This window comes from Lytechinus pictus, chromosome 14 (assembly GCF_037042905.1).
Source record: "Lytechinus pictus isolate F3 Inbred chromosome 14, Lp3.0, whole genome shotgun sequence".
In the NCBI taxonomy this organism is placed as follows: Eukaryota; Metazoa; Echinodermata; class Echinoidea; order Temnopleuroida; family Toxopneustidae; genus Lytechinus; species Lytechinus pictus.
This window is the reverse complement of record NC_087258.1, coordinates 26,452,881-26,524,969: the sequence shown is the minus strand read 5'-3', so window position 1 is coordinate 26,524,969 and position 72,089 is coordinate 26,452,881. Positions and strand designations below refer to the sequence as shown.

At 35.6% G+C, this 72,089-nt stretch overlaps 3 protein-coding genes across 3 annotated transcripts in view; 2 read left to right on the top strand and 1 right to left on the bottom strand.

The window, feature by feature from the left end:
* The window catches only part of LOC129276839 (activated Cdc42 kinase-like), a 10,394-nt gene extending 8,261 nt beyond the window's left edge, over window positions 1–2,133 (top strand). The window contains exon 5 of the mRNA XM_064109184.1: window positions 816–2,133. Coding sequence (XP_063965254.1) covers window positions 816–855 — 40 coding nt within the window. The 3' untranslated portion in view covers window positions 856–2,133. The remainder of the gene's footprint in view (window positions 1–815) is intronic.
* Window positions 2,134–19,380: 17,247 nt separating this feature from the next.
* Window positions 19,381–46,617, top strand: LOC129276840 (uncharacterized; the record flags this gene model as incomplete). The annotated part of the gene is made up of 5 exons (XM_054913242.2): window positions 19,381–19,496; window positions 23,870–24,320; window positions 30,514–32,250; window positions 37,212–38,415; window positions 42,125–46,617. Coding segments are annotated over 5 exons (4,095 nt in total), but the record flags the coding sequence as incomplete, so codon positions are not given.
* Window positions 46,618–56,398: 9,781 nt separating this feature from the next.
* On the bottom strand, window positions 56,399–60,995 carry LOC129276841 (E3 ubiquitin-protein ligase TRIM71-like). The gene is made up of 2 exons (XM_054913243.2): window positions 60,245–60,995; window positions 56,399–57,727 (listed from the first exon to the last, which is right to left on the bottom strand). Exons 1-2 carry the CDS (start codon window positions 60,878–60,880, stop codon window positions 56,465–56,467), a joined length of 1,899 nt encoding a protein of 632 aa, XP_054769218.2. The 5' UTR covers window positions 60,881–60,995; the 3' UTR covers window positions 56,399–56,464.
* Window positions 60,996–72,089: the final 11,094 nt, after the last annotated feature.

Here is a 72,089-nt window from a genome sequence, read left to right as displayed (position 1 = left end):
GAAATTAATCGCCCGTTGAGTCAAAATCAATTTTTGAATGTTAAGTGAATATTCAATCCAAATCAAAATTTATACAAAATGCTTTTGAAATACAGTGTTTGATTTTTGACAGCTTAAGCTCGTACAAGCATTTATTGATAATATACATTATTTTGATACTTTGCTATAAAACATAAGATGTGAATTAGTCATTCAATTTCAACTTATTATCCAAATTGAATCATTGGAAGTTTATTAACCCCACAACAAAAAAATATGAAATAATATTTTCTGCCATGATATTGATATTTCTGCGGATTACAAACAAAGAAAACCGATTACTTCATAATTAGGATGTGGTTTTCAGGGATCTGGTATTGTTTCCCTATTTTGATTTGTTTGGCAAACACCATATTTCATGCTTGGGGAATTATAAAGGGTTTATTTTATAGTCTTTCTTCTGCACTGATTGTGGACGTGTGTTTATGCATGACTACACCCACTATCAGATAGGATCTCTCTGCCCACCGCAAAGGAGTGACACAAAGTAGCATTTCCATTTTGAAAGGCAGTTGAGGAAATTCATCCATTTCTTGCATTTATACTAAAATATTTTCCCCTCATGATTTAAGATCCAATTTAGGAATAAGTCAAGTGTCACAGTTCTTTATCTAGCTGTTTTAAAGTTTTATGATTTGGCTTTTGATTTTAAGATTTTTGGGGGTAAATTTCCATGGTTTTCCTCTCTCCTGGGAATTAAAGGAACATTTATGATTTTCAAAGCATGTTTTTTTATTTGCCATCGTATATAATTTATTCATGACACCATTTTACAGCATATTGTATGCATCGCAGAGACCTAAACGTCAGAGGTAAGATGTTGGATAAAATGCATAATTCAGCACTTTTTATTTTAATATCACGCTTAATAACTCTCATTCATTCAATTTTCTGCAAAATCATCCAAAACTACATGTATATACATTTTTCAGTCATTTAAAAGTGGGTTTATTGATAAATTCTTAGGTTCTTGGGACCAATTTCTTCTCTGTTAATATACACCTCAAAAGCACAGCACTTTCACTTCACGGAATCTACATGAAATCATGCAAATCACTACATTGTACATTCCACTCTTCTGCTACACTTAATCACTGATGGTTGTTCGTCTGGAAACATCTTTTTCAAATCTATTTGGCATTACATAAATACTTAATCTCTGGATGCAATTTTTCTTTGCATGACTTTGTCTTTACAAGTGGCGTATCTAGGGGGCAAGAGGGCACATTCCCTGGTTACCCTTTTTTTTTGGGGGGGGGGGGGGCGTGCAATTTTTTTTTACTGAAATTCACAATCTAAAAACTAATGGCATCAGAAGATGAAAAGGGTGCTACATCTATGTTTGTCTTGGTGTCAGATATTTCAGATATTTGAATGGAAAACAATTTTTATAGCACCTTGCTCTTGGGTTTTTCTTCCCCTAGATTTGCCACTTTTTATTGCTTTTGTCTATAGCATCTTGTGCATTTTTTCCCCCAGCACAATCTTGCACGTTTTTTTTATTTTTCCTGTTCGCACAAGGACTTCAAAGATATAAAGGCAAAGTAAAGCATTCTCAAGTGTCAGGAAATAGGCAATTGGATCGTGCTGATATTTAGTCATGTACACTGTATCCTCCAACTCTTAGGATATAATATGATTGTTTAGACTATTACTGACAAAAATGAGCTTTATCAACTTATGTTCACATTTTGGGGTTGTCTTGTTATTCAGAAGTGAAATTAAGTGGTATGAAGTGAATGGTCAGATTTTCTAACAATTCACACATTTTAACAAAACATAAAAACATTTGAAAGTCAAGCACAAATTTATGATATATATGTAGTACATGTCTGATTATCTGAAGATAAAATTGCATTTTTTTTTTATAAAGTTTTGTTCAAATGCAAATTTTATTCAAATGGCCCCAGATTTGCTTGTATTAGGGTCAGCAGGCATTGTACAAGTACAATAGTTAAAAATTGATCGAAGTTGAAATGTGAACATCACCAATCTTTTAAACACACCAATAGTGAATTGGATTTGGATTTGAATTAATTGAACATCATTGATAAACATCAATATTTTGTTTACCTAGTCTAATAGGACAGCATTAAAAAAAAAAAAAAAAAAAAGGATAATAAGTTTATTCAGAATTTAATCCCAGTTTCCCAACGTAATCTAGTCAGTCCTTATATCCTTAGGGCAATAAGATCAATTCAGTCGTAAAGGGCCGGTTGAGTTTGGGAGATCTTCCGCGGAAGTGGTAGGTTCCGCAAAGATGAAAATGACATGACCGAATGCATGCTTTGCCTTTTAGAGTTATTACATCATTTCAAGGGAATCTAATCTTGTTTATAGCTGGGGAGTGTTTCATGAAGTATCTTGTCAGTGATTTTTCACTCACAACTTTGCTCTGAGCCTATCAGATGCAAGGATTTCAGTAGCTTATAACAAAACCAATGACTATTTGTTTCATGAAATGCTCCCCTGAAGTCCCCTCTGCTGGTTCGGTTGTAACCCATAGCGAGTGGAGCATTTGTATGTGAGATTGCTGTGAAGATTTTGCTTTAATATATACATTTTATATTTGCTATGGAAGTTTGGTTTTGTAAGCAATATGGATATATTATATATGCCTACATGAAATACTATATCTTTTTACCATCATATCTGTATGCGGTGAAATTATTCTCAGACAATTTTTGTCTATCTAATTTTCAGCTCCATTAGTTTGAAAAAAAAATTCCTTTCCTTTTTTTTGAACGAGACAAGTGTTTGTATAATTGATGATGGATAAATTCATGTTCACTATCACGGTCACCCCAGCACAGCTAACAACAAACACCTGTGATTTCAGTATCCCATTCACCTTTTCTTCATTTTCTTTGGCTTGTCGGTAATAACGTTTCTTTTTCTCTCAATTTTAGTATTTCTTTGCATCAGTTGAAAGTCAATGTTAATTTTTGAATACATACTTTGTCTGTATTTCAAAGTAATGTGTTTGGCAGTTTTTCCCTCATTTTCCTAAGATTATTCCTAAGTTTAGACAATATTTTCTTTTCAAAGCTATTATTTTCTTCTTCATAGCTTTTTAATCAATTAATTTTGTTATTATTCAATAAGCTGTGTGCCTGGCTCCACAGAGAAGTTTGCTCAGGTATCAATTCTTTACTGGTATAGCAGAATAGTTTTAAAAATATGACATCATTGATCATGATAATGATATGGATTCTCATGTAAATTGAAATAAACGCTTTCACGTCAATTGGCTTGGTCCTTACATGTAGTTTAGCTATGAATCTTGACGTCGATATTTTAAGGTATATTTATAGGAATTATGATTTGATATCCCTCCTGAGTGCACCCCTATTGGGTGAAGGATTTACCTGTCTGATACCTCTACATGATGCATGGATAAAGTCAGTAAGCAAGGGGTATAGATTTTTTTTGGGGGGGCAGGGGGTGGGTGCATGGAAATTAAGGGGGGTTCGATGGCTCAGTACTAGGCTTGTGGTAGGAAATGGGGGGGGGGGGGCAAAGCATAAATACAACCAGAATTACCAAAACAAATTTGGGATGCAGGTGTTGGGGGGGGGGGGCACCTTGTATTATTGAGGTGGTGTCATTAAAGGCACAATAATGGAAGGAGTTGTGAAAGTGGTATATATATTTGTATTTGGACAAATAAAGGGACATGGGACTTTTGAACAAAAAATCTGAGATAATCTTGTTAATTTGAATGAAAGAAATCGAAGTGACGGGAAGCGGATAGCCCAGAGGTCACAGGTGTAATTCAGTGCCTTTCCCCATGGAAGGATGCCACACCTTCGGCACACTTTATTCAGGTTTAGAGGAATTATTAGATCACAATTTTTCAGGCATCAAAAGGAAACACATTTTTCCCTGCTCTCTTCCTTTTTTTTTTGCCTAACGATAATCATGGAAAGCAATTGTTCAATGGTTCATAGCTTCTGAGGTGATGTCCTAAATATTGTTGTCATTATCTGATTCCCCCCAAAAAAGAGACAACAATTTGGCGAACAAGAGTTGATGCGTATCTCTGAAACTCTGTGAAGTTTCAGCAGCTCTTTGAAACGCAAACCTATCTTGTCACTATCACATGGCGGCAAGACCCCCCCCCCCCCTCCTCTCCAGTTTCCATTTTTGTCAGAAAATCACCTGTTAATTAGAAGCAGTAGCTGAAGATTGTTGTTGATATGAGAGAGATGATTGGCATACCATCTGGTGGTGTTTTTCGTGGGTTGATATCCTCTCGTTAGAACACACCCTGAACTCCATGAGACAACATGTTTTATACATGTACACGTATAGGCCTACTGTATATAAGTGGTTATTTTCTCATTTTTTCACATGTATAGTGCTTAATAGTCCATAACCAAAATACTTTATTGATACATGAATTATTAATATATTAAATATCTGGAGAATAAGCTGACAATTAATATTAGGTGTATTATCAGATACAGCGAGCAACTTACTGTTTTTAGCCATTTTCAGCTGTTCTCTTTCTCTTTATGGCAAATTTGTTGCCCTTGTAAAAACAAGCTAGAATTGAATTTTGTCCATTTAGATTTATCCTCTGAGATAATTACATGAAACCGCTGTAAAATGATGAATTTTGTCCCATTTTGCAGCTTGGTTCACTGTGAAAGGCATATGAAAATTTCTGTTCTTTTTTGTTAGTGCATTATTCGTTGAGTATTTTAATCTCTCCAATTGAGGTTTGCTGCTTGTGTTGTTAAATGCATTAATTAGCATGATACATGTATGTATGCCTTGTCAAAGGAATGCTGCATGCAAGCATTTATTTGGCGATGTTTAGAATAAATAGACATTTCATGATTAATGTGCAGTGCACAATATCTTTGTCCTTTTGTTCAAGCCAGTAATTGAAGTGTCCCAATGTAGAGCTGCCAAACAGTACTGTATTTTGTGCACTTTTTCACTGACAATACGAGGCTACAAAATTCCTCAAATTATCCCTCTTTAACCAAAGAGATAAAAATAGTGGTGCCAGTTATAGCATAGTCATGCAAGTCTTACATTGCACACACATTTTGGCTCCCCCTTTTTTTATGAACTAGAATATTTCTTTAATACTGGAAAAAGAACCTGAAAGCTCACTATTATCAATGTCATATTCTTCATAGATGGAGATTCCCTTTCACCCATTATGTTTTGATGTGCTCCATTACCGCTGAAGACATAACTCGAAACATGAATCTTCCCAGATCAATTTTGAAAGGAATAATTATGTCTGGTACAGTCTGGCATGATTGCATGCTCGTACAGAAAGGTTTCTGCATGTCAAGTAAAATTGAAGGATTCCAATTTTCAAGTTACCCCATTTCTTGATCAGTTGATCATGAGGGGTTTTACAGGCTCATTGCTTATTAGATTCACTCATGAGTGTTTTCTTCCACCCTCCCTTCCCATTATTTCTCCTCTTCAAACTTGTTTTCTCTTTTCATTCGTTCTTTTCTTAACTCCTCTTTTCTCTCTATTTTCTTAAACAAATTTTCTTCTGTCTGTTCTTCACTGAAAATTTATCTCCCTTTTAAAGTCTGGTCATTCTTTTCTTTGACATACTTCATATTTTCTTTGAATATGTTCATATCATCTTTGGATTTCTTCATAACATCTTTGGATTTCTCCATATCTTCTTCGAATTTCTTTACATCTTCTTTTGATTTCATTACCTTCAAATTTCTTCCCTTTTCGTTGAAATACTCTTCTTGTGGTTAAGCCAATTATGATTTCCATTTCATTATTTTCTTTTCAAACACATCTTTGTCATCCAATCACATCTTCTATCTCCATCTGTTCCAAAATATGTCTATCTTTATGTCTACCTTTTTTCCAACCTTATCCCAATGTCACATGTCTTTTGCTTTTTTGTCTTTCTCTCTGTTTCTCTCTCTGTCTCCATCTTCCTCTTTCTATGTATTTATCCATCCCGTCCGTCATATTCCCTGACGCCGGATGTTTATATATCGCACGCTTGGCTACCCCGGCATTACGATCTGCACAATCTCATTATTGCTCGGTGGCGTCTGTCTGTGTGGGGGCTTGCCTTGGTAATGTTCGGTCGTTGGGTTGTCTTACGATTCTTCTCCGCCATGGACATACACACACATCCACCTCCTCTGCCATCACCATCATCCATAACTCAACTCTCTCTCATTATCTTGGTATCTGTTTGGTGTGTGACGCTTTGCTGAATCTCTTACCTGCGTAGCTGGCATGGGTATGTATTAGAAATGGTGTGTCGTGTAGTCCCATCTATAGGTTCTTTTCCAACCCCCACCTTCACTTTGGTTTGCTTTTGAGTTTGTGGTGTCACACACTTTTAGATTTTCTCTGTTGAGTTATTTTCTTCCTTCCCCATGTTGCTTTGGTGTTTTTGCCTTTTATTATTTTTTCTGCTGTGCTTAACGGGATGCTCCAGGCAGGAGATATTTATACTTCAATAAATAGAGTAAAATTTACAGAGCAAAAATGCTGAAAATCGAATAACAAATAATAAAGTTATTGAATTTTAAAGATTTTGCAGTATTCTGGTGAAAGAGTTCTAGGCATGTCTTCATGAATATTCATTAGGTGGGCTGATGATGTCATATCCCCACTTGTTCTTTTGTATTTTATTATATGAAATTAGGTTTATTCAAATATTTCTACCAAGAAATAAAACAATTGGATTGACAACTGATTAAGTGCATTAGTTATTTATTGCTGCAACTTATTTCATAATTATGGACACTCATCATTAATACACATGTATGAAAAAAATGAAACAATTATGATTTCATGTAATAACATTAAAAGAATTAATGTTGGGATGTGACATCATCAGCCCACCTAATGAATATTCATGACGAAGTGCATATAACTGTTATCACAAAATATTGCTAAACTTTAAAATTCAATAACTTCATTATTTGTTATTCGATTTTGACAAAATTTTCAGCATTTTGCTCTGTTAATTTTACTCCATTTATTGAGATATAAATACTCTCAGCCCGAGCATCCCTTTAATGTTTGATTTTTTTCATTTTCTTTAGAAAAATTTTGAAAGATTTTTCTCAAATTTATTGGGCCTGTCACTCTTGAGTGTGCTTTGTTATTAGTTCTTGTTTTTTATTGATTTCTTCCCTATTCCACTTTGTCATGTATTTTCTTTCGATTTTTCTAGCATCATATTTTATTTATTTTCATCTATTAATTGGTTTCATTATGGGTTGGTTTTTCCTATGCTGTAATTCTTTCGCACAACAAAACAAGTTATTCAAGCTGCCTTTGCAATATTGTATTTCATGTTTGAATATCATAAAGAATTATTTGTAAATGTTAGATGCAATATTTGTCTCATTATGTTCAAGAATTGAATTGCTTTATTAAGTGTTATCAAATTTTATTCATTGAATGTCGACAATTATGTTTATATTGAAATCAAAGTGTATTTTCGCCCTCCTGGGTATTTTCATTGAACAATATTTACTAGTAATATGGAGTTAATGAGCTCATTGTATTGATGATTATACATGCTTCTCTTTTTTTTAACCAATGCTACAGTGTTAACAAATCCTATTTTATGATCTTATAATTATCTGGATTTCTTATAAAGTGTGATTCATTTTCATTCTCACAGACGAAATTTATATTCTTATGTATTCTGTCTTTTCCTCCATTTTATGGTCAACACATGCATTTCTAAGATTTTCCCATTTGCCAATAAGAAGGAAACTGAAAGCAGAAAAAAATATTCTTGGAGAATTGGTGTTGAAAGGAGAGATTTATATTTAGCATATGATCTTGTAATGTACGTCACCACATGAAAATAGTGGCAAGTATGATACATATGCCAGTGAAAAAAAAAACTAGCAATTTTTATTTAGCTGATTGTTCTTAGCATGTTTGATGGTTACACATAAATATTTTTTTAGAAACAAATATTTCTAGGAAGATTTTCCCCTATTTATTCATTATTCAAGAAATGGGGGGGGGGGTAGGGTGACATGCAGAAATTGGTCTACTAGCAGATGGTCTAATTCTCAGATCATTCTAACCCCATCATCTCTAAACTCACTTGATCTGTTATCATTTTCTTATAATTACCATTTGGTCCAACGTTTTCCAATGCAGGAAAAGGTTGATGGCCTAAATTAGACCATTAGACCTAGTGGTTAGTAGTAGTAGATGAACTGGTTACAGACCAACTAGGATTAGACCAAATGGAAAGTTGGCAAAATGGGTGTAGACCAAGTGGCAATTTACTGGTTGAACGTCCTTTTGTATGCCAACTGATTTGGGTTGTATGCCATGTTTTTTGTTTTGTTTTATTTTCACCAAAAGTTATTGCGAAAGCCAAAGTTGAAGGCAGCAAGCCAGCTGTTATCACCACACATCTAATGAGTTAATGATCGAGATTGGTATCACTAATAGCTATTAAGAGCCAATTTTCATTATAGTTTAGTTCTGTTCACATGGAACCTTGTCAGATTAAATTGCAAATCAAAACATCAGGCCTATATACTACTCAAAATGTATAGATATGACAAGGCTTAATATTCAAAGTTACAGTTATGGGCTATTCCACGGTTACTCACGTTACATTTGGAGACACCTTGACTCATACATGGAGCTGTAATTCCATTATTATTGATAGGAACTAAACATCTCTTTATCACAACATAGTACGCAGTCTGACTATCCTTTGTATAAAAACAAAACTTGGGAAATTTCATTATGCTCCTGGCAAATCTTTGAAATGTGTCGGTTACTCACGTTACATGATTTGGACATGCATAAAATGAAAAGTGGACATAAGTGAAAAGTGTCCTCATGCAAGGCTTTTATGAAAGTTGATTATATCCATTTCAAAGAAGTATATTAGGGAGACAAATTTGTATATAATTTAAAAAATAAAGAACACATGGTTTTTACTAGGGGTGCAGATAAAGTGGTTACTCACGTTACCGTTCAGATGGGCTATATGTACAAAGACACATTGAGCTCATGTCCACCTACCTATGGAATAGCCCTTATACATAGTGGACAATTATTCATCATATTATGATATGTTGAAAGGACATAGATTTTAGAAAATTTGGGATCTTACCATTTTTAAACTAGCTTTGTTTCAAATGATTTGTGTGAACTGAATGCCATCGATGATTAATTGAGATATTCACAACCTAAACCGTGGATTCCCATGTAAACCCTATTGCTGAAGTCAAGCCTCAAGGAGAACGAAAACAAAAGCAGGACAAAGAAAGTCTGAAATCGTACCATTGTGTCCATTAATTTTTTTTGTTCGAACTAGGCCTTTATTGTCAGAAATGTTCTCCTCGGAATAGATTGTTCAACAGTAAAATTTGATTTCTCTATTATCACGGTCAATTAGGTTAGGATTACAGAAACATGCATGCAGTTGCCAAAATTCTTGACTTACAAAAGAACTCCCTTATTGTTCTTGCTAATCACTGGATTGGAATTTGGAATTCTATTTTCCTATTATTTTACTAAAAAGAGGAAATAAGGTCAAAAGCATGTGTGAAAACAATGCAATTACAATGCATTTATTTGAAGGTGTGTATAAGGACTATTCAGGATTTTTTTTCTCTTTCTTTTGTCCTATTTCCTATTGAATATTTGTTGGCTGTATAATGTCATTGTTTAGTGTAAAATTCCGGAAACTGTGACTTCTGAAATAGAAAAGGTGAGGGTTAACTGGTCTTGAATGCTTTGCCCTTGTTTTTACAGACCATATTGTTTCGAACTCTCCCATATTTTCTTCACCCAATGACATTATAGAAAAAAAATTAAGTATAAAAGAAAGAGGTACGGTAGCTGGCATATAGAACAATGATAAATCATATTGGAAATTTAAAACAAAGGAAGTAAAGATAAGCCTGGAAATAGTTCTGGTTAATCTTATAAACATAGAATGACCTGCATATCCACATACTACCCACCCCCCCCCCCCAAAAAAAAAAAAAAAAAAAAACACCCACCAAAATTGAATAATCAATACAAATCAAATAATCAAAGTAAAGTCAGATCGTTCCATCATGCATTGACATAAAGAGAGAAAAGGGGCAGGAATAACGAGTTGCATTTAACATTATCCATTTGCAAACCCATAACTTGTACAGTTGATATGAATACCAGTTAACTCAAATAATCCCCTTTGAAATAACCCCTACCTTTTGAAAAAAAAAATTATTGTATAATATTTTCCACTGACATATTTTGAAAAAGTTTGGTTCATATATAGTAGTTACCTAACCTACATATTTAGAGATTATCCTGTCTTTCTTGACAGGTTTATTTTCCTTCTTGTTATCTAATCCGATCCCCTTCCTTTTCCTCAGGTCAAATCATGCTCAATGCCAGTAGCAAGAGGACTGTAAATCCGTTTCTTTCCCCCCTCCTAAGTTTGTATCTTACCCGAGCTATTCTAGAAGCTCTAGGCCAAGTTTAGAGGAGAGTGCATAGTCTGCTGTTTCATACCCTTTAGTTGGTTGGCTTAGTGATATTGCAGAAGTTCTTTCAGAATGAGATAGAATTGGGCAGCCGTCGTCGTATGTTTCCCAGATGAAAAATACTCATGATTATAAAGGGCAATTAGCCCACAAAATGTCAAAATAGCTCCTTAAAATAAAAATGAAAAAGCTTTTGTAAATTACTCTCTTGGGGAAGGGGGGAGGGTGAGGGGGTATAATTTTGACTTTTGTTGATATAAAGATTTGAGATTTTGCCAAAATCCTATGTTCAATAGAAGAAATTAAGGGGGAGGGGGATCTGATCCTGAGAGGTGGCTATTTTAGGTTTAATTCAAGCTCTTCTTGAATTCTATTAAATGGAATGGCAATAAACATCAAATGTACATGTATACTTCTCAAAAAAGGGCTTCCTTTCCATTTTAAATCCTTTCAGGTAAAACTCCATTTTGAGGCTAGTATTTGTGAAGAAGTCTTGTGGATGAGACTAATTGACCCCCTCCCCTTCCCCATCCCCCTCTCTCAGTTCAATATGCAATGAAGTATAACTCCTTGAAGAAGCGTTCTGTGGATTTCTTTTTTGCATCTGTTTTTGATCGTGATGAATCACAGGCCGCCAGGAACTCGCTGGCCCTGTTGCAGCCGTTCCTTGGGGTCTCCAATTTAAGTTTCTCATTTTCTATCTCCACTCCGAACCCAGCAACAAAACCTAATCCTGATGCAGACAGGGAGATCAGAATAGGATCAGAATGGCAGCATCCGGAAAAACATCATTGTGACTTTTCTCCCTTCCGACCGTCCGCTCTCATCCGATCTCTCCTTGAGATTCATCTCAAAGCCCAAGACTCCGTTCAGAAGACATCTTTGGCTCTGCTTTTGGCATTACCCTTAATTCAATACGCATCTTTTGAGCTTCAGCCACAAATTGTACACTCTGGTTATTTTGGCTTGTCGGACAGTTTTCTTGGCAGCCTTTCCAGCAATGCCTGCACAGGAGTTCATAGACTGACTCTTGCACTTTCTCCTTCCTTTCATGACGACGTCGACAACAACTTGTGTGGCTCGATAACCTGCTTGACTGTAATTCAATTGGCTGTATTAAACTGGAGTTGATTCCAGTTTTAGAAAGTATACTCTGAGAGAAACACAGGTGCTTTGATCACCAGGATCTAATCAGTGTTGGATGCTTCGCTCGTGTTCATTTCACGTCCATCCCTTCTTTCTTGCATTTCGTTTATATCTCACAAAGGAGGGCGGTCATCCGATTCGGTGCTCTTCATTTCATTTTTTTAAGTATCCAGAAAAAGGATATAACCAGAAACAGGATTTTGCTTGGAATACTCAATTTGAAGAGGATTCCACTCTCGAATGGAAGTTACTTTATTATCTCTGTGATCGTTGTAAGCCATAGTTCTTGTGAAATATTACTTGGAGTACGACCATCCATAACTTTCCCAAGATGTCTAAAATTGATACGGACCTGAACTGGTGGGTGTATAGGACTTTACGTAAAGGGAATCACATTAAACTCATGCCTGTTGTTTCCAAATATACTAGGTAGGTTGCTCTCCAATTCCTACAAACTTTTGAGGATATTGGTAAAGTTTCAGAACTGTCAAAAGTTAAGTTTTCAACTTACTTCCCTTTCATTTTATCATTATTTCTATCTTTTAAGAGATTCAGACATTCATGGATTAGTATAAATCTGCATTGTGGGAATTATCATTTAAAAGCCTTTATACATGTATCTCTAAACACAGCCAAAATCAAATAATATTTTTATGTAAGTACATACACTATTTAAAGTAGTTTAGGATCAAGTTGTTTTGAGGTGGACAACAGTGCAACAAATTTAGTTTGTATATTCGATATGTACATATTTTTTAATCATCAATATTTCTAGGTAGATTGCATTTTATTAGTTTCTGAATTTGGTTGAAACATGTATGAAAACAATTTTTTTTCAAAATCTGAGTCATTTATATGCAATGTTATGATATGATATAAGTATAATTATAGTACCAGTCAATTAGACTTTTCTGGTTGAGAGGAAAGGGGGGGGTAGTTACTACGAATTATTTTCTCTCCAATTTTGTAGGACCCTTTTTTAATTGAATATTGAAATACTTTGAAATATTTTCTTTCAATTAGATCTATTTTGAGATTTTTACAACTTAGGCCTATCAAGTATTTTTTAATTGTCTTCCTTAATGTCTGTTCTTCCTTTTCCATTTATATTTTATTTATTTATTTTAAAAAATTTTATGGGGGGTGGGTGATTTCCTTTTTCCTTATTTTTGAAGACCAATGTGGAGGAAATGAAAAAGTAACGTGATTCATTGCTCATATCAAAAGTACTTGTATGTAACAATCATGTGAATCACATTTATGTTAAAAAAAATATTTTAGACACACCTCACGATGATTAAGCATTCATTCGCATCCTTATGGGTATTAAGTAGTCAATTACTCATTACATATCACAGCAATCCAGATCCTATGTTAATTGGTCTGACTCAATGAGCTGTATCGTGCTGCCCCGTCAATCAAATTATTTCTAGTTTTACGTCAATTATTGTGAAAGGTGGCATTGACTGGTACTTGATATTAGGCTGGGTGTGTTCATAAGGTAACTTAAGTGTCAGTTAATCTGGATTGAAGTTCATGTTATTATATTAGGGTGGGGTGATGTAGCTATTAACCCAGTTTAGATAAGGTATGTTCAAAGTATCAAAATTATTTCTAGTTTTACATCAGTGTGAAAGGTGTCATTAACTGATACACTGTACATGATTATAAGGATGGGTGTGTTCATATGTTGAACTGAAGTTTGAGTTAAAGTTAATATGGATTGAAATTAATGATGTTACTATATTAGGGAAGGGTGATGTAGCTATAGACTCAGTTATGATACAAAAATATGGTGTCATGGTTCAGTAGAGTTATATGTTTATTATATTAGAAGGGATGAATGATTTAAGGCCACCGCACACCTTACGACCTGACTGGTCTTCGACTGAGTGAGTGGAGATGAATCGCAAAGTAGTCATAAGCCTTGACACCGCACACCTTGCGATCCGACTACTCTGCTGTCTGCGACTCATGCATGCGCTTTTTGCTTTTTGCCATAGCAACTGAGAAAATGACGCTTACTACTGCGCATGCTCGTTGCATATCATATACGCGTTGGTATTCTGCTGTCTGATTGGCTGGAAGATGGACTGAGCTTGCGATCCAGTTGTAAGGATTCAACATGTCAAATCCTTACGATTTTTTTGTGATTTGTCTCTGACCGGTCTGCGACTCTCAAGCTGACACGAGCTGTGACGTCACATCTCCCCTCACCCAGTCGCAAGCCATTCGTAGACCAGACGAGTCGTAAAGTGTGTGGTGGCCTTTAGGCATAAAGTTCACTTGATAATAGATGTGTTTAAATGCATCAAAATTCATTTAGAAGTAATTTTGATTATAGAGTTATAATGGATTGTAAGTTTATACTCAATTGATTTGAGATGTTTTTGTGTGTTAAAGAGAAATTCCAGTAGTTGCAGTAAACACTGATTTCATGAGAAAGTCTGTAAAACCAGGCTTAATTGTCAGTATATCATCGAGGATCTAGATCTGGTACAGTTACATAAACTGAACTTTGTGAAATCTTGAAATCTCGGGTGAAATCTACGCTGAAAAATGTTCAGACTGAACTTCCCCAACACAGATAAGCGCACGTGGGACAGTGTATAATTATTGCTTTGAGCGTCGGGCCCGACGCTCTACCCGAATCCTGTGCTTATTTGCTGATTTCTCAGCAATTACACAATTTCTTCCAGAATCCTTTGGCACATGCGTTTTATTTATACAAACAGACACTTTGGTGGTCATTTCATTGGATTCTGTACGAACACATTTTTATATCGTTACCGAAACTAGCATTTACCTTTAATATTGAAGTTAAGTTTGAGTTAACCTTGATTTAGATACATTATGTTAGAAGGGAGGAAACACTCAGTTATAGGCCAAATTTAATGGCTAAAAATATGATTAGCCACTCACATCTAGGGTGATCAGATTTGGACAGTCGAAATACGGGACTCTTCAAAGTCAGATCAGAGACGTAAGGATCCCTTTATTTTCAGATGTCTAAACATGGCGTATGGGGCAAAAATCTTAAAAAGCTACAAGCAAGCAAAAATTTTGAGCTTTTTAGGATTGAACTTTGTGATAATTCAACCTTTTTCCTTTTTTTCGTAGTATGCATGTGAGGAAAATGCAATTCTTGAATATTATCAAATAAATGTGTTCAAAATGGTGAAATACGGGATAAAATGGCATCCCGAGCAAGGTCGTAGGGGCGCGGGACAAATTGCTGAAATACGGGACGTCTGGTCACCCTGATCCCAACATCCACAGTGTTGGGACTCTACAAGGTATTTATTTTTGTGAATATTCTACGTAAATAGGAGTAAGCATAAAAATGGCTTTCCATTTAATCGTCTCTATATGCCCGCTGAAGTGTCTCTAGTTTCAAGTGTGAACACACCTCTCTCCAGGGTTCCCTTTTATCAGGTGCCAAACACTACCAGACCGACTCTCGGTGCTCATGCAGCGCCATCACCCGCTCTCGACTCTCTCAAGGAAGGACAACGATTTCATTCTGGCTCTCCGGATAATAAAAAGAAAATCACTCCTTCCTTCCTTCATCAAGCTATCATAGCCAGACTCATTGAAAGGTCAAATTTGTCGCTGATAAATGTCGCTGTAAATTCGCCATGTCCTGATCGCGAGGGCAGATTGAGCCAAATGTTATTTGCCCGGTATTATTTGCTTGAGACGTGGACCTATTGCACCTCACGATGCGTGAGAGCCTGATTGGGGGCTTAACAGGCTTTCAGTGGGGGGTTTGGGGAAGCCTGGAAATTGGGAGTAATTAGCACCTGTGGATATTACCAAAACCTTGTCTTTGAACTCACGATGATGTCAAATCAATTTCTGTGTGTCAAAAGGAGGAGTTGCTAATTCCTTGCTACATGCACATTAATCAAAGATTGAGGTATCCAAAATCCCAATCTCCCATTTTTTTTGCAGGCTCATTTTGTTGAGGATAGAATTGTTATATACATGTATGAACATGAAACCTAAAATAAACATTTGGAACATCCATGCTACAGGCCTTATATTTTGGTATTTTAGAGCAAGGCCATTCTTTTATATGGCACATTTCTTTATAACAGCACAAAGGATAAAATTCAAAGGGTATCAGCAAAGCTCTTAAAGGGATGGTCCGGGCTGAAAGTATTAATAGCTAAAAAAATAGAGTAGAATTCACTGAGCAAAAGGCCGAAAATTTCATCAAAATCAGATAACAAATAACAAAGTTATTGAAATTTAAAGTTAAGCAATATTTTGTGAAAACAGTCGTCATGAATGTTCATTAGGTGGGCTGATGATGTCACATCTCCACTTGTTCTTTTGTATTTTATTACTAGTATATGAAATTAGGTTTATTGAAATTATTTCCTCCAAGAACTAGAAAAAATGGATTGACAACTGATTTAGTGCATTAGATATTTATCACTGCAACTTATTTCATTATAAGGGAGACATATTATTCACACAAGTATGAAATAATGAAAAAATTAGGATTTTATGTAATAACATTAAAAAACGGAAAGTGGGGATGTGACATCATCAGCCCACTTAATGAATATTCATGACGACTGTTTTCACAAAATAATGCTAAACTTTAAACTTCAATAACTTTATTATTTGTTATCCGATTTTGATGAAATTTTCGGCATTTTGCTCAGTGAACTCTACTCTATGTATTAAGATATAAATATTTTCAGCCCGGACCATCCCTTTAAGGCTAATGAGAGAGGCAATGGGCCCAAAACTAGGCCTTGGATTAATTCAAGCCCTACATCATTCTATGAAGTTTGAACCTTATAACTTGCCTTAAAATATATGTTGTTACTGAAACATTTAATCTGAAAGATAACTATTTTAAGGCTTTAGGCATTCTTTAGGGTCGGGAAGTTACCCCCCCCCCCCCCCCCGAAAAAAAAAAAACACTCCAAACTTTCTGTTAGTATTCTGAAATGGTTGGATGATTACTTGTTTAGGGTCCAATTGGAAAGCCCATGAAATGACAGTACCCCACCCCTTCCCACAATTGATGAAACAAGTATTAATCTTCGTTCATAGGGAAAATTGCGATTGAACAACAAATTATCCTGTATTTATGTCCTTTCTGCCGCTAGGGTATTGGATATGTTGAGAGAGAGTTTGATTATCAGACCTAATTTAAAAGGCTTTATTATTGTTAGGATTGTTTCTTTTGAAATGTACTACTAGGGAACTCCCTGGTACTATTTTTCAGACAATGAAACTTCATGATTTGTACAGCATGTGAGAAGAAGATTGGCTCTAATGGGTTTGGTCCACTGTGTATTGAGTGGTCGGGTGCTGTATGGAACCATTTAGGGGCCTTTATACACCTCCTGATGGATTGAAAGTGGAAATGAGAACAAGAAAGAGAAAGAGAGGGGGGGGGGATCGAGCAAATGAGTGAGAGATTGAGAAATGAGAGAGAGGGGGTTGATTGGAGAGGGAGTTGGAGAGGGTAGGTAGAAAGAAAGAAAGAAAGAAAGAAAGAAAGAAAGAAAGAAAGAAAGAAAGAAAGAAAGAAAGAAAGAAAGAAAGAAAGAAAGAAAGAAAGAAAGAAAGAAAGAAAGAAAGAAAGAAAGAAAGAAAGAAAGAAAGAAAGAAAGAAAGAAAGAAAGAAAGAAAGAAAGAAAGAAAGAAAGAAAGAAAGAGAGAAAGAGAGAAAGAAAGAAAGAAAGAAAGAAAGAAAGAAAGAAAGAAAGAAAAAGGAAAGAAAGGAAAGAAGGAAGGAAAACAGATGGATGCAGAGAGAGGGAGAGAGAGATGGGGGGGAAGGGGGAGATAATGGGGGTAAAAAAAAGGCAGATATAGAAATAGAGGGGGAATGAGAAAAGGAGAGATGGAAAATGTGATAGTGAAAAGATGGTAATAAAAAAATGGAGGAGAGTGGGGAGGAAAGAAGTAAGAGGGAACTAGAAAGATGAAAGAACTTTATAACATAAGTAAGAAATGGGAAAGAGAAGAAGTAGAAAAGCATAGAGAGAGTGAGGGATGAAGAAATATGAAGTAGAGCAAGAAAATAGAAGATGAATTTAGCCATCTAGACATGTGTTCCAGGTTGCCGTCGGCAACTGGTGATACATTTGACCCATTCCAAGGTATCCCTAACAGGTTTGATTGAATGAGCTCATATCGCAGCAATGCAGGTGTGCATTAGGGGCAATACCACTGGCTGAGTAAATTGGGAGTAGACTGGTATTACCGGTATCAATGGAGATTGTGGTTTTCTGCATTTTGTTGATCTTGTGTGCGGTCCAAACCAGCCGACTGACAATATTGTCAATTGCCATTTGTGTGTGCGATGCCTGCAAGTGGAAGTGGAAGTAGGTTTTCTGTAGTAGGATATTTCCAGGTAGGCTTTTAGGGCTTTAATTTTCTCCTCTGGAGTACTGTGGATTTTAAAGAAAGTGGATAGATGCATTTCATTGATACCGTATGAGTTGCTCTGTGTAAGTAATGATATTTCATACTTGTGAGATGGTACATGTTTATGATACCATGTAGACTTGTGATTGTTTACTGATTTGTATTCCATTTGAAGGTAAACATAGCATGTGTGGGAGACTCGGATACAGTCTGCAGTAAAGTTCAGGTGTCATAATCAAATTTTTGTTCTGCTTCTTTCTGATATATATGTAAACAACACCTCCATGTGAATAATACTTGTGCTTTTTTGCTGATCCTACGTGTAAACCTAGTAGTTTAATAGTACTGGCTGGTTTGAACCACCATGCTGTTCTTGCACCTTTGTGGGTTGATAGTGGAATCCTTTAGCCAAACTTGAACCAAATATTTCTTTCTTCCTGTAAATGTGTATTCTTGGTCAAGATGTAGTCTACATGTATATCATCAGAAGGTTTATAATTCTGTGTCTTTAGTTTACAGATGCAGATTACTGTATTTGCATTTTTTAATAGTGATTCTTCGCTGCAAATACTTACATGGGTGCCGGGGGGGGGGGGGGTTGTACTCGAATTATAACATGATACCTAAGATGTGCCGCGCCAACTCGAACATAGAAGACTCTGGAACTAAATCTTGGTCTTAAAATGGGGGTCTCCGGAACGGTTCTTGGATCAACGATTGCTAAAAATGCAATGCTCCGGAACTGACCACATCAAAAAAGGGGGTCCCCGGAACTCATTAGATTGTAGGCGTAATTGGTAGTGGCTATGGAAAAACTGCGCGAGCGTCTTTTTATATTCATATCGAGCTTGCGAAAGCTAGCTATGGGGAGCTTCGGGTGCCCGGTGCTATATGGCTCTGCGCCTATCAAGCTCGCCACTCCGACCGGCTGTGTAATCATAATGGGCGTACATTGGAACGAGAAATAACAAATTCGAGGGTCTCCGGAACAGGAAAATTAGGAATTTCTATGGATTTCTGAATTGGTGATGCTCTGGAACGGCTGAAAATGAGGGTCTCAACCGCGGCACATAGGTATCATATCATACATTTATTTAATAACTTTTCCCCTTGATTTCCAGATCTTCTCCTTCTTCTGATAACATGTGATGCTCATATACACATTAACGAGAGTGGTTTAATCTATTTCTATTTCCACTTGTTTTAAGTTTCAAAACTAATGAATATACTGCTTTTATAATATCATATGGTTAACATGGTTAATTTATTGTAATTTTCCCTCATCTCATCTCTTATTTGTTTCTTTTTGATACCTTACAGTAAGCTGTCATTAGACGATATCAGCAAACCCAAAGACTACAAGCACATCTTCCATGTAGGGGTCGACGGAAAGGTCGAAGGTGACCCAACGTTTGGGGGTGACTAGTAAGTATCTGTCCTAAGAATTAATGATTGAAAAGGTAATTATATCAACTGCAATGCCTGTATCATTAAGAGCGTGTAATATCCTTTTCTTAATATTTAGAGCTAATAAATTTCAGTTGCTTACATTAATGCATTACAGGTATTGTCACCGACTACCTTGGGTGATGGTTTGTATTTGCTACACTAGACAAAACATCAGGTTGAGTCCTTAGGAATTGGACCATCGATTTACAACTTATTTGTTTTTTGTATTAGTATAGTTGATGCAAAATTATGAATACCTGTGATTGCAAATGCGATGTTTTCGAGTCGGCAGTGAATTCATTACATGTGAAGAAATAGGAATGGGTCTGAAATCATCGATTTTGAGACTGATAGAACAAGGGGAAAGGAATAAACTAGTTGCTTATCATTCGAGTAAGCCTGACCATGGCCTGACTAAGCCTGGTAAGTTCATTTTTGTTCGTTTGTGAATCGACGATCAAATTTCTATGGACTCAACCCTATGGTTGGTGTAGAGTAGCGTACACCAACCATCGCCTGAGGTACTCACTGAATTGCCGAGTGCAATCTCAATCAGTGTTCACATTGTACCTGATGATGACATGCATCATTACTTCTCTTCCTAATCATGTGATCACTGGCCTCAAACATGATTATCCTTCACGAATCGCAACCAACCTAGAAATTCTAATAATAGATCACCAGAAGTAGACAAAAATGATTGCCCATTTAGAAATGGTTGGTCAAAAAAATTAATGGGGAAAGAAAGATGCTTGGAATTAAGATCTGAGAAAAAAAGTGCAGTTTATGTTTTATCAGGTGATTTTGGACCGTGCAAGATGTAAAATATCTTGAGTAGATGAATTATAGTCTTTATAGAACAGTATAGAACATTAATTTTTTTATTTCTTGACTTTTTCATATTTGTTCATATATTTGTTTATTTATTGATTAATTTATTTATTTAGTTATCTCTTTATTTCTTTCTTTATTTATTCATTCATTTTTGAGGCACTTCAGAAACCGAGGGCTTAATTTGTTCATTCCCTTGGATACCCTTTTGATTGATGTCTATGCCCTCTTCACAGGCTTTGGATATTTTTTGTGTGTCTATTGTAAATTTTCTCCTTTGTTCCTTAATATGAAAAAGTGAACTTTTGAAATGTGGCTACCTTGTCCTGAAAAATAAAGAAATATAAGGTTTCAATGAACAAAATAATACATTACTTTAAATCTTGATTTCTCCAATGGCTCTCTCAAAATCACATTGCTTTGTGTTTTAGATAATTCCTAAAGTTTTTAACCAAGACCAATATTGTGATGTAGAGTATTGACCTTGATACGGTCAAGTCAAACAGTCCTTGACCAACAGAAAAATTGTTTTGTTTTCTCTTTCTTTTGAGTTTTTACCCTTTATAATTTTCAGTCACTGATGTCAAACTGAGCAGTGTGACGTATTTGACCACTAGTCTACTTTTCATACTGTAGAGCTCTCTTTCTCTTTCCCTCTCTATTACTTAAATGAATATGAAATACATGTATATCTTATAAAAGACATGGACTTTTGTTGTTTTCAAGGCTTGCCTGACTATGATGATTTGATAAAGAGAAAATATATACAAGTCGATAAATAATATCATAAATTGGCATCAAAATCAAAACTGAATCTGAAATTCAGAGCCTGCGCTAGAGACTACATGCTTATATATAAGCTATGCAGTGATGACTCAGTAGCTCATACATGTATGTGGTATGCACAAAAACATAAATGGTTATTGGAGGAATATTGGTATTAAACTTGTATGATATTACGGCCAGATGGACACACATAAAACTTGACATGGTTCCATGCACTTTAAAGGCCAAATGAATTATTTATTTTATTATGAGCATATATTGTTAAATATTTCTGAAATTACAAGGCAATAGTAGGACAGGAAACCAAATATAGGTTAATCTGATTTTTTTTTATATTGATGTGTGAAACCATTAGATTTCTATATTTTTAAAGAAATGTCTTATTAGTTAGTCCTACTGGTCGTGTTAACAAGTTTAAAAGAGTTATTATCAGGAAAGTTCATCTCTTCAAAAGAGATCATCAAATTTATTGGGATGCATGAAATTGCAAAAGAAAGAAAAAAGTGGTGGTTTTAGATTCTCTTGGGGTGTTTAGTTATTGCCACAAAATGGCACAAATGTACTAAGTACTGACAGATGTTCAAATTTTCATTGAAAACTCAGGATACGACATTCATCAAAACTCTGCAATAATGAGTGAATGAATAAATTATTGAATGAATGAATGAATTGAAGGATGGATGAATGAATGATGGATGGATGAATAGATGATGAATGAAATGGATGGATGGATGGATGGATGAATGATTGAATGAATGAATGAATTGAAGGATGGATGGATGGATGTACTTTTAGAAATATTAATTTTAATTAAAGAAAGAATGAATAGGTGAATGAATGATTGAGTGAAGAATGATTAGATAGGCAGGTAGATAGATAAATATGTAAAGGAATAAATGAGTTTATTCAGTGTCATTTCAAAGTGGGTGGTATGTCACTTCCGATGCCCAACGACAAACTGAAAGAAGGCACCATGACTCAATGTAAGATTTGATCACGTAAATGTGCGGAGGATCATGAATTCATGTTTTTATTGATGAATCATTCTTTAGGGAGATCTATACCTCTTCAAATCCGCAGATCTGCTTTCAGTTTGGTTGTATATAGAAGAATAGAACATTTGAGATTGTTAGTTGTATTGTATTGATCTTGGTGAATGGTACTCTTGGTTGACGTATTCACTATTTTGCTGTGTGGGTGTGTTATTTAGATCCTTGAAAAAGAAGAGAATTGCATTTATTCCACGTCTGGTGTTCTTATTTGAACGGTGTGCTTACATAATGGAAGCATTTTGGGGCAAAGGGTGATCTGTCACATTGTTTGTTTCATGAAGCCAGTTCAAGATTGATCAGAAAAAATACTGTGAATTCTTGAAAAAATGATTCTCATGATAATAGCAAAATGTTAATGAAAGATAAGTTCGGGAATGATATTTTCAATATGCACAAATTATCACTGTTGCAAGGTAAGTCTATATATCTGCTCAAAACATGAATATACTTTTTTTGTTACAATATTATTCTTGTGATTTTTTGTTGTTGGAATACAATATGTAGAGTTCTCTATTTTTTCTTGTCAAGAACAGCATTGTAAAGCACCCCCTAAGCTAATAATAACAATAGGATTTTGATTGTTTACTCTGCTCATATTTACATTGTGAGTATGAGGAACAAATACCGGTACTATTATTCCGTTTTTTTGTCAATAGACTGCCAATATATTGGTGATAGGGTAGGCCCTATATCTACCCCCCCCCATTTTGTTAACTACCTTGTGTCATGTAGGCCTACCATATTTATGATAGTATTTTTTCCTTTGCTTACATCAATTTCTATTATTAAAACATTACCATTCTGCTTTGAGCAATTCAGTCTAGAACTTGAGTATTTGCCTTGAGAATTATTCATGCAGAGCAGCCCCTTTTTAATCCTCATTACATTTGATCTGGATATGCCTACCATATTGGTTTGAGGACGTCTACAAACAATGCTATTTACCAGCCCGTGTCCGCATTGTATTTGAACTTGAAACGGTATTTATAGTGGGTTGCAGAATTCCTTTTACGGCTCATATTTTGACTGCTGTCATGTTCTGTTGAACAAAACATATTCTGGAAATAACGTACGATCTGAGCTTATAGGTGTCACTCCTGGATATACTGTTTGCTTTTTGTGTAGAAAATATCTACATCAGTACCAAACCTAATATCAGTTACCTTTTGGTGGAACCCAGGTCATCATTGTTACATCATTGTTTTGTTATTCTATGTATATTGTGATGATATCTCTAGTTTGTTTGAAGTGTCAATCCAGAGTTAAATCTTGCAAGGGCATTAGTTATACTGCATTCCGTGACTGCAGATATGCTGCTTGAGTCTTCAAAGTTTGCTCAGTTTATTTTTTGTGTGTAGATCTCAATTGAAGATTTCTTATTTTTCTAAGAGACAGCAGGCAGAGGAATTCCTGTTTTTGAAACATTATGTGTCAATTACCTGGAAGTACCTGGAATTTGTATTATTTATGGGTTCTCTTGACATTTTGAAGCTAATTTATTTCAAATGGTCAATGTGCCTATGGAATGGGATGAGATATTTTTAATGATGATGGAACTGTAATTAACCATTGATGGTGGAATAGCGTTCAATATTCAGTAGAGATTTTTTTTATATATTTGATCTTTTTTTCTTGAAAATATGTACATTGTTTTATTATTTTTTTCTGATATTTCCTCAGTCGTAATATACCAAAGACAGAAGAGGAGGAGGAGTCCAGCCCGTCAAGATCATCATCAACGTCGGGGAGATCCGATTCAAAAACCTCCACACCTTCAAAATCACCAAACAAGTCAAAAAAGAACAACAAGAAGAACATTTCCGGACCTGTTATTGAACTCTCAAAAGACACTATCCTTCCACCACCAAACGGTTTTGAATCCGGTTCAACGGTAAATGTACCGGATGTGGTACCATCTGTAACGCAGCAGGTGTCGAGTGCGCCACCACCAATTCCTGAGCAGCTACCGAAGAAGGCGCCGATTGCAAGTGCGCCACCGCCGATCCCGGCGCAGCCACCACAGAAGGCCCCGATAGCAGTGCTCGCGGAACCCGAGATCACGTATACCAACGGTACCAGATCAAATCACAGAGGAGACTCGTATGGAGATAAAAAAGATGGCGATTTGTCAGTGAGTATACTTGTAGTTCGCCTAAAAGGTGATAGATCTCTCATTATCAAAGGGGTGTTTATCCATTGGATCTTAATTTTAATCTTTTCTGTTTGAATGTTTGAATCAAATTTTTTTTTCTTTCTAGGATGAAAAAATTGAAACAATCAAATAGGGGTGATTAGAAATGTCTTGTCAAAGTTCTACATACAAGTTTTATACATAACTTTTTAAAGCACATATTCTGTATGAATATATTGAGTATCTCACTGTATCAAATATAGAATTCTGAAATTAATTTCATATTTTCAAAGAATATTTGTCTCATTTATTTGTTATGAGTAAACCATATGTAACCCATGTATTTTTCAACCAAATATGATTATTCTTTTGTCTAAATATATACATGTATTCATAATATATGTCTGAACTTGGAATGTATCATGATTTGATATATTTTTATATAATAATAAATAATCAAGGTTCATGAAATTTATGGCTTATTATTTGTATTTAAGGAGAGAATGCTTGGCATTAATCTGTTCTGTATTTAGTTGGAATCATGCATAGTGCAAAATATGAAATGAAATCATTAATTAATTGATTTGGATGCTTACTTATATTTGGTCAGCCTTAGATAGTCTAGATCTCAAGCAAGCATAGTGCAGACTGAAAATAGTACAAGATACTCTCTTTTATTAAGAAGTGTGACATGTTGAAAACTATACAGAAGACTAGAAAAGGTGGGAGACATATATTCCCCTTTCAGAGTTTATTGCCAATGACGATTGATAGCGTGATTTATTACCAGTCTGAATGTCCCTTATCTCAAGTTGCATGTACAGTTCACAATCAATCATTGCTCGCAACTACATCTATGTTATTGTTAACAAATCACACTGACCACCACTGGTTATAACTCGGCCGGAACAGACATAATGCCCCCACAATGCACTTGGGGGTACAATTTGCATTGCTCTGTCTCCGCCCAATCACAGAAGTTGCTTTCTGAGAAGGAATGCAACAGAATAAGTAGTCAGAATCTGAGTTAATTTTCTCCTTTTTTTTTGAAAGGGTAAGAAAGAATTTTGTATGTCTAATGTCTAACCAGTTGCTTGACGCTCTCTGCTGCCTATAGAGTAATTCTTGCTATGCCAATTAATTGTATTACCGTACTTTGCGATCTATCTAGTTTATGTTGTAGGTTTCACCATGTCGCACTTCTCGTAATCTCATTTACCTTATCTTGTAAATATTGCATATCTTAAATTGTTGGAAACTCATTAAACAAAAGATATTACTAATGATGTAATGTAGATCAGGTGCTTAATCATAATAGAAAGTAGTGTATCTCTTTGTTTCCTTTCTACTCTTGTTTTGTTTAATCCATTTGTCTTTTTGTTGTTATTATTATTCCATCAATCCACTCTAGCTTACACCGGTATGTATCCTGAATGTGTTGTGTCATCTTCCTCTACTTGTATACCCCACTAACCACTATGCCACACTCCCATTTGATGCTTCAAATCCCTCGAGCAAGCCAAATGGAGCTGCTGCAAGACATACATGTATTTGTAGTCGACGCTGTCCCTTATCAGTTCTGAGCCCAAAGTTTGGCAACCTATGGTTTTGTTTGATATGGTGTTTGTACAAGTTTGTGTTACATTGTAGTCCGACATCAATGCCTTCTGGAAAAGTTAAAATGTTTATTTGCTGTAACATAGGAAAATAGGGTGGGTTGGTCAATATAAAAAAAAATAAGAATAAAGATAGATTTTGTTTGAAGATAGATTTGATATGGAAGCTCATTTTTGGTTGTTATTGTGGAGACTCATGAATGTCTTTGCATAGGTTTTTTTTTAAGTTTTCAAACATTATGAAACTTAGGGTCATTTGCCATCAATTGGGATTTTTACATGAAGTATATCAATCTATATTCAGTTTCCTGAGGTACACTCACAGACCCACAATTACAAAGTGAGATGCACTCTGAAATCTGTATTTTTATTTTTGGTTGTAAGTTGTGTTAACCCTCTTGCTGAAGAAAAACAGCGGATTTGTTGATATATTCCCTTTTAATAGGGTCTAATGTGTCAAATGGGAACATGGCTTAAATCCTGCTTGCTTTTTGCAACTATACTTCACTTACAATACATGTACATAGCTTTGAGTAATCACATTACCTAAAACTGCTTGCTATTAATACCTGTACTATCTTAGGCAACTACTGCTGTTAGTATATTTAAGAGTGACTTGATCATGAGTTTCTTAGCCTATTCCTTTATATTTTGATGAACAAATATGACATTTTTGCTGTTGAGATATATTTTCTTGACAAAAATGTTTGCTTTTATTGGCGCTAATATTTTTTACCATGTTATTGGTCAAAATAAGAAACAAAGCGTTTTTATATTAATCCACTGCTCGTGAGAAAACTAATTCATATCAATACCATTTGATGTGACAACACATCAGGTAAATGGATGTAACTGATGCATCTATTGACTGATTATTTAGCTCCTAAGCTACTTGTAAAAGAAAATGACTAGTAGTAGTGATTTTTCATTTTTTTGCTAGGTATTAATGGTATTTAGTATATTCAAGTTTTGGTAAATAATCTGGGTGTAATATGTCTTGAATTCCTCCCTTCCCCCTTTCCCTCTTCCCCCTTTCCCCTCTGACCATCCCCCTTCCCCCTTTCCCCTCGGACCATCCCCCTTCCCCTCCCCCACCCCTGAGGAAAAAATATTCTTGTAAATAAGCGTTAAAAACTTCCCTAGCCTTTTCAACCAATTACCTCAGTGGTACTGAAGCATTACAAATTGCAGAAATACTTGCGATCATACACATCTCTAAAACAAAAATCAAACGCAGCATAATTATCAACCAGTTGGAAGGGCACATTCAAGATTTAATTTGTGTGTGACAAGTTTATGGCTTGCTGTTCCCACCAATCCTCTTCATAGTGTCCCAGTGCCACTACCCCTCCCTACCTTCCCATCACCATTCCTTAAAGGTCAAGTCCACCTCAACAAAAAGTTGATTTGAATAAAAATAGAAAAATCCAACAAGCGTAACACTGAAAATTTCATTAAAATCGGATGTAAAATAAGAAAGTTATGACATGTAACTGTTTTGTGAAATTAAGCAAAACTTTAGAATGTCATAGCTTTCTTATTTTACATCCGATTTTAATGAAATTTTCAATGTTATGCCTGTTGGATTTTTCTCTTTTTATTCAAATCAACTTTTCGTTGGGATGGACTTGTCTTTCAAGTTGACGTACCCTAACCCTGCCTCTAGCTCATCACAAAAACTTGGTAATCCCAGTGGTGATTGGTACTGCATGCATATGGGTATTGTGAGGTCATTCTTACGTGCATAATAGGCAAGGTGATAGTTTGAACTAATGTACACCTGCAAGTGTACCTAGAGTATGGCGGTAAGTATTGACAGTAGAATAGTAACTAAAAGAGAATGAGGTGCATTATATAACACTGACTAATTACTTCAGAGGTCAATGCACTAACTCATCATTTGTGTTACATTTCAAAATTTAGTAAGAGCAAAAGCTTCTTTTTGTTGATTGTGTGTTTTATTTTCAAAATCTATCAAAATGTACAGGTCATCAAGAGAATTGTAACAATGATCACAAGATAATAATGGAAAATAAAGAAGAATTAAGACTGGAAAATAAAAACATTTACAGAAACATGTACAAAGACTTGCAAATATCATTGTGATAATAAAGACAGCTGGTCATGTCTGTCAGATCTGACATTCAGGGGGAGCATTTCACAAAACAAAACATCCGTAATTTTCACATCAACTGTTATAAGCTACTGAAAATCTTGCATCTGATTGGCTGTGATTAAATTAGCCAATTTAAAACTCTGACAGGTGAACACTGACCCTGATGCTCCACAAAGTAAGACCTTGGCCTTTTAGCAAAGCTGCCAATAAATGATAAAAATTTTGTAGTGTGGATTAAAATCTTGTCAACAGGCATTAAGTTGGCATTTTGAACAGGTCTTAATTTTGATATGTCTTACACTGATTTTTTTTCCAATACTGAGTCATTTTAGGCACATTCTTTTTTTTTTCCACTATTAATGGTACATGTCTTGTGAAATTATTGCATTCCAAATTTGCATCAAGGAAATATTGTATCAGTTAACATTTTCAAAATGGATCACGCTTCGGGTCTTTCAAATCACGGGTTACAAGCAATATTTCTTTATGCCAAAGCCTTATCAATGAGACTGACTCCCAATTGACCGATGGTATGTCAGTGGAAATAGCATAATATTAATAGATTTGGTCAGTGTGGATTTCATTTCGCCGGAATGTGGCACAAGTCTGTAACAGAGTCAAGAGTCTTTGTAGCAATAACTCCAGATTTACCTGTTTTGTATAAATAGAGTTATTACTCCCAAATGAAGTTGATTTTTTCAAAATTTCTACTTTTTAGCACAACAGCCTGATCCCCAGGGGTGCTGTCTATGGTGTATAACATATGCAGCACCCCGCTTTCCAGGGTTATGTTTTGCAGATGTTGGCAAATATGAAAAAAAAAATGAGTGGAATAAAAAGAATGGGTCAAAAATAAGTTTATCTTTTACTTTATTTCTAAAGTTGGCAAAAACATATTGTTGGTTAGCAATATCAGAAAAAATATGGTATGGGCCAAATTTATATCAGATTTGGTTGTTTTTATCTATGGCTGGGTTGGCAGGGAAATATGTAACAACCCAAATGGTTCCAAAAAGAAATCAATGTCAACAATTCTGGAAATTTCAGAAAAAAATATCCTGCTTAGTCTCTTTCACATGTGTTAGCTTCTCATTTAAATTGTCTTTCACTGCTCAATTCCCACTTGTATCTTTCACTTCCATCTCAGCGTCTTTTACTGCAGATTTCCCACTTAAAATCTTTCACTTTATCTTCCAGCTCAGTATCTTTCACGTTAGTTTTCGTCTTTGTGTCTTTTACTGCGGATTTCTCACTTTCCCTATTTATAATCTATGCTGAAATAGAAGAAATTCATAGAAATGAAAAGACTTTGAAAAAGGGAGATTCCCACTGAAAAACATGGCTCAGACTCTAGTTAAGGTGCCCGTAATCTTGGATTATGGTCATGGGTAAATTGTGAATAATGACAGTTTTCTTTAAGCATGTAATTTTGAAAATGACAGCTATTTTTAGTTTGACATATATGTACTTGTCTGTAGGACTTTGAGACAGGGAGGGAAATTATTCCTTGTGGAATTTTGATTATATTGCAGGAAAGGACAATACATTTAAATGGATCAATTTGAAACACAAATGCACAATACACATACCTACTATGTTGTAATGACATACATCATAAATATATAAATATATATATAGTTAAAGAAGTGTGTTTAAAAATAATTATTTATGATAAAATGTTAACCATTTATTGATATCCAACCCACCAGTTCCACTTTGTCTATAAAGTTGCTGGTCTTTTTTCTTAATGTATTTCATTGTCGGATATTAGAGGTACACGTACATGTACATGTAATTTTTCTGGGTAAGTTTTCTGGGTTACGTAAAAATAAGACTTAATGTATATTCCTTAGTTATAGTTTACGCAGATAATTACTTTTAAAAAAACGTTTGTTTGCAGTATTTCTAACAAAAATTGCACTGTTCTAGCTTTTGTACAAAGCTTATGCCGAGATTGTGCTTTATTCTGTATTTTCCTGCTTTCTTGTTTTGCTCTATCTGTGTTATCAGGATGGTGTGTATGAGATAGTAACTATCCCTCTTTGATTTCCAACTACAGTGTATTTCATCTTTTATAGTACTGGGGTGTTAAACGTTTCCATGACATTTGCTCCTGCTCCGATGAAAAATCTGCACGTTAAGCCAAGCATAAATTTTGAAATCCAGAACTAAATAAACCCTATTCCTTATCTTAACATCATTCTGAACCAAAAACTTTATTACAATCCTACCTCCGACCCTAAGTCTCCTGAGATCGCAGGAGCGAATGTCATGTCACCTGTTTTACAGATGTTCATCAGGAGGGAACTGGTGCAGTATGGGTCCATGGGTCAATTTTTGAGTTCTATTTTTATTTCAGTAACTGTTTGTGAAAGAATCATTGTGTATTAGAGATTTACATTAAGATCCATGATTAATAACTTGAGATGTATTCTTTATTTAATTCAATTAATCGTTGCAGTCATTTGAGATGGGATCCCTCCTCGATGATATGATGTCTGTCTGGGACTCTGCAAAACTCAACCTTGGTTTCAGTGACGCCTTAGACCCCACCCCTGAGGAATCAGAAGACATCATGGAGGAAGAGGACTCCCTTTTGGAAGGTGAGGAAAATGCGCTTTGTAACGGCAATACTAGTTTGTCACCTCCCACTCTCAGTGTAGGCACGGTGAACCCGATGGCGGTGGAAGAGGTCATGACCAACGGTATGGCGGAAGCGGAGGAGAAGGAAGAGGTAAAGACTGTGAGTGAAGATCAGGAGGAATCGGAGCTTGGCGCAGTAGGCGGGGCTAGTGCTTCCGGGGTTTCGGCGGGGATGTCGACCATGGGTAAAAGTTCAGAGGGGAGTATTCTATCAGGGAATATCATCATCAAGGATAGCATGACCAAACCAACAAAGACATTCCGCAAGGTTCCGCGTCAGACGCCCGATGAAAACGGGGAAGCGGGTGATGGTGTAGCTAAGCCGGAAAATCGGCCGCAGGAACAAAGTCAGGCTCCAAGGAGCAGACCGGGTAGGGATATGAACCTTGCTAGGCAGATGTCACGAGAAAAGCGCTGGGATAATGAATTTAAGCGATTGTCATCATCCCCTAAAGACAAGTCTTCTGATAATGAATACATTGACACTGAAACAATGAATAAAAAGGTTGATACATCAAGCGAGGAATATGAAGAATTGGCCTTGGCTTCTTCTCCACAGCCTTATACTCTGAGGGACAGTGTACTGGACAGTGCTAACGTTATGAGAGTGCCACGTTACGCTGATGTCTCACGCAGCGTCAGTCTGCGTACCACTAGACCGGGAGCGGACAGTCCCGACTCGCGCGTTGAAGTTGAACTGAATAGAAGTCAGAGTCTTCGGGAACCACCCGTATCTCCATTAGGTCAGCAAGCTTATAACAGTCTCATTGGTGGGGATATATCAGGTAATATGTGTAGAACGCGTCCTGAAGTACCGGAGAGGAAACCACCGGTGGTTCCTCCGAAACCAGCACCCAAACCACCAAGCCGTGTTAAAGCCCCTGATAACTCGGGAGAGGGAAGGTTTCGCAATGGGGAAGCTAGGCTCTCAGGGTCAAGCAGTCATAGGAGTTACAGTGGAACTTCTAGCGATGATGGGATGTTTGAAGATACAAACATTCAGGTCGCATCGGGAGACATCGCCGGGAAGAGTGGTGCAGTCGCGTCCCTGAGACAGCGCTTTAACACCAACCAAACTGACGACACTCCTCCCAGGCCACCTCCACGTGAACTAACAGAAAACAAAGTAAGCTCGTTTCCAGGAGTCAGGCTCAGGAGACGTGAACAAACAAACGGGATGAACGAAAACTTTTACGCCTCTGAACCGGACAACAATAATGCCTTCACCCCAAACCTGAAATTCAGCTCTACCACCCTCCAAAACCTCGAGCAGCACATGCCCCGCCGAGTGCGTCGCTCCGTCGGTGAGGACCGCATCAAGAGAAGAAACTCCAGCGATGCCAGCGACTCCGACACCGATGTTGCCAAAACTCACACCGAACGTGTCTGGAGCACATCTAGCCGTGCCTCAGAGGGGGACAGTTCTTCGGACGAGACTGTCGGCTCCAATCGTCTGTCAACATCCAGTACAGAGAGGAGCTCTTACTCAGAAACTCAGAGCAGTAGCGGTTACAAATCTCCGCCACGATCACTGTACGACCTACCTGAGGACCAGGTGAGATATTGTTGTATTGATCTGGCTCCCTCTTTGCTTCTGTAGGTTTCTGAACAACATTTGATCACTAGACTTTCTCAACATCCCTTACAAAATTAAGTCCAAATAACTAGTGTGGAAGTAAAAGTGGACTATCAATTGTTCAATAAAGTCAGGTGCTCGACAATCTGTGAAAATTCTTGATCATTTTGTCTAATTTTCTTCTATCAATCTTAACCATCAAGTAAGATTTAACCCACCACAATTTGAGGTTACTTGACAAGGAGCACTAAAAAGTGAATCGTCAGTGTGGATTTCATCATTTTTGTGAATTCATCTGTTTTCATAGGTGTCACATAAACTTCAACAAAAATTAACAAACTAGAGTACACACTCCACAACTAACGACTTGAAAATGTAGATAATTTATTTCTTTACTCAAATGTAATTCATCTCATAATTCAGGTGTTATTTAATTTGCAGTGGCAAAGGGGAGTAATGCCTTAATAGCAGCATAGAAGAACACCATTTTGACCTCAAATAATGTTTTGTTTCTAAATATAAAATAACTAGAATACCTTTTGACTCTTTTCATTGCGGTGCTAATAATGACTACACCACTTAATTGTCACTGATATTAGAAAAAATTAGGGAATATTTCTATGTACTTTGGAGGTTCAAGTTTATAGATATCTTAATCCTAAGAAAAAAATTTGAAGGGCCTGTCCTGAGATCTGAATGGTTAGCATGATTTGCTGTGTCATGCATGCGTTTCTCAGTATATACACTGAAAGAAATTTATATCTGTCAAAGTTTTTAGAGATTTAGAGTAATGGTTATTTGTTTGCAGAATGCATCTTGCCCTTAGCATGAGGGGGTTCTTATATCAAAGCCTTCATTATAACTAAATTTTCAGATGATTTTGAGAATCTTTGAATTGACAAAGTGGTGAAAAGATGTTTTCAGAGAATCTATAAAGGTTTCACAGGCTCTTTAATACACCTTGTGGATATTCAGATCATTTATTCCTTAAAAAAGTATATTTCTTTGAATATTTGTGTGAAAATGTGTATATTGTACTTTATACGTCACATGCAATTTTAAGTATACATGGACCCACCCATCCACCTATATGATAATATGCACCCATGCTCATTGTTGAGTTTTCAGGAAAAAAACCATAGCACTCTTAAAACAATCATAGTTCATAGCATTTCATCATCTCTACTTAAAAAATGCTGCATATATGAGAAAATTGTGAGAGAGAAAGAAGAAAAATTGTTTTAAGCACCACAAAGAAGGTCAGAGTAACAAATATTCCTTTGTGAGTACAAACTGAACGCATGCAAATTAATTAAAATCTTGCAAATCATTTAATTTGGGTACATTTTATTATTATCTTGTTTATATTTCTATGTATATAAATCATTTTTTTATTTGGTTTGAATTATTTTATTGATGGAAGGTGACAATAATCCTTAAATCTGTAATCTGGATACTTTAGAAAGAGGAAATGTGGAGATTTTATACACTGCCTTTATAAAGAGCTCATTATACAACATGGACATCATGTACACAAGCATATAAACAAAAAGTCATTCACATAATTTTCCTGTATATTAAAAGCATTTTCTTTTTTCTAATGATCAAAAGTAAATAAATGTTCATTTGAGTTTAAGAATTTCACGACAGTATATATATACATACAGTGCTTCTATGCAAATCAAACTTGCTTTGGTAGACTCAATGCATACTCTGCCTATTCAAGTAAAATCTTCTGAAATCTGTTGAAGAGGTTAGCTGTAGATTATTATGCTCTATTTGTTGGCATTGTGGTGCACTAACCATTTGAAAAACATCTTTTTATTCTGATTTCTTTTCTCAATGTTCTTGATAACTTCTGAAGTTTTCTTTTTAAGATAAAAATAAATATTTTTTGACTTGAAGTTTGAACCAAACCCATGTTACGTACAGACGGTGTCCTCAAATAATAAAAAGTTTTTTGTTTTTCAAAGAAATTTTCCAGGGATTTTGTTTTGTTTACCCAATTTATTTAAGATGTTGATCAACTACTGCTTGTCATCACAAAGAAAAGCATAATTTGTAAAATGTATCTCATTCAGTGGTCACAAAAATGTGCTTTCTTTTTGTATCCTGAATTGAATTAAGTTGCTATCCTCGAGTTCCAAATTATGTTGGTTTATTTTTGTATTATGTGAATCAGCCCTTGTCAATGAATTTCTTGAGAATCACCATAACATTATTATTCCCCATGTCTACAGATCACACATTTTAGTTTACATTGTTTTTCTTTCATTCACAGTCCATAGTGGCTAAAACTAAAATATTTGCACCAATTCTTGTTTCCATATTAGGTGAACTAATAAAAAAATATTACTATGCATCGAAAGTTCATTACTTCATTTCACAAAAATCATTTTTGTTACCAAAAGGTCTTCCATGCACATTCCTCCGAGTTTGTAAAATATTTTTTTAAGTGCCATTTTCCAGATAAAATTCTGAATTCAAGGTTCTAACAGCAAAAAAAAATTAATCTATAGTATTGAGAGGGGAGGAGGTCTTAGAAATTGCCTTTTCTGAACAAGTTTTAAATGCTTTGGGAACAATTTGAATTGCCACCTTTGATTGGAAAATGCCATGATTCTTTAGATTACTGTGGTATTTGAAATGAGGTTAAATGGTAAAACTTTGTATCAGAATGTAATAACATTACTTATTGAGTGATTTGGGGGAGGAAAACTATAAAATAGAGAAGATTATTAAAGTAAGCGAGGTTTTGAATTATTAATAGGGGGAATAAAACAGCAAAATTTAAAGTTAAAGAATAACAGCAAGTGGTCTTATTTTTATATTCTTTCAGTATTCATCACCTTTCAGAGCCGTCATTTCTTATATTAAAATTGGTAGATATTGCAGAATGATCTACACAGAGTTTGCAAGGTTTAAATTTTCTTTAGATTGTTAAAATAAGGAGATTAAAGTTCCCTCATAAATTAAATACTTGCCTGGTTCGTTATACAGCCTTCTGTATGTTTCATTGAAATATAATGTCTGTGCATGATGATATGGATGCAAAAATATTATTGTAAATGAGAATGTTTTATTGATATTGCATGAGATTAATGGAATTTAAAGGTTGGCTCTTAGTAAAGTTACATCCAATTAAAGTATTTGAATTGAAAATTAAATATATACAAAGGAATGCAGTAGTAAATATCAGGATTATTTGTGAATGAGGAATGCCCATATTAATTAGTACCATGACATATTTTGAAACCATAAACCCAGATCATTATTTGAATCATACGAGATCACGTAGTTGTATATTTATATCAATGTGTGATTAGTTATCTAATGAATGTTAATGTATTTTTGTCTCTCTGTTTCTCTCTCTCTCCCCCAACGTATTCTTATCATCCCATTATCCATTAATTATCCATCACATATTGTATTCTCTTCCTTTCTCTCTCTCCCCTCACACTGTCTTTTGCTCTTGTACTTGTTTCTGTTTTGCATTCATGGTCTTATTTGCATTCTTGGTCATATTGTTTTTGTAATTTTTTGTTTGAATTTATTTTGTTGCACTTTGCACTCCCATTTGTAAATTTCGCTCATTATTATCTCCATGGATGCATCATAATATGGTTTTATTTTTGTTTTGTTTTGTTTTATATATACCCGATATATGCAATCACTGATTTCTACTGACTTTTGTTACCAACTAAATCTCCCTGATATGATTTCTGTTCTTTTATGGATGCTTGTTGTATTTTATTTTGCAGTCTGAAATTATTTTGCTTTAAAGAATATTTATAGCCTTTCTACAATTAATTGATTGTAATTATTAGATTTTATATTGATTAATTTACATGTTAACATGTCTTGATAACCATTCATTTTGTAGTTAAACCTATATACTACTCAAGGGATAGATATATTCTCATTCTTTCAGTGGTGTAAATAATTATTAATTCCAGTATGCTTCCCATTCAAATTTGTTGCCATTAACAAGGACGTCCTATGCACATTGCTCTCCATGAATATAAGATTATTATAACATTTCAAGCAAATTCAGTTCATCTTCCATATTTCCCCATTTTCCATATTGAATATTCTGTTAAATCAGTCAAATTGGTTGCATTTTCAAGAAAAGAAAACTCCACTAAATTTTTACCCCATTAATTAGCTCTATATTCAGGATTATCAGCATTTGTGAGCAAATTGTAAATTTTATTAATAGGTTGAAATTGTTGGAAACCATTCAGATTTAGACAAATTGAATTGTGAATAAGTTTTATAATTGTGCATTATTCTTTGGTTTCCTTGAGTTTGTCTTACTAGTATTTTGTTTGTTTTTTGTGTGCAAATTTGCTGAATTTTGCTGGATTTGTTTTTGTTTACAATCTAGTAAAGTATGTTCAAATTGACATATTCCAAAAGAGATATTTTTCTTCCAAAGAAAGAAAATATTCATTTATTTACTTTTTGAAGAATAAGTAAATTATAGCTCCTAAGATATGTTCATTAAATCCCAAGTGAAGTTAAATTTTTGTACAATGTGAATGACAAAGTTTGATAAGAGCAATGTCTTTTGACTTTTTAATTTACTCATCTACCAGTGAACCAATCACAAGTATGTTTAGGTAGCTAAGTGAGCCCCTCTAACCACGGACTTAAAGAAACAAATGTTTTTGTTTTTTTTCGTTGAATTGGAAAAGAAAAGGATTAGGCATGGATTCCCAGCATGTGTATGGAGTTTTAATTACCCCTTCCGTATTTGTGTTTTTTTCTTTCTCCATTCCAATTCACTCAAAAACCATACCTATTCCTAACCTTCTTTCTGTTTATTTTATCAATTTCTTGGTGGTATGTGGTCTGTATCTCCTTTGAATCTGTTCTGTCCCTGTGAACCTTCCCACCCCCCTCCATTCATCGTTCATGAATACACAAATCTAATATAGACTAACAGCACCAGTAGCCGTCAAGCCCAACCACCATCTTCAGAAGACCTTCACAGCATGGATCATAGACCTCCCCCTTTGCCCCCTCGAGTCGCAGCAGACTCCACCACCTCCACCCACCGTAAGGCCCCCGATAGACCCCCATCAGGAGGCAGCGATGCCCATTGGACACGCCCACCTGAAGCCGCGGGGCACAATGGCGATATCCCCCACAGTGCTGTCCCCCCGCCTCGCCCGCTACGGTACGACATCTACGACCGGCTGCCGCGGAGCAGGACGGTCGATATGGGCGAGCATGAACTCGACTGCCAGAAGCGAGCCAGTCAGTCGGACTATGATGTGTTACCCGTACGGAGACCCGTTTGGAATCAAAACAAGAGCTTTTCTGTGGATGGAGCGGATATTGGTGATGACTATATGTATGGCTCGGCGGCCACTATTAGACAATTGCTGAGACAGAATAATGTATCTAATAATGAAAATGTGAATAATAATCATGACGAGGTTGTCAGTGATGCTGATAACTTGGAAGATATGCCGGAAACGTCGCCCCCTCCTGTCCCCACTTCCCGTAAATCATTCCTTGATAGCACACATGGTGAAAACTCTTCAGTGCAACTCTCAGGAAAGTCGGACACTAGTGTATCACAAGTGCAGAGATATTCAATACGTGAACCTGAGTATGTCATGATGAAACCACAATCGGATCAGGATGTGAAACGTGAGTACACACAGCTTTCTTCAGCGAACCCTAAAAGTGACTATGCTGTTCCGATAAATCACAAATATACTAGCCAAAACAATAGTGCCAGTCCCATTCAAAATAATGCTGCCAAGACTCCCAACCTTTCAGACAAGGACAAAGCTTTTTATTTGTTAATGCATCCTACACGTTCATCCAAACAAAGCAACAGTTCTAGCCAAAAGTTCATCAGGACAAAGAGTGCCCATCTGGTTAGGAGACCTGCATTCCTGAGAGCTCCAAGGACTCCAGAGCAGCGACGCGGAACGGTCTCTGCTTCGACCAGACGAACGGATGAGGATGGATCGTCCAGTCTGCCCAGGAGTGACCGGTCAGCTGGAGATGGCCATAGGATGAGGCGTTCCAGGAGCTCTGATGATATACTGAAGGACGGTGACTGGACAATGCCCCAAGAAGCAGAAAGTCTTCAAGACCTTCTAGCCAGGGCTTACATCTCACCAAGTGAGTATAAAATCGAAGTTCTTTATATCACAGGGCCTTGCCTTACAAGGTCACCGCACACCTTATGACTGGAAGTTGTCTCATTAACATCATAGTCTTGACATGTTAGGTTTGATTGCCTCAGAAATACAGGTGTCCGCTACTATGGTAATTTTCAGGTAATGACAAATTGTCAGTGCTGACAGATTTTATGAACGATCCCCAGGTCTGCAAGCAAGTCTTCTAACTAATGACATTTTGCATATTTTCTGAAATCAGAAACAAGTAGAACTTGCTTTATAAGAATACAAATATAACAATTTTGGTTATAAGGGTTTGGTTCGAAGTATCTAGGTAAAATGGCTGCAAATCACAGCCAATAGTATGATTGTTATGATGCCTCAAGGATTCAATTTGTAATTACATTGAGGTTAGCTATAACTATAAAACAAATTCAACTTGAGTATTCATAAGACGGTTCAAAACTTTTTGACAAAGGATGTTTTATGTTTTTAAAATTCACATCGTAAGGTGGGCTGTGGTCATTTTAATAAGACAGTCTAAACTGATTATCTCAAACTTCCACTCATTTCTGTTCTCTGTACTAAACGAGTGAAGGAGTTAAACAGGGATCGGTTATTTTAACTTCTCTCTTTTTTTTTAGGTCAGAATTCATTCATTGCATGGTGGACTCCTTTTGAAATGTTCATGACTGGCAATAATTTTTTTTTACAAGGCCCTGGGCGCTAACCATGTATTCGAAATATTACAGAAGTTGTTAGCCCGTTTTCTATGATAGGATGTGTTAGAAGCATCAGGGCTTAAAGATTGCAACAAATATGCACAGAATTTAGGGGGAAATCAATTGGATCCACATTTTTGACCGATACTTAATCCTCTCCCATTGATATGGAAGTGATGTAATGTCACGAGATCAGGGTTAGTGCCGGTACACAACTGAAACAATCAAACACAAAATGTGCACTTATGTGTGGGCATGAACCTCTAAGAAATGGACGATTAACGCGAGCATTCTTTTGATGCAATCATAGTCGCCGTATCCTGATTATGTGCATATTAATGATAACATACAGGTGCTTTGACAATAGCGGCTACCAAGGCGAATCTGATCTTTACAAAGGAATGTTTTCCTCTTTTTGTCGTTTGTTGGCTGATGACTTGTAACAGATTATACCTTTCAATTAAGATGTTTCAGATTTGGAACAGCAAATTGAGAAGCGGATGATTTTTGTGATATTAAATTTATTATTATCGATTTGCACGCTTCCGCACACTCATAATGACCTTTCCAACGAGAGGGGGATGACCCCTACAAGAAACCCACCATCTTTCTATGGAATATTATGAGGAAATCTTTAAAATGTGATTATAAATTACAATCCATCAATTTCATTTCAGCCTCTATCTTGAAATATTCATACATTTTCCCAAATAAAAACCATGGAACTAAGATAGCCATTTGTAAACCAGAACTGCACATTAATTTCCGAGAATTTAGGTAATTTATTACCTTCTGCGCATACAATTTATCTAATGTTAAATGTCTAATCACCGAAAGCTTCTGTAACTCATGGTTTAATTGACGGCGACCATGATGGTATCACAGGAGATAAATATGAAGAGAATGATATTCACATGGCAATGACAGTCAGATGTTAATGAATTCATTAACTAACCGATGAATGTCCAGCTTTCATAGGTCCATGGTGTGGGTGATTAAGTTGCATTTGAATTTTGGGGCTGTGTTTAATGCAAATTCTCTTCCATGGGCTCCCAAATTCTCATCTCAAATCGATCCTCTTTACATTGAATCCAGTCTTTTTTTACATTCATCATGAAAATTCAGCTTAATATCGGATTCTTTGATGTCAGTTGCATGAATGAAAAAATAATGAGAGACTACATGTATAAATAAAGTAGATCAGTATATGGATGGATATATAAAATGAATAGATAGAGAGATGAATTGATAGATAGATGGAATAGAATGAAAAAATAAATGGTCAAAATGTTTTGGGGCCGTGCAATTCTATACAGTCCTATTTAAAGATACAACCAGTATCTGATGGTTTTTGTGATTCCAAAATCTTTCACATCTAACCCTCATGACCAGAAAGTATCCCTCCCTTTAATACTGACATAGAATGAGATCTGGGGGGGGGGGCATTTCATGAAAAGTGGCGATTTTCACCATTTTTATATGCTACTGAACTCCTTGTAACCGATTTGCTCATAGCCAATTTGTCAGTGAAATTCACTGACAAGATGCTTTGTGAAACAGTCCCCAGTATGCTTGGGATTATGGGTGATCAGACATGTCAGTAGAGCGTATATCCTCTGTCGACAGAGAGGGAGACGTTCGACAGAGAGGAGGCACCATTGGCACAACTGCGGTAACCAGTGAGCATTTCATGAAACACATAATCATTGATGTTCTGTGAATGTTTGTTATTAGCTACTGAAAATCCTTGCATCTGATTGGCTCAGAGGAAATTAGTTGGTGAAAATCGTTGACAAAACTTTTCATGGAAAGCTCCCCTGCTCTCTCCAAGCATGTGACTTGGTTACCAGGATACAACATTCTTATTCTTTCAAGATTCCTTCCCCTTTTATGACCAACATCGTTCCGTTTGTGGATAATTCACCAAGGGATTTGGGCACGATATGTCAGAAATTGTGATTTTTATCGGTTGACTAGAAACCACAGATGAAATAGCTGAATCTCAAAGGGTTCGATCACCAAATACTTTTCTTTATGTCAGAAATTGTGATTTTTATCGGTTGACTAGAAACCACAGACGAAATAGCTGAATCTCAAAGGGTTCGATCACCAAATACTTTTCTTTTTGTGAAAATAATTAGAGTTCAGTGTCAGTATGACAAGTATTTAGTAATTCTAATAAAATAATGAACTTTGAAAATCATAACATGTCCTTAAAATAGACAGGTTCAAAATATGTGCTGCTTTCAATTTTACCAATAGTTTCATGTGTACAATCAACTCTGGGGTGGGGTTGGGAGATGCAAGCTAGGATATTAAGAAATAACTTTACAATTTGATAAGATAAGGCCCTGGTATTACAGGCAACACAATAGGGGGATTATCATTTTCCTGAAAGTTGTAATAAATAAAAAATAAATAATATAGGATTTGTATAGCGCACGTATCCACCTTGCTAGGTGCTCAAGGTGCTCCTTTATTACCCCGGCTAAGCTAGTCTACCGATTCCGGTACGCACAGCTTTTTGAGGAATTACTTCCTGCTGGTGCCCATTTACCTCACCTGGGTTGAGTGCAGCAGAATGTGGGTAAATTTCTTGCTGAAGGAAAACACCCCATGGCTTGGAATTGAAGCCACGTCCTTCAGATTGAAAGACGACAATCTTAACCACTAGACCACGACGCCCCCACTTATATGATATGGACTAGAAAGAGAAAATGTATGAGTAGATCACATGTATAATGCTACATCTAGTGCAACATCTTCTGCTGTCATGAAATGTGTTTGAAAGCCTGTTCATGGTCTGAATTGGTAGTTTGTGATAAATTTTGCATCTATCATTTTATTCAACTCAAGTTATGTCTATATCCTTTTTTTCTAGTATAAAAGAGGCTTCCCCACCCCCCCCCCCCCCACAAAAGATACTCGATGCCAATTTTGGGAGTGAATGGAGAATAATCTAGATTATTTTTATTATTTTTCATTCAGGTGACCGTCGCTCTACAAAAGACCCAAGGAGTGGATACCTCATACCTCCAGCCGCCAGGCGCAAACTTCCATCATCAGATGCATCCCAAGTTACCCCCAGTACCCCTCCCCCATCAACTCACTCCAGCCATCAGACTCCGCCCTCATCTGGTTACCATGGCGAGGCCGCGTATCTCGACATGTCACAGAACTCACTAGAGAGGAAAAAGAAAAAGGAACAGGAGAAAGGTAGTTTGAACTGGATTGATCCAGTTCAAGGTAGCTCAGAATGGTCATCCCCTTCCTCGTCCCCATCGACGAGAGATAATGCAAAGTCAGTCTCACCCAGTGGGAACCGGTTATCTCATCCTCCAGCATCCAGCTCAAACCAGACCAGATCAGTTCCAGCCAGCGGGAACCGGTTATCGCATCCACCAGCATCAAGCGCAAACCAGTCCCAAGCAGTTTCATCCAGTGGGGACCGGTTTTCTCATCCACCAGCATCCAGCTTAAACCAGATCAAAGCAGTTCCATCCAACCAGGCAGCACCGCAAATAATGTCCAGATATGTCTTTTATGATCCAAACGATGATGAGGTAGATCTATGATACATGGACGATATTTGAACGAACTTCTGCATAATTATTCAAAATGTTGGCAAAATAGGAGCTAAAATTCATATTGGACAATTATTTATCCTGATTACTTGAATAATAGGGGATTTATGTTTTTTCTGATATTCTAATTTATTTATTTAAATGCATTTTTGGGTCAAATATAATACCTACCGGTGTCTTTATGTTTTTGTATTTTCAATACCCCATTTCCAGGGATGTAGTTGAGGCTGAGAGTTCCGAGTGTCGATGCTGCTGCTAAAAATTTCTCTCATAGATTTTGTACAGAGACCAAGGCAGACAAATTTTGCCTCAAGACTGGCTTATCGCCCTCGACTCCTTCCCTGGTAATTCAATTTCAGTCTTGAATATAATTCTAAGATAATTCTTTTTAAAATAGCTCGCAAAAGTTCTTAGAATTATATTTCTAATAATCCCACATTGTATGTAAAGGAACGGCCTTATCATTTTATTTGCACCTCTCTTCTCATGTTTGCGCTCGCTGTGTACAAAATCAGTGGGAATGGAACGATGTCAAGAGCACTGACAAAATAAACAACAATGAGTGGACTGGTGACTTATTTCAAGATGCTGAAAGGACAAGAAAAGTCAATCAAATATTAAAGAAGTGAAGAAACATTCCTTTGGTATATATCTCAATGTTTCCAAAACTACATTGAACAACTCCATAGTTTCACAGAATGTGAATTTGAATCTCATTTATATATTAATAAAAAGTATTAATAAAATCAGTGTGGAATTGGAGCACGATATGGCTCAGTTTTTCCCCTTCTATCATGTATTTCCTCTTTCTAGAGCCCTATTTTGTTTCTTGTCGTGACATTGCTGTTTACACTAAGATTATTCTTCTGAGGGTCGCTTCTGTTAAAAAAAAAAGGAATTGAGAAGCTGTTCACTGTTCAGTCGAGCAGATTTTTGCAACATTGGAACAATGTGTATAGGTACTAATATTAGTACAGGTTTTTCAAGTGAGTAAACAAGGTTTACATCACATAACATCAATGGGCTGGCTGAACCATGTAGGCTTATCATATAAAGATTGAAAACAAAATTCAATATAGCTCAGAGCATCAGAGGTGAAGTTCTATAAGTAACTTTGAAAAAGTCAAATAGAAGTTGACTCTATTTTAGAATTATGGCAATGACGGCAACTTCATGTTGTCTGAAAACAATCTCCTAGTTCCTGTAGAGATTAACTCTTTCTTAGCAAAAGAAGGTTACCACTCGGCCTTAACAATAAGATAAACCTTATTTAGCTGTCCCTAGCATTTTTAAGATTTGAGATACAAGGTCCATACAGCCCTACAACAATGTGTTTTGCACTAGTCAGACCATTATTATTACATATAAACTGGGTTCCAAAAGAAACTTATCAAGCTTCACAAGCGCGCAACACAAATTCCACTAAGCTCAAACGAACAAAATTTTGACACAGGCTACCTTTGATAATCTTCACTAAGCACATGTCAATAATTAAGAGATTGGTTTCATCACAAAGAGGCTGTAGCCCCTCAAATCAATTGGTTCTGGAATCCAAAGTCACAAAATGGCAAAAGAAAAACCATTGAAAATGAGATGGAATTGAACCAAATGGTAATTCTTTGCTTGACTGCTATTGGGTCTATTTCCTGCATTATGCTTCTTTGACCTCAATAGGTGTATTTGAAATGTTAATTTCAACTTCCTGTAAATTCTTAGTTATTGAGGCAATCAATTAAACATGCTGAAGGTCAAACTGGTAACTTTGCCCTTATCCATCTTATTTTCATTTCCTTTCTTTTGCCATTTTGTGACTTTGGATTCCGGAACCAATTGATTTGAGGGGCTACAGCTTCTTCGTGATTAAACCATATCTCTTGATTATTGACATGTGCTTAGTAAAGATTATTGAAGCTAGCCTGTGTCAAAATTATGTTCTTTTTGACTGAGTGGAATTTGTGTAGTGCACTTGTGAAGTTTGATAAGTTTCTTTTGGAACCCAGTTTAGATGTAAAGCAGTTTTTGTTTTCTATTGTCCTACCTCAAAGTAACTTTAGAATTAAAGAAAGAAATCAGCTTACTAGCCATTCATATTTGATTCTGAGAGAGCCTGCCACACATCATAGTTTATTCTAAAGATGGTAATCTTAACCTTGGTAATTGAATTTTATGTGATAATTATTTAATATATGGAATCACAATTATAAGGGTATATATTTTAGATCTGCTGCATTGTTGTTATGTTGGGGGAAATAGACTGTTAAATGTTTTAATGTAGTAATGTATTTCATTTTGAGCAATTTGTGGTGACCATCGTTCAGGAGAATCAGAATAATTTGATCAAACTCGCCTTTTCCAGCATTTCATTGCAGTCTATACCCTCTAAATGTTGATTCTAATAATAAAAAAATGGCTACTCAAATTCATCCGTTGTTGGAAAAAATCTTTTCTTGAAAGCAGCTCTGCATATTAAAAACATAGTTACAACTTCTGGCTGTGCTGAACAAGTTGAACAAATTCCTTTTTAAGGAAGTATTTAAAATATTTTGCATTTTCATATTCTAAAGATCCCCTGGGTTTCCCATACCGTTCTTTCACACAGTAAACAAATTGTAATTTGAATGTTGATTCCAGTAAAAAAATAAGACTAATGACAAATTTTTAGCAAATGTGAAACCAAACTTAAACCTGAATATAATCATGAACGCTAATCACAATCACAAATTCAAATTCTATTTTGGAAGTGAATTCCAGTTCCATTCCATTCAAATCACAGTTTTGGAGTGAGCGTGTAAAAGGTATGATGATTCTCAAGACGAATTGCAAGGTACACGTGTGAAAAATTCCCTTTGTCAGCCTGCTGTTACGAAGTAAGCTAAACTACATATTTTCCACCACTCTTACTACAGACCCTCTCTGACCTTTATTTTTCTTCATAAATTGATTTAAAAATGGCTTCCTTCCTTTGACACTGAATGAAAGCATCAGTCAATAATAGGGTATCTTCAAGTTTGACAGAAGACAGTAAAAATATTTGATAACTTAACCAAATGATTTTGATTGAAAGAATATTTGCAACCAAAATGTTTTTGTGTCATCCAAAAACCTTATGGTTCTAAATATATTTCTTTACATATTCTCAAACAGTATTGCTGTTTGCATTTTTTTTTTGTATTTGTTTTGTTTCCATTTTAAGTCTTTTCCAGTGCGACATGTAATTTATATACTGCCATCTTTTGAAACTTGCTATTTTCTTCCATATTAAACAAAAATCGGCAGCATCTTATACCTTTGAGAAACGTAGTCGTATCTGCTACTTGACAGCTACTTTGGATTATTTGTATTAATTATTATGTATTATATTTGTAAATATCTACAAATATAAACAGAAATGTACATAATTTTATATATTTGATAAAACCAAGTAGCGTTCATTGTAAATTGACATGAACAGATATTAGGCATTTTAAAAGTTGCATGTTTGCATAATACTCATGTTCCCCCTAATACTAATATTGCTTTTTCCAGTTATTATGCCTTGTTTAAAAAGATGTGCTCATACTTTGTATTTATAGTAATATTGCTTTGTACAAACCTACAAGGGTGGTTCTTATTGTGACTTGTAAGTGTATATTTTTACTTCTAATTCTGTATTCAACTATTATTTGATGACCAATTATTATGCAAACAAAACTACTGCTATATACTCCCTTTATCATGCCATGATAATTATTATTTCTTTGTTCTTTGAGAATGTATTGTTAATGTGAACGGTTTATAATTCAGATTGTTCTTTTGTGACCATCGTGATGAAATGCATGTTGCAAAAGTGAACAAAGGTATGGATTGTGAGAGTGACTCGGAAATAAAGTCATGACACAGATTTATAGAAAAAATGGACCATTGATGTTGCAAAATCGTCTTCTCTAGATTGTTGATAAATTTGAGGATCATAGTTGTGGTAATGATGGTAGTAGTAATGGTGTTGAACAGCATCATGAATTACTTTATGACCATCGGGTTAGCGTTATGATGGCGAAGATGATTATGATGATGTTGGTGGTCATGGTAGTGGTGGGGGTGATGATGATGGTGGTTATGGTGATGGTAATGATGATGAAGATGATAATGGTTGTGTTAGTGGTGGTGATTTGAGATGGTGTTGATGGTGATGATAATCATGATGGTACTGATAATGAGGATTATGTTGATGATGATGGTGTTAATGGTGATGATGATGGTTGCAGTAATGATAGTGGTGATAATGATAGGGATGATATTGATAATGATCATGGTGGTGTGAAGAGTGTGATGAAGGTAGTGGTGGGGATGATGATGATGATGACGATGATCATGGTGGTGGTGGTAATGATGGTGATAATTATAGGGATGATGATATTGATCATGGTGGTGTGAAGAGTGTGATGATGATGATGATGATGATGGTGGTGGTGGTGGTGATGGTGATGATGATATTGATCATGGTGGTGTGAAGAGTGTGATGTTGATGATGATGATGGTGGTGATGATGATGAAGATGGTGGTGGTGGATGGAGGTGGTGATGATGATGGTGGTGATAATGATAGGGATGATGATAATGATCATGGTGGTGTGATGATGATGAAGATGATGGTGATGATGATGATGAGGATGGATATGATGATGAGGATGGTTATGATAATGATGATGGTGATGATGGTGATGACGATGATAGTGGTGGTGCTTAATAGCGACGCGCCGTTCCATTACTTTTTTCTTTCAAGTCTCGCGCAACTTATGGGACCAAAATAATTTGCGACCCTGAACCCAGGGTTTACGAGGTTCTGCAAGTTAGTGCATGGCCCAAAAGTGCTCAAAGTTTTTAATTCGTGTTCAGAGAAAGGGCGCGTTGTATTTTAAGCCCAAATTCTTTAATGCATCATTTTTTCTTCTATTGCTTACTAAACCCAATTTCGTCTTCATCGTCGAGAACAACAAATGTAATTTAGTAGAAAATAATATTTGGGGTTTGATATTAGGAGAAATGAGCGTTTGCAATTTGCCCATGCCTTTTGCTTGACCTGAACATGAGGCAGAAGTTTTACATGATTTATTTGTTTTTTACAAAAGTTCTATTTTTTCTACTGACTTAAAAAAATGTGGAACTTTTTACTTTTCCCACCTATGATTATGATTTTGTTTTAGGAATCTTGGAAGTCACATGGGATCACATCAAGAGATGTTTTAGAGCTTCCACCGAAGATCAATGCAAGTAGGTGCATGATTCAACTAAGACTCTTAGCAGAGGCGTCGATCCTGGGGGGGGGGGGTTGGCCAGGGAGCGATCGCCCCACCAATGTAAATATGGGGGGAGGTGCAAACATATCGTTTTGCCCCCCAATAATTCCGGACGTGCAAAAATGAAATAGATTGTAGTGTTACACAGAAATCGGCAAGCGAGAATGAGATACACAACTCGTTCTTTATGCAAAATCGTGCTCAAAATGTCCACTTTTCAGATTGGACTTTTTTTAGCTCGCGCTTCGCGCTTGCATCATTTCTTTAGCAAAGCCCCATGCTTTTCATGATTAAATAGGTGAATATAATGTCCCGTTTTCAGTTCTTAACCTCAAAAGAACTCTCGGTCGATTTGCAATTATCATTTGTTGGATATATGTTTTGTTCTTTGTTAAAAACATCCATTATTCATGCTTTCTTAGCAATCAGGTAAAAAAAAAAAAATCACCACCACCATTAAAATGTCAGTTTTTCTAATCGAGATATCAAAATTTCCAGCTCGCGCGCTTCCCGCTCGCATATATTGTTCTTTCAGATACCCATCTTAATCATTGGTACTAAAAATGCTTAGAATATCAAACTCTCAGACATTTCAACTCGCCCTCGGCACTCGCATTATCTGTGTAGTGAGATATGAATCCTCCTCATGAGTTACTACCTTAACAGGTACCTTTTTTCCTGTTTTCAGGTCACTGTACTAAAAATTTTCAGCTCGCGCTCGTATTAATTTGTTGGTGAGATATGTGTCTCTTTGTCATGAGTCATATATATATATATATCTTTCTCTTCTCTCCCCCCTATATCTCTCTCTCTCTCTCTCTCTCTATATATATATATATATATATATATAATATATGTATATATATATATATATATATATATATATATATATATATATATATATATATATATATATATATATATATATATATATATATATATATATATATATATATATATATATATATATATATATATATATATATCCCTCCTCTCTCTCTCTCTCTATCTCTGATTGGCTCTCGGACTCTATCTCTTAATTTCGTAAACTTACGCGTTCGTATTTTAAAGATGGAACAAACTCGATTGAATTTAAATTTGAATACATTTAGAATTTAATGAAATCTAGAAATTAGTAGAATCAATTCAAAATTATAATTGAAACCTCGTAAGTATGGGATTTACATGGATTTCTAATCAATCATTTTGTTAGCAAGCTGTCTCACCGTCTCTCCTCTCCGAAACTGATCATGAAATTACTTGTCTTTTTTATATCAATTACTTTGCAGTTGTAGCTATTGAAATGGTAATATCGGATAAAGGTCAATACAATATTGATTTTACAAATAGAAACCATTACTTCCGCATTATGGTTTGGTTTTGTATATCAAAATAATTTTAAGATAATATAGAGTGTACAGAAATGAAGAATTACAGAATTTTAACGTACATGTAAAAGATACAGATGGATCACTCTATTAAGAGCCATTCATAATGATGATGTTATTCCTATAGAGGTCTAATCACAGTAATGAGAGAAATGATATGAAAATATACATGTCCATGAATAAATGAATAAAAAGTATCTGAGTATACATTTTAAAACAAAATAGTGATAAGCAATAACCCATGAACGCGTGATAAACAAAGCATTGATAAGTATAATAAGTGTGTTTTTTTGTATGTTTTGATTTTATATGAATGGTCCTGTGGTGCCCAGAGCTTTCTAATTCATTCTTAAATCTGTCAATATCAGATTTCATGATATGAACACTATTTTCTTTAATTTTGTCTAACTATACGAGTTTACTGGTAGGCAAATTTACTCATGGTCAAAAGTTTTTTGAAGACGTTGGATTTCAACTGGATCTTTTTTCTTAATTTTTGATAGAAATTGACGCAAAACTTTGTAGATAATTACACAATTATGCAAAACAAAAAGAATAAGAAACCCAAATGTATCTGTTAATACTGCGGGTACAATTTTCCTTTTTTCATGAAGACCGTCCCCTAAATGGAATACATTTATAATATCGTTTGTAACATGCATCATCATAACGATTCAAGATATTGGGTAAAAATAACTACAAATATAACAAAAATATAATCATTTCTGATTAATTTACTTTAAGCCCCTCTTTACCTTTAATAAAAATCATTTTAAAAATTAAAGATTAGAGAAAAAAAGTTTCAATTTCAATTCTACTTTAAAGTGAATAATACAGTGTAACTGATATTTTGATAACACCATGCTCATATTGGAAAAAACACATAATGTGACGAAGTGTGAACACGATAATAAAAATATACAAATTTTATGTGAAGCAAAATGATTTTGTATTGTGATCTTCCACGTAGGAGACAACATAATATACTCTGCATAATAGGCTTATGATCAAAATATGATTATGGAGGCGCGATATCTCAGTAGGTAGAGCGAGGATTCGTTTTCCGGTGACCCTGGTTCGATTCCCACTTGGTGCGTTAGTGCCCTTTGGCAAGGCATTAATCATCATTACCATGTCCCTCGGACAGGAACTTAAGCCGTCAGTCATCTGGTCGGTTGCTTGCTTACAAGCATTCATGCTTTCTTCGTAATCAAGAAAAAAATCACCTCCACAACCACCATCTAATTCAAAAGTACATGACACATATTTATATACATAATGTCATTTAAAAGACTAAACATGCTAAATTGCCAATGCAATCTCGACTGAATATATTTCCCCTCCAAAAATATTTACACACAAGAAAAGCTCATTTAGGACAGATACGAACAAGCATAATCCTTCAATTTCATGCAGAAAATACAGCATGGAACCAAAATGAAAGTTTTATTAAAATGCCACCTACTTTTGCAAAGTTTTTAACATACACTAAAATATATGTTATCTTCAGCCGAGGTGTAAATTAATTCCTAGGAAATATATGCATATTCAACTTTTAATGGTGCATACGACCATGCATGATTGTTGTGAATTTCGCTTAAAAGGGATCTTTTTATCAAAGCATGTTTTTGATAATTTCCTCTTGCAAAATGAATATTTGTTCATTTTTCTCTATCCGTTTTCAGATTGATACTCGAATCCCTTCCCAAAGCAATAAAAATCAATGTTATTCAGCTGAACGAAAACAAACAAGTTTCTTACAATCATCATAATAAATGGAAACATAATTTACCTTTTGGGGGTACTCAATTTAGACTGCTGCCCTCGTTGTGCCTAATTCCTTCATTTTAGCACAAACCATTTCCTTTACACCATGGATAAAAAGATCAGTGTTTGCTCAGGCATGGAAAATATGTATATATTTGGAGTCACCTGATAGAGAGGGCTTTCGAGCATCAACCATTATTGAAACAAGGAAAATCTTCATATTCAGAAATGTAAATTTGATACCTTCTCTAAATTTATTTTTTTTCATATGAAAATTAAATAAATCTTAAGACATTTCGGGAAAGGAGGGCATCATAGATTTGGGCATATATTTAGTTTTCAAGCATTTATCTCCATAATGTGAATAATACAGCGTGACTGATACTTTGATATCATCATGTTCATATTGAAAAAAAAAACACGTAATGTGTCGTAGTGTGAACATGCTAATGAAAATGTACAAAGTTCATGTTAAGCAAAGTGATTCCATATTAATGCAACTTTTATACAGCGCTTAATCATGATAATACAAATGTTTCCAAGCGCTGCATCCTATTACCCCGGCTCTAGCACGGCTACCCTAATTGCGCGCAAGGAATTCCTTCATACCTGGTACCTGGGTCGAGAGCGGCAAATGTAGATAAACGCCTTGCCAAAGGACGCTAGTGCTGTGGGATTTGAACCTCGGACCTTGTGGTTCAAAGTCCGAAGACTTATCCACTGAGCCACAACACCTCAACATATTGTATCTTCCTCCTAGGAGACAACAGAGTATACTCTACATAATACACAGCCTATCATATCTTGTATAAGCTTATGATTTAATTCCAAAGCTAATAGAAATATTCGCTGTGCCTAACAATTGTGACTCATCTCTTGATTGGTCATTTGATGATAAATAACATCCAAAAAAAATATGTTAATGGATATGTACATTCCACGATAACTATTAGAATATGAAGAATATATATATAATGTATCAACTAATTCGTTAAAATTCATTGCATTTTTATATTATGGTTATATCAGAATACCACACCCGATGTTACACAGTAAGAACATAACAAAGAAAATGTATAAATTTTACAGTCACTGTGTTATTTGGAGCATATTTACAAAGTGATTACATTGTGTTCTTTCATGTTAGTAGGAGATCTTATGTATATTGTCAAATTCAATAGAAAAGTTTGTCGTGCCTAGCAACCTGGAATTGGACAAGAAATGATTATCGAAATTATGACTCATCTTCTGACTAAATGAAGTCATTACATGATAAAATAAACAAAGACACCAAATGTATCCACGCTTATGTTGATGGATATGTACATTTCACGATAACTATTAGAATATGGAAAAAAAACATGTGCATTATACTGTTGACAGATATGGCTCGATTCGGGGATGGCGCACATACATGAAAATAATATAGACCTAGAGCGCTAGCACCCTTTGGTGCGATATTGTCAGGTCCCTCAGAAAGGACATTCAACCGTCGGTTCCCTGGTTGTTTACCAACGGCCAACCAATCATGTTTTCTTAGCATTCCAGTAAATAATCCTCACCAACATACTCTATATACACAAATGAATTATTTACATTGTAGATCCTTACAGTAATAAAGGGGGTCCTCTGGCTAAGGGTGACAAACAAAAAACACTAAAAACCTGCATGATCAAAATTTGACAAGGATTTTTTAAGCATTGCGTTACTTTGGTGAAATTATTATAGGAATGGTTATTGCTATCATCATTGTTGAAACTTATTTTACACACATGCATCGTGATTTCATTCAATCAAATAAGAAAAGGGAAAGTTGGGACCACACATCATCAGCCCACCTATCACTGGTCATTGCATGAATAGAGCTGTTTTCACAGAACATCGATAAACATACATATTGATTAGTTGTTTTATCAGATTTTGATGAAATTTTCAGCGTTTTGCCATTTTATGCTATAGAGCATATCATAATATATATTCTGATATTACTATTTTCAGCCAGGAGAACCCATTTTTTAAAGGATTTTTTTTTCTATAGTTCTATAGCATGCATGACTAGGCTGTATATTCCTAAGAATGTCACATTTTGGATCCCATCATTGGAATAATGAAGAACCACATTAGATTGATCTCCAAAATTGTAACACTTACCTCATATGCAATTTACAATGCTAGATCCGAGCAGAGATGGACTAAGACAAACTTACTTATGCCATAAGATATTATATTATAAAGCCAATTCTTGCCTATTGCAGGAACATTATTGATATAAACTACATACGTACCCTTTAAACTTAATTAAACTAATTCTCTATACCTCATCTTAATAATGTTAATATACACCGTTAGGACTTGAATGTAGAACAGCCCCCCCCCCCCCTTCGAATTATGCTAACATTAAGCCTTGTTCAGCAGCGAATTTTCCTGCACTTACCTCAATATCAATAGCAGATTAACATGTAAGAGAATGTGTATACTTTTAAGCTTTGCCGTGTTCTTATTCTTATAGTCTATCTCTTTCTCTAGTTCTCATTCTAACCATCTCTCTCTTTCTCTCGTCCCCTTTATCTTACCCTTGCTCTCCCAATCTCTCTCTCTCTATCCCCCTCTCTCGTTCTATCTCTTTCCGTCATTCTTTTTTTTATCCTTATCCTCTGTATCTGGCGGATGACGATTTTAACTGCATAATGCAATATATACAGTGCGTATCAAAAAAAAGTTTACACTTTGAAAAAGCCCTGGGAAATAAAAAAATCTACAACATGTGGGTATTTTTTTCACATATACTCATTGGTTTGGATCTCATCTATCTAATGCAAGTAAAAGTTTTGACAGAATGTTACACTTGAGTGAGCACTGTCCATTTTTGTAAAGCTCGCAGAAATCTGTTTGCGCAGAAATGCTTGTTTTCACGCTTTGTAAAGGGGAAAGGGCGAAATCAAACTTACCCTGCGAAACATTTCTCATCCATTTCCCTTGCACTTTTTGTCAATTGAAATTAAACGGACACATTCAAGCATTTTGTAACAATTTAGCCACCCAAATTGAAATTTCAACACTTAGTAAGCACAACCTTTACCCTTTTTGTGCCAGCTAGATCCGAGGACATAACTGAATCTGAACAAAAGTTTATCAGACATCTCCAGCATTTTTTCACTAAGTTTTTATCATTTAAAGTGGGTTTACATTTCATTTTTCATATAATACTTGTTTCTCCACACTTTTTCCAAGCTTGACAATGATTAACAAAATGAAAATCAAGCCTAAGCCATTTCACGTAAATCACAGCTCAGTGTAAAGCAAATATCGTCACGATGGCCTCGGTGTGTGGGGGAGTGGGGTGGGGCGCAATGCACTCTTCGAAGTGTTTTTGGCAAGGAAACAAGTTGAAAAGGTAAAATATATCATCAAACCAATTTTACTAGCTAAATTCCTCGTGTTCTTCATGATTAAGGTCTACTTTTATTCGCATAACTATTTCAGAGTTCTGCGCAAATCGTTTTTCACTAACTTTTCAAAAGTAAATGGTGCTCACTCAAGCGGAAATATTTTTCGACAGTTATATCGTCATTTGCTTAAGTGGATCTGTACCAATGCTAAAATGTGGAAAAATCTTCAGGATGTTACAAATATATAATTTTACAGGATTTTTTCTAAGTCTAAACTTAGTTTTGATACGCACTATATAAATTGAGTTTAGATTTATGATCATTGCTTGTAAAAATGTACTCAAATTCATCTAGCTCACATTTATAATTAATTAATTGAATATCAAAAATTGTTCAAATATGCAATGAATTTACAGTTTTCCGATGAGTTTCTTCCTGAATTGCGCACTTCACTCATGTTCATTATTTGTACAATGTTTATACTTATGTTTCGTTCCTGTATCTGTTACAATGATATGTTCACACCTATGTCATGTTACCCTGTATCTCGCTCGACATCCTGGGTTTATAAGAGGTGATTTATAATAATAATATTTTAAAGACGACTCGTAAGATTACGATAAACAATAGAATATTGAACCATGGAGTTAAAACATGATGGTAGCTAGGTGAATACTTGTCACACCTATTGGGCTGTGATGCTATATGGTGTGAGATAATCTGGATTACAGTGATACCTTGATGAAATATAACTTATCACAACAAGCAAAGGCGGGCATGTCTGGGGAGAGGGAAACCAAGTAACACAAATCCCAATCCAATGTCATATTAAGTGCATTGAACTCAACTCTTTCCTTCAGGTTTAGACCATCAAGATCATAGAGCCTGATCACGACGCTACTATTCTTCATATCAACACTCGCTACATACACCCTGTCCTGCTCATCCACGGCAGCATACAGGTAGACATCCTCTGGAGCTTGTAGGGACTCACCAACATTCCCATCCCTGTCATAGACCGTCACCACGCTTGAATTGTACCAACATGAACTCGTGACGATCAAACCCGTCCTGGTGGTTGATGCCTGCAGCATGCCACGTCTTGTGTTTTGTTTGAGCAGTGTGTTAAAGAGTGGATCCAGTCGGGTCATAGATATATACTTGGTTGTCACCGTTTATTTTACACTTATTTTACACACATGCATTTTATTTCATTTAATGAAATAAGAAAAAGGGAAAGTTTGGACCACACACCACCAGCCCACCTATCACTAATCATTGCGTGCATATAGCTATTTTCACAATCGCTATATACTTTTTACAAACTGAATATTTTTATCAGATTTTGATGAAATTTTCAGCGTTTTGCCCATTTACACTATACATCTTGTAATTCAGATGGAAAGGTTTTCAGCCTGGAGTACCCATTTTAAAATAATTTTTCAGATAGTTATTTCACTTCTATGCCTCACATTGTGAATCGGTTTATTATTTACGTCATTGAACATAACGATATACGTATATGTATAAATGACAAGGATTTGTATTGTAAATGTTTGTTATAAATGTATGAATATTACCTGTATTATCCTTTGTTTAGTTGAAAAAAAATATGAATTTGAATTTGAATTTGATAAAAAAAGATGCTACATGCACCGTTAAAAATAATATAAACAACGTTGTTTACTATGTGAATCGTAGTTGTTTAAACATTAAAAAAAAGTGTTTTCAAAATCTTAAACAACAAAGATTAAATTGAAATGTTTAATTTTAAATAATTCAAACATAGTTCTTTAAGATTGTAAACACTTGTTTAAACTTTGGAAACAACAGCTGTGCGATTCAAATAGTAATCAGCGTTGTTTAAATTATATCTAACGGGGGGTTGAGACATTGTAGTAGGTGCATGGTTGAGATAATCTGGATTACAGTGATACCTTGATGAAATATAAGTTATCACCACAAGCAAAGGCGAGCATGTCTGGGGAAAGGGAGACCAAGTAACGCCAACTCCAATTGGATTTCATATCAAGTGCATTGAACTTAACTCTTTCCTTCAGGTTCAGACCATCAAGATCATAGAGCCTGATCACGACCCAGCTACTATTACAATTAGCACTCGCTACATACACCCTGTCCTGCTCATCCACGGCAGTATACAGGCAGACACCCTTTGGAGCTTGTAGAGACTCACCAGCATTCCCATCCCTGTCATAGACCGTCACCACGCTCTGATCGGCATTACATGAACTCGTGATGATCAAACCCGTCCTGGTGGTAGATGCCTGATACGTATAGTGCTTTGTTTGAACAGTGTGTTTAAGAGTGGCTCCTGTAGGGTCATAGATATAGACTTGTCTTGTATTGTTAGTAATGATGATTTCATCTGATGGACTTCTGTTAACATTGAGATCATTAGTACTGTCTCTCACGTGGATTGTTGCTTTCTTGGAGCCAAGGGGGGAGTATATGTAGGCTTCTTTAGTACGGTAAAGCGATACGCATAAAGATCCGTTTTGTTGATAGACAAGATTATTATAGTTCCCGTCATTGAGTTTGTTACGATACTGCAGCTTACCACCATTTGAATAAATGATATCAATACCTTGGGCATGCTCCCCATACACGATACCCACACTGTCGTGTGAATACCGTGTCATTCCCCACATAGGTGACCCTAGAACATAGTGAATGACAGTTTCCATCTTGGGATCTGATCCTGAGATGCTCCCGAGGTCAAGACGAGTATCATCAGCTGGTTTGAACCTCTTCCCCTTTGCTTTCTTCGTAATTGCTGACGCAGAAGTGTGATCGGTAGCCTTTTCCAGCATGGCATCTAGTTCCTTACAGAGCAAGATATGAGCAGATAGAGTGTCTGTCTCAAGATGACCCAGTCTGTCATTATCTACCAAAGTAATTGAACTACAAATACTCTTGATCCTCTGACGATCTTTTGACTTCAGAACATTGAGGTCGTCATCAAAACTATGCTGTAAGGCATTTATTTGGTCGGTGAGATTTCGAAGATTTTCTTCCAGCTCCTTGGCCTTGATGTTGTAGGCTTGCTTGACATCATCTAGTAGTATCTGCACTGTAGTGTGTACCTTATGACGTTGTATTTCTATGTTTTGAATGTTCTTTTCCAGCTCTGTTTTCTTGCCAGCACAGCGTTGGGCAAGGTCTTCCACCTAAGGAATGGCAGTTTGAAAAGTAAAAACAACGATTTAGATGTGCAAATATTCCTTTAATGTGAAAATAACAAATTATTTAAAAAGATAACTACTGCAGAATTACATGCGATAATCAGTAAAAGAAACCCCATAATTTCATGTCATTTTACAATAATTATAAAGAAAATCGTGGCTGACATTCAACAAAAATAATAGGAAAAAATGCATTATGCACCAATATTAACAATATTAATGATGGTACGTTAAATAGGCTAATTATCAGATACCATACATGTTTTATTGATTGATTAATTGATCGATTGATTGATTGATTGATTGATTGATTGATTGATTGATTGATTGATTGATTGATTGATTGATTGATCGATCGATCAATCGATCGACCGTTTGATTTTTTTTTAACAAACAAGTGCACACCAAGCTACCAATAATGCATATAGCATTTCCATTTATTTAAAAGCAGGATAAAAGAGCATTGTAGATTAAATGCCTTGCTCAGGGGCATAGGTGCCGCGGCCGGGATCGAACCCCGGACTATTCATGCATAGCCACGCGCTTTATAGACCACTCGGCCAAGGCAATTGATTGATTGATTGATTGATTGATTGATTGATTGATTGATTGATTGATTGATTGATTGATTGATTGATTGATTGATTGATTGATTGATTAAGAATTCATTTCATTTCAAAATTTCATCAAAATTTCAAAGTAAAGGTTTCCTCCGGGGGTTTCCTTCAATAAATAAGAACATATTGATATATAAAACATATTGATACAAGATTTACAAAATCTAAATATCTATATTAAACAAATCATCTTATCTTTCTTGTAGAATAAAGATATAAATCCTAAATTATTAGTTTTTTATCATATTCTCTCAAGTAAAAGATAAACAAGGCTGAATAATATTACAAGATATGACATAAAATGAAGAGGACACATGAAATAAAACATTACGAGAGCAGTAAATAGTAGTACGGTACAAAGACAAAGCATAAAAAAACTATACAATATCTGACAGAATATAACAAACACAAGATAACAAAAGACTAAAACCGTGTAAAGGAAAACAAACAAAAGAAGAAAAAAAAACAAAAAACAAAACTGCACAGTTAGATTTAATGGAAAGAGACAAAGACGGGAAAAGAAGTGAAATAAAGGAAGGGAAAAGGAGAGAGTGGGGGAAGAATAAGAAAGAATAGAAAATCCTCAAAAGAAGACTGATTAATATGGGTGTTAATATGAGATTGCTTTAATGCTATGAATTGTAGGCTTATTTCGTATAGCTTGTGAAAGTGAGTTCCAAGGTTACATGCCAGAAGATATGACAAGTTTGTTCGTATATAATGTCCTTGTTCAAGGTAAATGGAAAATTCCAGAAGATCTAGTATAGGGTACTGATGAATATTGACATCACTTGTAAACATAGAGTAAAACGTTTTAATATATTTATCAACAATATAGTATCCAAATTTTGCGTCTTGATTTTATATTTTTTTAATCATCACTTATTGTTTTTATTACCCCTTACATTTCAAATTAAAATTCCTATCCTTAATACCATTAGATATACATGTATTGAAGATCAAGTCCACCCCAGAAAAATATTGATTTGAATAAATTGAAAAAAAAATCAAACTAGCATCACGCTGAACATTTCATCAAAATCGGTTGTAAAATGATAGTTATGACAGTTTCGCGTATTTTTCACAAAACAGTGATATGCATAACTCAGTGACATGCAAATGAGACAGTTGACGACTTCCCTCACTCACTATTTCTTTTGTTTTTTATTGTTTGAATTATACAACATTTCATTTTTTACAGAATTTACCATAGGGACTGACTTGACTAAACCATATACATGTAGTATGTAATGCTAATTCCACATGTTCAGGGAGGAATTAATCTTTGTTTCATTTGACAATGAGGATAAAATTAGATTTTTTCATATAGGCCTTAATGAAAATTAATACAAAATAACAATGAATGGATGACGTCTTCAATCTCATCATTTGAATACCGACCAGGACGTGCATAATAACTGTTTTGTGAAATTAACCGAAACTTTAGAATGTCATAACTTTCCTATTTAACATCCGATTTTGATAAAATTTTCAGTGTTATGCTTGTTGGAATGTTCTCTTTTTATTCAAATCAACTTTAGGTTGGGATGGACTTGTCCTTAATAACTGTTAATGTTATTTATATGCATGATCATTCCTATTCTTCTCAAAGTCATTTTCAGCTCTCATCATCAATATTCAATTTCAGTGTTCTTCTATAGGTGAGGATTCATGGGAGCCAAACTTCAGGTGCCGCCTTGTTCCCCATCCTTCCTCCCCCTCCCCCTCCTCCTCCTCATTCCGTCCCCCACCCCCCACCCCCTACCCCTTACCGATCGAAGTGTTTATTCTCATAATTTTTTATCTTCGGCATTAATATTTTTAGTGTCAATATTCAATTCAGATTTCTTTTCCACACTATGATCTATTAAATAAATAAATTTACCTTCCGTCGCAACTCTTGTTCAAAGTCAACCTGGTTCTTGATTTCATGAGCTTTATGACCAACAAGTACGCACTTGTGACAGACGTGGGCCTTACAATCCTTACAAAACATATCCTTGTTCTCAAGTTTGTGGATGGAGCACTTCTCGAATAAATGACCAATGCTGACATTCCCTTCGATGACATCATCCATGGATACAGTCTCATGATCTCCAAAGACTACTACAAGCTGTTGATGAGAATGGAAGCACTTATCACACATGTAAAAAGTACATGTTCTGCAGAATGACACGGCGTCTTTCTGAGACTTGCAAGCGGTACATTTCTGGGACATCTCAAGGACAGCGTTCATCCCTCCACACTTGGCGTGGTAATCGTCTACGCATCCGTTGATGGAGACATTGAGGCGGAGATCATCGACACGGTTGGCAGACAACTTGGTAATCTTCCTGCAGAGAGGACAGACCATGTGATCAAGGTCCTGGTGGGTTAGATCGTATTTCTTGAGGCATCGCCTACAAAATGTGTGTCCACATGAAGTCAGGATTGTCGCCTCGACAAATATATCAAGGCATAATGGACATATCAGGTTCGGTGAAGAGCTTGATGTTTTCTCTGATTTACGCTTCTCAGCCATCGCTAAATCAATTTAAAACACGAGATCTAAATTCCAACGAATATAAAGCATATGTATATCAGTATTGATGCATTGAAACGTCAAGTTCTGGTTAGAACGCAGTGATACAACTGGCTTCAAGCTATTGCTGCTGTGTACTTCAATACAAATTCAACTACAATGGTAAAAACACACCCAATTCGAACTTCCTATAAGAAGTACCGGGTATTCCCAGTTACCTTTGAACTTGAGCGCGTTATGTATTTATTCATCATGTTCATTGATTTGTGTTTTTCACACAAATGAATGCATTGAATACTCCTGTCAAGTTACCTTGCCCAATACCATCCCATGAACAATTTCAAGCTCTTCAAATTGGGGAACTTATTTTCGGTTGTGTTTATATTCAATTCAATTCTTTATTCTATTTCCATTCAAAACATAATACAAAGTAATATAAAGTAACACAAATCAAATTCAATTTTGCAGACGAGTATTTTCACTTCGTAAAACAAAAACAAAAAGCAGTATATTATTTAGCATAAATGGAAATGAGGGGGGGGGGGTTCCACTAAAAAGCAAAGCTTGTAAAGTGTGGATCCCCCTTTGAAATCAAAAAAATACAATCGACTTGTTCATGCATGTATGCGTTTATATACAGGAAAGAAAAAATGAGTGCATTGAATACTCCTGTCAAGTTACCTTGCCCAATACCATCCCATGACCAATTTCAAGCACTTCAAATTGGGGAACTTATTTTCGGTTGTGTTTATATTCAATTCAATTCTTTATATTTCCATTCAAAACATAATACAAAGTAATATAAAGTAATACAAATCAAATTCAATTTTGCAGACGAGTATTCTCACTTCGTAAAACAAAAACAACTAGATTTTAATTCGTCATGCGGACGAATTAGGTGGTCTGTCCTTATTCTCGCCATCATGATCACTATAACCATGTTCAAGCAGATCAATATGATCTTCATGATGACAACGGAATGTTCATTATGGATGGAATACTTGTGAAAGACGGGAGATGATAAAGCACTGTGAAAAGGATCTCTTTGATATATGAAAAAAGTAATTATAATCTGTTTAATCTTGCTAAATTTTAACTTTCATACCTTTTAATTATCATAAAGGATCATGTACGAGGTGGTAAAAATAAAAAAAAAATTGCGAAAAACGGGCATGATCCTGGCATCTGATCGAAAAATGGAGGGCACATTTCCGAAAGCTTAGAATCTCAGCTACATCATACTAAAAGCTCAGGGATAACTAACAAGAAAAAATGGAGATATAGCTCACGAAATAGAGGAATGTAGAATCTAGTTTTGAGAAAAAGTCATGTCCCATAGAGATTACACGTAAAATGAGGAAAAATGACATGCCTCTTTTCATCGCAATCTTACACCATGATGCGTTTTTCAAAATGAAAATTCATGTCAACTGACGAGAAAGAGTACATTCTAAACTACATCATATCGAAAAATGGGCAAAAATTGACCAATATTCACGGAGTTAGAGCCTAATTTGCATAATTGTTATGACGTCATAACAAGGAAAATTGATATTTTAAGTTCCGACGCCATTTTGATGATGTCATGATCGAATTGAGGGACAATGGTGACATGAAATCAAATCTACAACTCATACTCTATCGATATATGAAAAAAAATTGGGGGTCAACGGACTATTTAAAGAACTACAGTGAATTTTTAATAGGCATGTTTTTGCCCATATATGGCCTATAGTAAGAGCTCGCGCGCACACGTGCTGCAAACTTTAACGGGTGTTAATTTAGTTATTAATGGTCGTAGAAGGTTGATCAAGGTATCAAATTGCTCAGAATTATATTATCAATGCAGTGATATAAAAAAAATGGCGTTTCTGCGTTGCGTTGAAGGCGTTACGCGCGGAAACGCGCGCGCATACCTGTGCGTGCGCAAATTTTTGAAATGCTTAAAATGACCTGAAACGTACTCCACTTTGGTCAAAAAGTGATTTTGAGCATTTTAAAAATTTGACGAGCGCATACGCGCGCGTCGTGACCTCCAGGTGACTTTTGATGACATGACCTGTTGACCCGTGACGTGAAGTTAATGTGATATGAATTTGATTGATTTTTGATAATTGATAATGGAGATATGATTGATAATGTGATTTCACAAAATGGCGCCTGGATGACGTCACGATGACCTGATGACCTTGAAAAAGTTGATTTAACTTGAAATCATAGGGCTTGATGACTGACAGAAATTTGAAGGAAATTGACCATGTCGATTTCGAGTGAACGTGTGTACAAAAAAGTGTACGGAAGAAATAAAAATAAACTAGAAATTTAATTCGTCATGCGGACGAATTAGGTGGTCTGTCTTCAATTTTTATGATCATGCTCATTTTCAATTCAATGATCCAATATAATGTTAATGTAAAATGATGTAGATATGAATTGATGAATGAAGTACTGATGAACTGATAGATTGAACTGATGTGAAATGAACTGAATTGATGAGCTAACTGATGAATGAACTGATGAACTGATAGATTGAACTGTGACCTGAACTGAAGTGATAACTTAACTGATGAACAAAATACTGAGAAATGATTATGATCAAAATCATGATCATAATGAAATCTAATGAAAATATAGACATAGAGAAGGAGAGAGAGAGACGGGTTATATAGTCATGTAAAAATACATGAGCTGGACCGAAGGATGAAAGAGGAATCATGAGGATAGTGTAATGAAACATGGTAGGGGTGAAATAAGAATACAAAGGGCAAAATGAAGAGCTAGAGGAAATTAAAGAAAACTAGAGGTAATTTGTCACGCTGACAAATTAAGCCCTATTAAGGCGATATGCAATGCATGTCCAGTACATTATAGGCGAATTGTCCACGGGCGAGTTGAACCATGCAGATTTGGTATGCATTCTGGACGATTTACTTTAGGTGTCACGCGCGTAAAACATTCCCCATAGACTTGTGTGTTATAATGGCACTTTTGAAAAATTCATAAAAAATAAATGTGAAATTAGAGGGTGGAATGTTTACTATCAATGGATAGGATATATATCTGACATTCCAAATCTGACCAGGAAAGGGTACCGTAGCCAGCTCATTTTAAAATAAATTGCCATTTATGAAGATAACTATGAATCGATCGAATTCATCAACTGAAACAGTAAAATAGCCCTAATTATTCCGCCAGTCAAAAAATAGTTCCAAATCACTTATTTATCTTCCCAATTTGGGCGAAGTAAGTTCAGTAGTTACCATTTCTAGAATCAGTGTTAGATTTTGAATCACATTCATACATTTTTGTCAATCAGCAATATCAAATTGACAAAAATTCGAATGGGTTGGGTCGAACGAATATCTTTAGCCCTCCTGATGTAATTAGGCTCGTGGAACCTATATTATGTGACTTATGTATTTTATTTTTTTGAATAGCTACTTTTCTATTCTTTTATATCTGTACACTCACACTAGCACAAAGAAATGCATTGACAATGCCTATTTTCTATGCAATGACCCATTTTAATGTACGTGTTACCCATACATATTATTTTCACTATATATATGGATGTATACAAATCCTACCTGCATATAGCCCAACAGTGAATGCAATGACAATATAGGTCCTAGCTATCAATTGTAATATTAAAGTGTATGTAAATTCTGTGTAGATAAGAGGATACCAGAACTGTCCCAAACATAATTACCAAATATACATGAGATTGGATGAGGAAACAATAAAAGAATGAGATACTACTTTAGTATATTTGCATTTGACCTATTCAAAATCTTCCTATATAGGGCTGTTACCTCTCAGATGTAAGAAGGAAGAGATACATAGAGAGAGAGAGAGAGAGAAAGAGAAAGAAAAATAATTTTATAGATGGCATGGCTTAATAAAGAGGGGGGGGGGCTATACTAAGATTGCAGCACACAGCCACCTGCCACCCCCCCCTCCCTCCTTAGTTGAGCACTATTAGATACCTTACCTTACTCTGTGCCCCTTTCTAAATACCTTCTTGAAGGCACCACTCTAGTTCTCTTTAGTAAAGTTCTCAAAGTTCTATCTCCTCTCTACCTACCCCCTTCCTAAGAACAATTTTAACATGAGGAATTTCTAAAGGTCTTTCTAATGCTAAGTAGGTGATGTACACTAACACAAAACAATGATAAATCAGAACATAAAGAGGCCTTGACTCTATACATTGACCAATATACATACATTCCTAGGCTACACAGACCTACTAACTTTACCTGATGTAGCCCTGCTAGCCATTAAATCCATTTTTGTTTGCACCACTTGATGACTAAACATATTGATATCAGTGAGAAATTGTTTGCTACTGAAGAGTTTGGCCAAGTATTCCATCCACTACTAGGGATTTCCCATATTACTTACATTATGTGACTTATGTATTTTATTTTTTTGAATAGCTACTTTTCTATTCTTTTATATCTGTACACTCACACTAGCACAAAGAAATGCATTGAAAATGCCTATTTTCTATGCAATGACCCATTTTAATGTGTTACCCATACATGTTATTTTCACTATATATATGGATGTATACAAATCCTACCTGCATATAGCCCAACAGTGAATGCAATGACAATATAGGTCCTAGCTATCAATTGTAATATTAAAGTGTATGTAAATTCTGTGTAGATATGAGGATACCAGAACTGTCCCAAACATAATTACCAAATATACATGAGATTGGATGAGGAAACAATAAAAGAATGAGATACTACTTTAGTATATTTGCATTTGACCTATTCAAAATCTTCCTAGGGCTGTTACCTCTCAGATGTAAGAAGGAAGAGATACATAGAGAGAGAGAGAGAGAGAGAGAGAGAAAGAAAAATAATTTTATAGATGGCATGGCTTAATAAAGAGGGGGGGGGCTATACTAAGATTGCAGCACACAGCCACCTGCCACCCCCCCCCTCCCTCCTTAGTTGAGCACTATTAGATACCTTACCTTACTCTGTGCCCCTTTCTAAATACCTTCTTGAAGGCACCACTCTAGTTCTCTTTAGTAAAGTTCTCAAAGTTCTATCTCCTCTCTACCTACCCCCTTCCTAAGAACAATTTTAACATGAGGAATTTCTAAAGGTCTTTCTAATGCTAAGTAGGTGATGTACACTAACACAAAACAATGATAAATCAGAACATAAAGAGGCCTTGACTCTACACATTGACCAATATACATACATTCCTAGGCTACACAGACCTACTAACTTTACCTGATGTAGCCCTGCTAGCCATTAAATCCATTTTTGTTTGCACCACTTGATGACTAAACATATTGATATCAGTGAGAAATTGTTTCTACTGAAGAGTTTGGCCAAGTATTCCATCCACTACTAGGGATTTCCCATATTACTTACATTATGTGACTTATGTATTTTATTTTTTTGAATAGCTACTTTTCTATTCTTTTATATCTGTACACTCACACTAGCACAAAGAAATGCATTGAAAATGCCTATTTTCTATGCAATGACCCATTTTAATGTGTTACCCATACATGTTATTTTCACTATATATATGGATGTATACAAATCCTACCTGCATATAGCCCAACAGTGAATGCAATGACAATATAGGTCCTAGCTATCAATTGTAATATTAAAGTGTATGTAAATTCTGTGTAGATATGAGGATACCAGAACTGTCCCAAACATAATTACCAAATATACATGAGATTGGATGAGGAAACAATAAAAGAATGAGATACTACTTTAGTATATTTGCATTTGACCTATTCAAAATCTTCCTAGGGCTGTTACCTCTCAGATGTAAGAAGGAAGAGATACATAGAGAGAGAGAGAGAGAGAGAGAGAGAGAAAGAAAAATAATTTTATAGATGGCATGGCTTAATAAAGAGGGGGGGGGGGCTATACTAAGATTGCAGCACACAGCCACCTGCCACCCCCCCCCCTCCCTCCTTAGTTGAGCACTATTAGATACCTTACCTTACTCTAGCTGTGCCCCTTTCTAAATACCTTCTTGAAGGCACCACTCTAGTTCTCTTTAGTAAAGTTCTCAAAGTTCTATCTCCTCTCTACCTACCCCCTTCCTAAGAACAATTTTAACATGAGGAATTTCTAAAGGTCTTTCTAATGCTAAGTAGGTGATGTACACTAACACAAAACAATGATAAATCAGAACATAAAGAGGCCTTGACTCTATACATTGACCAATATACATACATTCCTAGGCTACACAGACCTACTAACTTTACCTGATGTAGCCCTGCTAGCCATTAAATCCATTTTTGTTTCCACCACTTGATGACTAAACATATTGATATCAGTGAGAAATTGTTTGCTACTGAAGAGTTTGGCCAAGTATTCCATCCACTACTAGGGATTTCCCATATTACTTACATTATGTGACTTATGTATTTTATTTTTTTGAATAGCTACTTTTCTATTCTTTTATATCTGTACACTCACACTAGCACAAAGAAATGCATTGAAAATGCCTATTTTCTATGCAATGACCCATTTTAATGTGTTACCCATACATGTTATTTTCACTATATATATGGATGTATACAAATCCTACCTGCATATAGCCCAACAGTGAATGCAATGACAATATAGGTCCTAGCTATCAATTGTAATATTAAAGTGTATGTAAATTCTGTGTAGATATGAGGATACCAGAACTGTCCCAAACATAATTACCAAATATACATGAGATTGGATGAGGAAACAATAAAAGAATGAGATACTACTTTAGTATATTTGCATTTGACCTATTCAAAATCTTCCTAGGGCTGTTACCTCTCAGATGTAAGAAGGAAGAGATACATAGAGAGAGAGAGAGAGAGAGAGAGAGAGAAAGAAAAATAATTTTATAGATGGCATGGCTTAATAAAGAGGGGGGGGGCTATACTAAGATTGCAGCACACAGCCACCTGCCACCCCCCCCTCCCTCCTTAGTTGAGCACTATTAGATACCTTACCTTACTCTGTGCCCCTTTCTAAATACCTTCTTGAAGGCACCACTCTAGTTCTCTTTAGTAAAGTTCTCAAAGTTCTATCTCCTCTCTACCTACCCCCTTCCTAAGAACAATTTTAACATGAGGAATTTCTAAAGGTCTTTCTAATGCTAAGTAGGTGATGTACACTAACACAAAACAATGATAAATCAGAACATAAAGAGGCCTTGACTCTACACATTGACCAATATACATACATTCCTAGGCTACACAGACCTACTAACTTTACCTGATGTAGCCCTGCTAGCCATTAAATCCATTTTTGTTTGCACCACTTGATGACTAAACATATTGATATCAGTGAGAAATTGTTTGCTACTGAAGAGTTTGGCCAAGTATTCCATCCACTACTAGGGATTTCCCATATTACTTACATTATGTGACTTATGTATTTTATTTTTTTGAATAGCTACTTTTCTATTCTTTTATATCTGTACACTCACACTAGCACAAAGAAATGCATTGAAAATGCCTATTTTCTATGCAATGACCCATTTTAATGTGTTACCCATACATGTTATTTTCACTATATATATGGATGTATACAAATCCTACCTGCATATAGCCCAACAGTGAATGCAATGACAATATAGGTCCTAGCTATCAATTGTAATATTAAAGTGTATGTAAATTCTGTGTAGATATGAGGATACCAGAACTGTCCCAAACATAATTACCAAATATACATGAGATTGGATGAGGAAACAATAAAAGAATGAGATACTACTTTAGTATATTTGCATTTGACCTATTCAAAATCTTCCTAGGGCTGTTACCTCTCAGATGTAAGAAGGAAGAGATACATAGAGAGAGAGAGAGAGAGAGAGAGAGAGAAAGAAAAATAATTTTATAGATGGCATGGCTTAATAAAGAGGGGGGGGGCTATACTAAGATTGCAGCACACAGCCACCTGCCACCCCCCCCCCCTCCCTCCTTAGTTGAGCACTATTAGATACCTTACCTTACTCTGTGCCCCTTTCTAAATACCTTCTTGAAGGCACCACTCTAGTTCTCTTTAGTAAAGTTCTCAAAGTTCTATCTCCTCTCTACCTACCCCCTTCCTAAGAACAATTTTAACATGAGGAATTTCTAAAGGTCTTTCTAATGCTAAGTAGGTGATGTACACTAACACAAAACAATGATAAATCAGAACATAAAGAGGCCTTGACTCTATACATTGACCAATATACATACATTCCTAGGCTACACAGACCTACTAACTTTACCTGATGTAGCCCTGCTAGCCATTAAATCCATTTTTGTTTGCACCACTTGATGACTAAACATATTGATATCAGTGAGAAATTGTTTGCTACTGAAGAGTTTGGCCAAGTATTCCATCCACTACTAGGGATTTCCCATATTACTTACATTATGTGACTTATGTATTTTATTTTTTTGAATAGCTACTTTTCTATTCTTTTATATCTGTACACTCACACTAGCACAAAGAAATGCATTGAAAATGCCTATTTTCTATGCAATGACCCATTTTAATGTGTTACCCATACATGTTATTTTCACTATATATATGGATGTATACAAATCCTACCTGCATATAGCCCAACAGTGAATGCAATGACAATATAGGTCCTAGCTATCAATTGTAATATTAAAGTGTATGTAAATTCTGTGTAGATATGAGGATACCAGAACTGTCCCAAACATAATTACCAAATATACATGAGATTGGATGAGGAAACAATAAAAGAATGAGATACTACTTTAGTATATTTGCATTTGACCTATTCAAAATCTTCCTAGGGCTGTTACCTCTCAGATGTAAGAAGGAAGAGATACATAGAGAGAGAGAGAGAGAGAGAAAGAAAAATAATTTTATAGATGGCATGGCTTAATAAAGAGGGGGGGGGGCTATACTAAGATTGCAGCACACAGCCACCTGCCACCCCCCCCCCTCCCTCCTTAGTTGAGCACTATTAGATACCTTACCTTACTCTGTGCCCCTTTCTAAATACCTTCTTGAAGGCACCACTCTAGTTCTCTTTAGTAAAGTTCTCAAAGTTCTATCTCCTCTCTACCTACCCCCTTCCTAAGAACAATTTTAACATGAGGAATTTCTAAAGGTCTTTCTAATGCTAAGTAGGTGATGTACACTAACACAAAACAATGATAAATCAGAACATAAAGAGGCCTTGACTCTATACATTGACCAATATACATACATTCCTAGGCTACACAGACCTACTAACTTTACCTGATGTAGCCCTGCTAGCCATTAAATCCATTTTTGTTTGCACCACTTGATGACTAAACATATTGATATCAGTGAGAAATTGTTTGCTACTGAAGAGTTTGGCCAAGTATTCCATCCACTACTAGGGATTTCCCATATTACTTACATTATGTGACTTATGTATTTTATTTTTTTGAATAGCTACTTTTCTATTCTTTTATATCTGTACACTCACACTAGCACAAAGAAATGCATTGAAAATGCCTATTTTCTATGCAATGACCCATTTTAATGTGTTACCCATACATGTTATTTTCACTATATATATGGATGTATACAAATCCTACCTGCATATAGCCCAACAGTGAATGCAATGACAATATAGGTCCTAGCTATCAATTGTAATATTAAAGTGTATGTAAATTCTGTGTAGATATGAGGATACCAGAACTGTCCCAAACATAATTACCAAATATACATGGCATTGGATGAGGAAACAATAAAAGAATGAGATACTACTTTAGTATATTTGCATTTGACCTATTCAAAATCTTCCTAGGGCTGTTACCTCTCAGATGTAAGAAGGAAGAGATACATAGAGAGAGAGAGAGAGAGAGAGAGAGAGAAAGAAAAATAATTTTATAGATGGCATGGCTTAATAAAGAGGGGGGGGCTATACTAAGATTGCAGCACACAGCCACCTGCCACCCCCCTCCCTCCTTAGTTGAGCACTATTAGATACCTTACCTTACTCTGTGCCCCTTTCTAAATACCTTCTTGAAGGCACCACTCTAGTTCTCTTTAGTAAAGTTCTCAAAGTTCTATCTCCTCTCTACCTACCCCCTTCCTAAGAACAATTTTAACATGAGGAATTTCTAAAGGTCTTTCTAATGCTAAGTAGGTGATGTACACTAACACAAAACAATGATAAATCAGAACATAAAGAGGCCTTGACTCTATACATTGACCAATATACATACATTCCTAGGCTACACAGACCTACTAACTTTACCTGATGTAGCCCTGCTAGCCATTAAATCCATTTTTGTTTGCACCACTTGATGACTAAACATATTGATATCAGTGAGAAATTGTTTGCTACTGAAGAGTTTGGCCAAGTATTCCATCCACTACTAGGGATTTCCCATATTACTTACATTATGTGACTTATGTATTTTATTTTTTTGAATAGCTACTTTTCTATTCTTTTATATCTGTACACTCACACTAGTGTAGGGTGGCTACTGGAGTTAGAGTTAGGGTTCACTACACAGGTGTTAATGTTATATCAAACACAGAGAAGTCTCTCTATTCAAGGCTAGGGTGGAACTGCCCAAGAGCACGTGGCTCACTTTATTTCTGTCTCCTCTCACGTACGTGCATAGCGCCAACTTAATGTGTTCCGCCATCTTGCTTGTTGGTTGCCGATAAAATGCGCATTTTCAGATTTTTTAACGCTCAGTTATTATCCATGACTGAAACATTGACCAATCAAAAACTAAGATTCTACAAGAAATATGAATATTCATATACAAAAGTATAAACATAGATAATTCAGTTTTATGTGAAATTTAAACCCAATACTTCAAAATATGGTTAGTTTTATGTCTCTAAAATGACCCTTAAAACCAGAATTTTATTAGTAAAAAATAAAGGTTTTCCCAAGTTGCCATGGTAACGCGGTCTGAGATATAAAAGCTTAGCAAACACTTCATTTCAGTGATCGAGGATGTATTTGTTTACGGTATACGTCTACATAAATTATAACATTTTTTTCCAGACCATGGATGAACTTTCAAAAAGAGACATTTTAGGCAAGTTTTTACGATTTCCGGCAATTTTCTGACACAGGCACTTTGAAGAGGTAATTTTTACAGAATTAGAAGAAGACATCATGGATTTTCCTAATTATCACGACGGATATGCAACTTACTTGTAAACAAATCAAACAAAGCCTATGATACATTTTCGATAATGCAAAAAGAGACATTCAAGTCTCT

Coding starts and splice junctions, on each gene's coding strand:
- LOC129276841 (XM_054913243.2), bottom strand. CDS start 60,880: ATGGCTGAGAAGCGTAAATCAGAGAAAACATCAAGCTCTTCACCGAAC. Junction 57,728..60,244: donor AACAAGAGTTGCGACGGAAG/GTAAATTTATTT, acceptor GCCATTCCTTAG/GTGGAAGACCTTGCCCAACG.